Below are 72,089 nucleotides of genomic sequence, written 5' to 3' on the forward strand. Positions count from 1 at the left end.
TTTGGATAATTGATCAAGAATCATGTAGCATTGCGCTTCCACTATACGCAATGATATTCAGAATACCCTAGTCATGCTACGAGGTAGTGATAACATGGTGTTTTAAGTAATGGTTGGATCGAAAGATCACAAGAGATACAAAGGAACACTTCCAAGATTATCTCGGAACGTAAGGATTAACCAAACACAACTAGGTCTGTGTTGGCAGAATGCCAAGGATGTCATCGATGATATCACAAATCATCGAGGGGCAGGGATGGTTACTTGTCATCATCCATTTGGTTGATATTCTGGAAGTAATCGAAATGTTGTTTGACGACCATGACAAATTTTGTCGAGAGGCTCCACGAAGATGTAATCGATCGGTGATGACATCAAGTCAAAGGAATGATGAAGCGAAAGGTTATTGGAACCATGGGCATGACACAAACTCGAAATCAAGTTTGCTGTTCAGGGAGAAATGATATGACGAGGAAGACCGACGTAAGATTAGCTCATCGTCGAAAATTGTGCGGCGAGAAGGACCAGGTAGCACATTTAAAATTTAGCACGATAGTGATATAGCCGATCGGGCTACGAATGACTTGAAGGATTATTAAACTCATAAGCCACGAAAATTACTTAGAGTTAATGAATCGGATTTCAGGCTCGATTCACTATTGATGTCCCTGAGTGTCTAACAACTCAGAACCCAGGGAAAAATTGAAATCGGTGAGAAATAATGCTTGAAGAACTCACAAAAAGCAATATGGTTATGTGATTTTATCGAGATACCACGGGGTAATACTTGAAGATAGAACGTAATAGAGGTTGTAGAGGTGTATTGATTTACAGGAGACAAGTGCTTTAACTAGTCTGAGAAATGAAATCAAGGAGAAAATATGATCGGAACCACGATTGCAAAGGATCAATTCACAGATACCAAATGATAGTATATCAAGGGAGTAATTATTATTACAAGAAGCTTCCATGATAGGATATACATTGTGTCCATGGGCATGAACACAAAGTTCAAGGTCGACTCCCACTTCTTTAATGTATAACCTTCCATTCACCTCTCACTTTCGAAGAAGTTGTAGTGTTGAAATTTTATCTAGCAAAATACCAGAAGAGTATGACTCGTGAAAAATTTCGAGTTCACACATATTAAGGAAGGCATAGGCTCAACCCGTCAGGGTATCGTGGAAACATATAGCACAAGCTTCAATCGTAAATACCACCAGCTCGAAAACAGGGCATGGTTGAGAAAACAGAGGATACAATTTACTAGAGGCTTTTATATGTCCGTGGAAAGGCTCACAAGCTTATTGAATATGAAGGACGTTGTTGAATAAATTTCCGACAAAGGGTCTGGTGGTCCACAAGAGATCTGATGTGAGCATCGGTGCTCAACCAGAGGAAGAAAGAATGCAAGGAGATCAGATTATAGAAGCAACTGACTAACTCAAAGCTCAAATGCAAAGGAATTATGAATTTCAAGACAAGGGATCAGAAGCAATGCTCTGATTAGGGATGGATAAATTGAATAGCCTTAGGGGTACAATCGATGGCAATTTGATTGGTCAAGAACAAGCTCATGTTCAAAAATGACGTCTGAGCCAGAAAGATAATTTAAAAGGGTCAACTGATAATTGCGTGCATTCGCACTCATGTTGAATCAATAGGTTCAAAATTACGGTGTCTAAGGATACTAATGAATATTGCCAGCCATATGGAAAGCATCCATTATGCAAGCAGACAAGTATTGCAGAGCAATAAGCTACTAAGGATTCTTGGAGGATCGAATAGTATTTCGAAGACCATTGTGAAACACATGAACAACTGGGGGTGAGCGGATACTCGATAAGTGCGAGAATTATCCATAGGGGTATTCAGGTGACAAAGAACAGCAAGGTAGTAAGCTCAAAGGATTATCGAAACAACGACAAGTATTTCAGGGTATCTTGTAATAACAAGACCAACTGGGGATGAATGTAAGAATAACAACTGCAAGTAGTTATCCATAAGGGTTGACGGTGGAAGGGGAATTGCAAACGCGATGAACACAAGTTCTCGGGTTAACAGCAGAGAGTATCTTCGGGGTCTTCACGTACAGCAGACGATCATCAGTAATAAGGGGCTCTCCGGGTGAAAGTGATAACGAGATCCTAATGTTAGATTTAGCAAAATTCATTTAACCCGAATAGAAGAGAGTTCAGAGTCCCAGAGTAAGGATAAAGGAGTAAAAGATCCTAATACCACCCAGATGGCGATGTGGGCCCGTAAGGCACACAGCCATGTTAGTAAAAGTTTTTGAAATGTCTAGACTCAACTTCGGCCAAGGAGTATGGAAGGGGATTCCTATAGGCAGTCGGCTCTGATACCAACTTGTGACGCCCCCGATTCAATCATACACTAATCATACACGCAAACGTGTATGATCAAGATCAGGGACTCACGGGAAGATATCACAACACAACTCTACAAATAAAATAAGTCATACAAGCATCATATTACAAGCCAGGGGCCGCGAGGGCCCGAATACAAGAGCTCAATCATAGACGAGTCAGCGGAAGCAACAATATCTGAGTACAGACATAGGTTAAAAAAGTTTGCCATAAGAAGGCTCGCACAAACTGGGATACAGATCGAAAGAGGCGCAGGCCTCCTGCCTGGGATCCTCCTAAACTACTCCTGGTCATCAACAGCGACCTGCACGTAGTAGAAGGCACCTCCCAAGTAGTAGCAGTCGTCGTTAACGGTGGCGTCTGGATCCTAGGCTCCAACATCTGGTTGCGACAACCAGGTAGAAGGGAAAGGGGGAAAAGAAGGAGAAAGCAACCGTGAGTACTCATCCAAAGTACTCGCAAGCAAGGAGCTACACTACATATGCATGGGTATATGTGTAAAGGGGCCATATCGGTGGACTGAACTGCAGAATGCCTGAATAAGAGGGGGATAGCTAATCCTATCGAAGACTACGCTTCTGGCAGCCTCCGTCTTGCAGCATGTAGAAGAGAGTAGACTGAAGTCCTCCAAGTAGCATCGCATAGCATAATCCTACCCGGCGATCCCCTCCTCGTCACCCTGTTAGAGAGCGATCACCGGGTTATATCTGGCACTTGGAAGGGTGTGTTTTATTAAGTACCCGGTTCTAGTTGTCATAAGGTCAAGGTACAACTCCAAGTCGTCCTGTTACCGAAGATCATGGCTATTCGAATAGATTAACTTCCCTGCAGGGGTGCACCACATAACCCAACACGCTCGATCCCATTTGGCCGGACACACATTCCTGGGTCATGCCCGGCCTCGGAAGATCAACACGTCGCAGCCCTACCTAGGCACAACCGAGAGGTCAGCACGCCGGTCTAAATCCTATGGCGCAGGGGTCTGGGCCCATCGCCCATTGCACACCTGCACGTTGCGAGGGCGGCCGGAAGCAGAACTAGCCCCCTTAATACAAGAGCATGCTTACGTCCCAATCCGGCGTGCGCCGCTCAGTCACTGATGTCACAAAGGCTTCGGCTGATACCACGACGTCGAGTGCGCATAACTGTCCCCGCGTAGATGGTTAGTGCGTATAGGGCAGTGGCCAGATTCAGATCAAATACCAAGATCTCATTAAACGTGTTAAGTATCCGCGAACGCCGACTAGGGCCGGGCCCACCTCTCTCCTAGGTGGTCTCTACCTGCCCTGTCGCTCCGCCACAAAGTAACAGTCGGGGGCCGTCGGGAACCCAGGCCCACCTCTACCGGGATGGAGCCACCTGCCCCTCCAGCCCCAACTCCAAATAGTACCTCAGGTAATGTAACAGTGTAAAGTATATAGTATATGCCCGTGATCACCTCCCGAAGTGATCACGGCCCAGTAGTATAGTGTGGCAGACGGACAAGAGTGTAGGGCCACTGATGGAACACTAGCATCCTATACTAAGCAGTAGGATAGCAGGTAAAGGTAACAACAGTAGTAGCAAGGACAGGCTATGCAGCAGTATAGGATTAACTGAAAGTAGTAACATGCTACACTACTCTAATGCAAGCAGTGTAGAGAAGAGTAGGCGATATCTGGTGATCAAGGGGGGGGGTTGCCTAGTTGCTCTGGCAAGAGAGACGGGTCGTCAACTCCGTAGTCGTACTGGGTAGCAGCGGCGTCGGTCTCGGTGTCTAGCGGGAGAAGAGGGGGAAGAAACAATAAATATTAAGCAAACAGATGCATAGCGGTGCATGACATGACAAAGCGTGATGCTAGGTGTGCCCTAACGTGGCATGAGGTGGTACCGGTGAAGGAGGGAACATCCGGGAAAATATCCCCGATGTTTTGCATTTTCGGACCGATGAACCGGAGGGGGAAAGTTACGTGTTCGCTATTCTAGGGATGTGTGGCGGATGAATGGGCTGCGTATCCGGGTTCGTCTTGTCGTTCTGAGCAACTTTCATGTACAAAGTTTTTCCATCCGAGTTACGGATTATTTTATATTAATTTTAAAAGATTTAAATCATTTTTAGGATTTATTTAACTAATTTAATCAACATTATCCAGAATAGTTCATGCTGACGTCAGCATGACGTCAGCAATCAACAGAGGAGCTGACTAGGTCGCTGACGTGTGGGTCCCACCTGTCATAGGTATAATAACCTAATTAACCTATTAATCAGTTTAATTAGTTAAGTAGGTACCTAATGTTTAATTAGTTTAATTAAATTGGACTAATTAAGTCAATTAATTTAGTTAATTAATTAATTGATTAATTAACATTTTTATTTACTTATTATTTATTTATTTTATTTATTATTTTTTAAACCTTTTTTTGAAACGTTCCGGGGCCGTGGGCCCCATGTGTCATAGAGCAAGGGGCCCTAGCGGGCCTGGGGTTTACGGGCACCGGTGCGGGCGTCACCCGAGCGGGCGCACGCCCAGGGGCGTGCGGGGCGGCGGACCCGGCAGGGCACCGGAGCAGGGGAAGCCGGTGGTCTGGGGCCGGCGGTGAGGGGCGAAGCGGCGGGGGGGAGGGGTGGTGCGACCATTGCGGGGTCGGGACAGCAGCAGGGAAGCGGAAGCGAGCAGCGATGGGATGGCAAAGCGGCGCGGCAGCAGGGACGCGGCCAGAAAGCAACCGCGGCGGCCAAGGCAAGCCGCGCGGCGTGGGACGATGATGACTGGCGGCGTAGGCGGAAAGGGGAGGCCGAAGGAGGTCCCGACGGGCGCCGTCCTCGGCGGCCAGAGCGGGGAAGGCGCGCGGGGCACTGTGGTGCACGCCGGCGCACGCGATGCAGCAGCCGCGTGGGGCGAGCGAGGCACGGGCTGCGCGAGGGAGCGCGCAAGCGAGGGGTGACGTCGCGTGAGCGGGAGCAGCGAGCGGGGCATGTGCGTGGTGCACGGGGAAGGGCAGAGGAAGGTGGGGCCTCACCGTAGGGCGTAGGGCACGGGGCAATGGTGCTCGAGGTGGGGGACGGGGACGGCGGCGTCGGAGACGAGGAGGCAGTCCGGTGGAGAGGCGTGGTCGAGGCGGCGGGGTGACTTCGGGGTGAGGCGGCGCCGGCGATCCGGCGACGATGACGGCGCACAGCGGCGGGGAGGCGACGGCGGGCAACGGCAAGCGGCGTCGGGCAACACCGGGTGGCGGGGCACGGCCGTCGGGGCGGCGCCAGGGGCAGCGGTCTCGGGCGCTGGGGGGAGGTTCGATCCCCTTCCCGATTGGATCGAGAGAAGAGGAGAGGAGCGACCAGGAGAGGGAATCGTGGGGAGCGAGTGGGGTGGATAGGGGTTAGGGTTCGGTCGTAGTGGGCGGTTAAGGGAGTGGGGCTGGGCTGGTTGGTTGGGTCTTCGCCCACTTGGGCTGGCCAGCTAGGCCACGGTTGGCCCAGTAGGGGGGGTTGCTTTATTTTTTTATTTTGTTAGTTTTGTTTTTTTGTATTTTCTTTCATTTATCTATTTTCTTTTCTGTTTTCTTTTAACTTCCAATTTATTTTAACTCTATTAAGATAAATAATTAGTGCCTAGATTAGTGCTATAAATTAAGCCTCTGCCATAAAAGCTTGACTTCCAAATAAATTAGTTTAGGATTTTATAAAATACAAGTCATTTATTTAATTCTTTTAGCCACTGGGTTAATTACTTTTGGGCATTTAAACATGTTTTAAAGGTTTGGTTTCTCCACCAATATTTATTATGAATTACCTACTACGTTTAGAACATTTTAGTTTTGACTTTTGTAAACTCTTCTAGTTTGACTTTATTTCAAATTTGAATTTGAACGAGTTTTGAATCATCGCGAGATTATCAACAATAATCATGGTGACGTGGCTACATTAGTAGAGGGTTACTGTAGCTTAATTATCCGGGCGTCACAACGGTGGAGGGAGGGACGAGGGAGGGAGCGGCGCGGTGGAGGGAGTGGGACGAAGTGTCTGGCGAGAGGGAGGGACGAAGTGTATGGATGGGGAAGATTACTAATGGCGCACCCCTAGGCGGTGCGCCATTAGAATGTTTTTTTCATAGCAATGGCGCACCAGCGGGACAGTGCGCCATAAGTATACTTTTTTTAGATAGCAATGGCGCACCAGCCACTTGTGCACCATAAGTAAGAATATTTTTTTACTTTTTAAAAAATGAATATGAATATGAATATGAAACAGTAATATTTTTTTATAAAAACAGTAATAATTGTTGTTTAACAACAATTGTAGTCTACACTTTTTATTATTATTTAAAAAATGAATATGAATATAAAACAACAATATTTTTTTATAAAAATAGTAATAATTGTTGTTGAACAACAATTGTAGTCTACACTTTTTTATTATTATTTAAAAAAAAATGAATATGAATATGAAATAGTAATATTTTTTTATAAAAACAGTAATAATTGTTGTTTAACAACAATTGTAGTCTACACTTTATTATTATTATTTTTAAAAAAATGAATATGAATATGAATATGAAACAGTAATATTTTTTTATAAAAACAGTAATATTTTTTTTAGAAAATATCATCAAATTTGATATCTGAAAATATCATCGGCGGCGGCGGTGGAGCAGGGGAGGGTGCGGGGGGTGCTCGTCGGCGGCGGTGGAGCGGGGGAGGGTGCGGTGGGTCGTCGGCGGCGGTGGAGCTAGCGGGGGAGGGTGCGGGTGGGATCGAGATCGAGATGGAGGGGGATAGCGATCAAGATGGAGGGGGAATCGAGATCGAGATGGAGGGGGATCGAGATCGAGTGTTCTAAAGTATTCAAAAAGTGCCCATGAAATTTAAAAATATTCATGATATCAAAAAGTGCCCATGAAATACAATCGAGAAATGAAGACTACGATTTAAATACAATCGATCTTAGCTAGCTATCTGTTCACAATCTTCTTGCCCTTCTTTTTCGCAAATGGAGTTCTTTGTGGAACGGACGTCCTTTAGGTAGGGTGGTCCTGCTTCTTCTTGTGGTGTATGCTGCTACTTCATCGTTGTCGTCATGTTCGATCTTCGGGTCACCGTACTTGTCGAAGTCTTGCTCATTGGCTACTCCATCCATTCCGATGATCTTCCTTTTGGCTCTCCTCACGACAACACGACGGGGCTTTGATGGGTCGGTAATGAAGAAGCATTGGTCCACTTGGGAAGCCAGTACCCATGGCTCATTTTTCGCGGTGATGTTTGCGCCCGCGGTCTTGGATTTGGCTTCGGGTATAACCATGGTGGTGAAATATCGCTCTTCTTTTAGGACGCTCTTGGCCCATCTGACACGGAACATCGGGACCTTCTCTCCAGCGTAGCTCAGCTCCCAGATCTCCTCGATCCTTCCGTAGTATCTATCCTTGTCGTTACCGGTGTAGGATTCCATCGTTACCCCGGAGTTCTGATAACCATCGCTCTTCATGTCCTTGTCCTCGGGGTAGAATGTGTAGACGTTGATATCGTACGCATCATAGGTCATCAGGATGTGCTCGGCGCCCTGTGACAACGCGAATATGAGTTGTTCTTCCGCGGAAGAATCCTCATGTAAAGGGTACGACAGAAGCTTCTGCTTGAACCAACCCGTGAAACATGAGTTGTGCTCTTTGATTATATCTCCGTATGTCCTTTGTTGGCCTCGGTCATTGTACGTCTTCTCAATAAAGGTTTTGTGCTCAACCACCCAAGGATCGACCACGTCTATGTGTTGTAGCGTGACTAGGTTTGCTCTTTCAAAGTCGGCGAGTCGACCCTCGAAGTCGACATGCATTTCGTGGCGACCCTCATGGTGACCCCATCCAGCGAGCCTGCCGAGGTGCCTGTTGACGGGCAGACCAACGGGGTTCTCGATGCCTAGATAATTCGTGCAGTAGGAGATGCACTCTTCGGTAAGAAAGCCCCTGGCTATGCTTCCCTCTGGACGTGACATGTTGCGAACATATCCTTTGATGACACCATTCATCCTTTCGAACGGCATCATGCTGTGCAGGAACGTCGGCCCGAGTTGGATGATATCCTCCACGATATGGACCAGCAGATGCACCATAACGTCAAAGAATGCGGGCGGGAAATACATCTCAAGCTCGCATAGTATCACCATGATCTCTTCCTGTAGCCTTCTGAGTTGCCTCACGCCAACCGACTTCCGAGAGATGACGTCAAAAAAGTTGCATAGGCCAAATAGTGTTTCACGGACGTGCACGTCCATGATCCCACGGATTGCAACTGGAAGTATCTGCGTCATCAGCACGTGACAGTCGTGAGACTTCATCCTGCTGAACTTCTGCTTCACTGGGTCTAGGTATCTGCTTATCTTCCCCGCGTAACCGTAAGGAAGTTTTACTCCTACGAGGCAGGTGAAAAACTGCTCGATCTCCTCCTGACTTAGAGTGAAGCACGCGGGAGGGTAGTCATTTCCGGTCTTCTTGGCCTTTTTGCCTTTGCGACGACTTTCTGTGTCCTGCTTCGCCTCATCATCATCATCATCATCATCATCATCATTATCATCAACATCACTAGCGTGAAGCTCCTGCCTGATGGATCTCGCACACGTTCTTCGTGATATGCATGGCATCAAGGCTGTGAAACACACGGTGGATCTTCCAGTACGGCAAGTCCTATTGGGGAACGTAGTAATTTCAAAATTTTCCTACGCACACGAAAGATCATGGTGATGCACAGCAACGAGAGGGGAGAGTGTTGTCTACGTACCAACGCAGACCGACTGCGGAAGCGATCACACAACGTAGAGGAAGTAGTCGTACATTTTCTCGATCCGACCGATCCAAGCACTGTTACTCCGGCGCCTCCGAGTTCTTAGCACACGTACAGCTCGATGATGATCCCCGGGCTCCAATCCAGCAAAGCGTCGGGGAAGAGTTCCGTCAGCACGACGGCGTGGTGACGATCTTGATGTTCTACCGTCGCAGGGCTTCGCCTAAGCACCGCTACAATATGATCGAGGTGGAATATGGTGGCAGGGGGCACCGCACACGGCTAAGGACCGATCTCAAGGATCAACTTGTGTCTAGAGGTGCCCCCTGCCCCTGTATATAAAGGAGCAAGGGGGGAGAGGTGCGGCCAGCCTTGGGGCGCGCCAGGAGGAGTCCTACTCCCTCTGGGAGTAGGATTCCCCCCCCCAATCCTAGTTGGAATAGGAATCCTCAAGGGGGGAAAGAGAGAGAGGGGGGCCGGCCACCTCCTCCTAGTCCTAATAGGACTAGGGGAGGGGGAGGCGCGTGGCCACCTTGGGCTGCCCCTTTCTCCTTTCCACTAAGGCCCATGAAGGCCCATATGTCTCCCGGGGGGTTCCGGTAACCTCCCGGTACTCCGGTAAAATCCCGATTTCACCCGGAACACTTCCGATATCCAAACATAGGCTTCCAATATGTCAATCTTTATGTCTCCACCATTTCGACACTCCTCGTCATGTCCGTGATCATATCCGGGACCACGAACTAACTTCGGTACATCAAAATGCATAAACTCATAATAACTGTCATCGTAACGTTAAGCGTGCGGACCCTACGGTTCGAGAATAATGCAGACATGACTGAGACACATCTCCGGTCAATAACCAATAGCGGGACCTGGATGCCCATATTGGCTCCTACATATTCTACGAAGATCTTTATCGGTCAGACCGCATAACAACATACGTTGTTCCCTTTGTCATCGGTATGTTACTTGCCCGAGATTCGATCGTCGGTATCCAATACCTAGTTCAATCTCGTTACTGGCAAGTCTCTTTACTCGTTTTGTAATACATCATCCTGCTAATAACTCATTAGTTGCAATGCTTGCAAGGCTTATGTGATGTGCATTACCGAGAGGGCCCCAGAGATACCTCTCCGACAATCGGAGTGACAAATCCTAATCTCAAAATACGCCAACCCAACATCTACCTTTGGAGACACCTGTAATGCTCCTTTATAATCACCCAGTTATGTTGTGACGTTTGGTAGCACACAAAGTGTTCCTCCGGTAAACGGGAGTTGCATAATCTCATAGTCATAGGAACATGTATAAGTCATGAAGAAAAGCAATAGCAACATATTAAACGATCGGGTGCTAAGCTAATGGAATGGGTCATGTCAATCAGATCATTCAACTAATGATGTGACCTCGTTAATCAAATAACAAATCTTTGTTCATGGTTAGGAAACATAACCATCTTTGATTAACGAGCTAGTCAAGTAGAGGCATACTAGTGACACTCTGTTTGTCTATGTATTCACACATGTATTATGTTTTCGGTTAATACAATTCTAGCATGAATAATAAACATTTATCATGATATAAGGAAATAAATAATAACTTTATTATTGCCTCTAGGGCATATTTCCTTCAGTCTCCCACTTGCACTAGAGTCAATAATCTAGATTACACTATAATGATTCTAACACCCATGGAGCTTTGGTGTTGATCATGTTTTGCTCGTGGAAGAGGCTTAGTCAACGGGTCTGCAACATTCAGATCCGTATGTATCTTGCAAATCTCTATGTCTCCCACCTGGACTAGATCCCGGATGGAATTGAAGCGTCTCTTGATGTGTTTGGTCCTTTTGTGAAATCTGGATTCCTTTGCCAAGGCAATTGCACCAGTATCGTCACAAAAGATTTTCATTGGACCCGATGCACTAGGTATGACACCTAGATCGGATATGAACTCCTTCATCCAGACTCTTTCGTTCGCTGCTTCCGAAGCAGCTATGTACTCCGCTTCACATGTAGATCCCGCTACGACGCTTTGTTTAGAACTGCACCAACTGACAGCTCCACCGTTTAATGTAAACACGTATCCGATTTGCGATTTAGAATCGTCCGGATCAGTGTCAAAGCTTGCATCAACGTAACCTTTTACGGTGAGCTCTTTGTCACCTCCATATACGAGAAACATATCCTTAGTCCTTTTCAGGTATTTCAGGATGTTCTTGACCGCTGTCCAGTGATCCACTCCTGGATTACTTTGGTACCTCCCTGCTAAACTTATAGCAAGGCACACATCAGGTCTGGTACACAGCATTGCATACATGATAGAGCCTATGGCTGAAGCATAGGGAACATCTTTCATTTTCTCTCTATCTTCTGCAGTGGTCGGGCATTGAGTCTGACTCAACTTCACACCTTGTAACACAGGCAAGAACCCTTTATTTGCTTGATCCATTTTGAACTTCTTCAAAATCTTGTCAAGGTATGTGCTTTGTGAAAGTCCAATTAAGCGTCTTGATCTATCTCTACAGATCTTTATGCCTAATATGTAAGCAGCTTCACCGAGGTCTTTATTTGAAAAACTCCTTTCAAACACTCCTTTATGCTTTACAGAATAATTCTACATTATTTCCGATCAACAATATGTCATTCACATATACTTATCAGAAAAGCTGTAGTGCTCCCACTCACTTTCTCGTAAATACAGGCTGCACCGCAAGTCTGTATAAAACTATATGCTTTGATCAACTCATCAAAGCGTATATTCCAACTCCGATATGCTTGCACCAGTCCATAGATGGATCGCTGGAGTTTGCACATTTTGTTAGCACCTTTCGGATTGACAAAACCTTCTGGTTGCATCATATACAACTCTTCTTTAATAAATCCATTAAGGAATGCAGTTTTGTTTATCCATTTGCCAGATTTCATAAAAATGTGGCAATTACTAACATGATTCGGACAGACTCAAGCATAGATACGAGTGAGAAACTCTCATCGTAGTCAACACCTTGAACTTGTCGAAAACCTTTTGCGACAATTCTAGCTTTGTAGATAGTAACACTACTATCAGCGCCCGTCTTCCTCTTGAAGATCCATTTATTTTCTATTGCTTGCCGATCATCGGGCAAGTCAACCAAAGTCCAAACTTTGTTCTCATACATGGATCATATCTCAGATTTCATGGCCTCAAACCATTTCGCGGAATCTGGGCTCATCATCGCTTCCTCATAGTTCGTAGGTTCGTCATGGTCAAGTAACATGACCTTCAGAATAGGATTACCGTACCACTCTGGTGCGGATCTCACTCTGGTTTACCTACGAGATTCGGTAGTAACTTGATCTGAAGTTACATGATCATCATCATTAGCTTCCTCACTAATTGGTGTAGTAGTCACAAGAACAGATTTTTGTGATGAACTACTTTCCAATAAGGGAGAAGGTACAATTACCATATCAAGTTCTACTTTCCTCCCACTCACTTCTTTCGAGAGAAACTCCTTCTCTGGAAAGGATCCATTCTCAGCAATGAATGTCTTGCCTTTGGATCTGTGATAGAAGGTGTACCCAACATTTTCTTTTGGGTATCCTATGAAGACGCACTTCTCCGATTTGGATATAAGCTTATCAGGTTGAAACTTTTTCACATAAGCATTGCAACCTCAAATTTCAAGAAACGATAGCTTAGGTTTCTTGCCAAACCATAGTTCATACGGTGTCGCCTCAACGGATTTAGATGGTGCCCTATTTAACGTGAATGCAGCTGTCTCTAATGCATAACCCCAAAACGATAGTGGAAGATCGGTAAGAGACATCATAGATCGCACCATATCTAATAAAGTACGGTTATGACGTTCGGATACACCATTATGCTGTGGTGTTCCAGGTGGCATGAGTTTGTGAAACTATTCCACATTGTTTTAATTGAAGACCAAACTCGTAACTCAAATATTTTACTTCTGCGATCATATCGTAGAAACTTTCATTTTTGTTACGATGATTCTCCACTTCACTCTGAAATTCTTTGAACTTTTCAAATGTTTCAGACTTATGTTTCACCAAGTAGATATACTCATATCTGCTCAAATCATCTGTGAAGATCAGAAAATAATGATATCTGTCGCGAGCCTCAATATTTATCGGGCCACATACATCAGTATGTATGATTTCCAACAAATCTGTTGCTCGCTCCATTGTTCCGAAGAACAGAGTTTTAGTCATCTTGCCCATGAGGCATGGTTCGCAAGCATCAACTGATTCATAATCAAGTGATTCCAAAAGCCCATCAGCATGGAGTTTCTTCATGCGCTTTACATCAATATGACCTAAACGGCAGTGCTACAAATAAATTGCACTATCATTATTAACTTTGCATCCTTTGGTTTCAATATTATGATTATGTGTATCACTATGATCAAGATCCAACGAACTATTTTCATTGGGTGTGTAACCATATAAGGTTTTATTCATGTAAACAGAACAACAATTTATTCTCTTACTTAAATGAATAACTGTATTACAATAAACATGATCAAATCATATTCATGCTCAACGCAAACACTAAATAACACTTATTTAGGTTCAACACTAATCCTGAAATTATAGGGAGTGTGCGATGATGATCACATCAATCTTGGAACCATTTCCAACATACATCGTCACTTCTCCCTTAACTAGTATCTGTTTATTCTGCAACTCCCGTTTCGAGTTACTAATCTTAGCAACTGAACTAGTATCAAATACTGAGGGTTTGCTATAAACACTAGTAAAGTACACATCAATAACATGTATATCAAATATACTTATGTTCACTTTGCCATCCTTCTTATCCGCCAATCACTTGGGGTAGTTCCGCTTCCAGTGACCAGTCCCTTTGCAGTAGAAGTACTTAGTCTCAGGCTTAGGACCAGACTTGGGCTTCTTCACTTGAGCAGCAACTTGCTTGCCGTTCTTCTTGAAGTTCCCCTTCTTCCCTTTGCCCTTTTCTTGAAACTAGTGGTCTTGTTAACCATCAACACTTGATGTTTTTCTCGATTTCTACCTTCATTAATTTCCGCATTACAAAAAGCTTGGGAATCGTTTCCATTATCCCTTGCATATCATAGTTCATCACGAAGTTCTACTAACTTGGTGATGGTGACTAGAGAATTCTGTCAATCACTATCTTATCTGGAAGATTAACTCCCACTTGATTCAAGCGATTGTAGTACTCAGACAATCTGGGCACATGCTCACTAGTTGAGCGATTCTCCTCCATCTTTTAGCTATAGAACTTGTTGGATACTTCATATCTCTCAACTCGGGTATTTGCTTGAAATATTAACTTCAACTCCTGGAACATCTCATATGTTCCATGACGTTCAAAACGTCTTTGAAGTCCCGATTCCAAGCCATTAAGCATGGTGCACTAAACTATCAAGTAGTCATCATATTGAGCTAGCCAAACGTTCATAACGTCTGCATCTGCTCCTGCAATAGGTCCGTCACCTAGTGGTGCATCAAGGACATAATTCTTCTGTGCAGCAATGAGGATAAACCTCAGATCACGGATCCAATCTGCATCATTGCTACTAACATCTTTCAACACAATTTTCTCTAGGAACATATCAAAATAAACATATGAAAGAAACAACGTGAGCTATTGATTTACAACATAGATATGCTAATACTACCAGGACTAAGTTCATGATAAATTAAAGTTCAATTAATCATATTACTTAAGAACTCCCACTTAGATAGACATCCCTCTAATCCTCTAAGTGATTACGTGATCCAAATCAACTAAACCATGTCCGATCATCACGTGAGATGGAGTAGTTTCATTGGTGAACATCACTATGTTGATCATATCTACTATATGATTCACGCTCGACCTTTCGGCCTCCGTGTTCCGAGGCCATATCTGCATATGCTAGGCTCGTCAAGTTTAACCTGAGTATTCTGCGTGTGCAAAACTGGCTTGCACCCGTTGTAGATGGACGTAGAGCTTATCACACCCGATCATCACGTGGTGTCTGGGCACGACGAACTTTGGCAACGGTGCATACTCAGGGAGAACACTTCTTGATAATTTAGTGAGAGATCATCTTATAATGCTACCGTCAATCAAAGCAAGATAAGATGCATAAAGGATAAACATCACATGCAATCAATATAAGTGATATGATATGGCCATCATCATCTTGTGCTTGTGATCTCCATCTCCGAAGCACCGTCATGATCACCATCGTCACCGGCGCGACACCTTGATCTCCATCGTAGCATCAATGTCGTCTCACCAATCTTATGCTTCCACGACTATCGCTACCGCTTAGTGATAAAGTAAAGCATTACATCGCGATTGCATTGCATACAATAAAGCGACAACCATATGGCTCCTGCCAGTTGCCGATAACTCGGTTACAAAACATGATCATCTCATACAATAAAATTCAGCATCATGCCTTGACCATATCACATCACAACATGCCCTGCAAAAACAAGTTAGACGTCCTCTACTTTGTTGTTGCAAGTTTTACGTGGCTGCTACGGGCTTAAGCAAGAACCAATCTCACGTACGCATCAAAACCACAACGATAGTTTGTCAAATAGACTCCATTTTAACCTTCGCAAGGACCGGGCGTAGCCACACTTGGTTCAACTAAAGTTGGAGAGACAGTCGCCCGCAAGCCACCTGTGTGCAAAGCACGTCGGGGGAACCGGTCTCGCGTAAGCGTACGTGTAATGTTGGTCCGGGTCGTCTCGTCCAACAATACCGCCAAACCAAAGTATAACATGCTGGTAGGCAGTATGACTTATATCGCCCACAACTCACTTGTGTTCTACTCGTGCAAATAACATCAAACCATAAAACCTAGGCTCGGATGCCACTGTTGGGGAACGTAGTAATTTCAAAATTTTCCTACGCACACGCAAGATCATGGTGATGCACAGCAACGAGAGGGGAGAGTGTCGTCTACGTACCAACGCAGACCGACTGCGGAAGCGATCACACAACGTAGAGGAAGTAGTCATACGTTTTCTCGATCCGACCGATCCAAGCACTGTTACTCCGGCACCTCCGAGTTCTTAGCACACGTACAGCTCGATGACGATCCCCGGGCTCCGATCCAGCAAAGCGTCGGGGAAGAGTTCCATCAGCACGACGGCGTGGTGACGATCTTGATGTTCTACCGTCGCAGGGCTTCGCCTAAGCACCGCTACAATATGATCGAGGTGGAATATGGTGGCAGGGGGCACCGCACACGGCTAAGGACCGATCTCAAGGATCAACTTGTGTCTAGAGGTGCCCCCTGCCCCTGTATATAAAGGAGCAAGGGGGAGAGGTGCGGCCAGCCTTGGGGCGCGCCAGGAGGAGTCCTACTCCCTCTGGGAGTAGGATTCCCCCCCCCCCCCAATCCTAGTTGGAATAGGAATCCTCAAGGGGGGAAGGAGAGAGAGGGGGGCCGGCCACCTCTCCTAGTCTTAATAGGACTAGGGGAGGGGGGAGGCGCGCGGCACCTTGGGCTGCCCCTTTCTCCTTTCCACTAAGGCCCATGAAGGCCCATATGTCTCCCGGGGGGTTCCGGTAACCTCCCGGTACTCCGGTAAAATCCCGATTTCACCCGGAACACTTCCGATATCCAAACATAGGCTTCCAATATATCAATCTTTATGTCTCGACCATTTTGAGACTCCTCGTCATGTCCGTGATCATATCCGGGACCCCGAACTAACTTTGGTACATCAAAATGCATAAACTCATAATAACTGTCATCGTAACGTTAAGCGTGCGGACCCTACGGTTCGAGAATAATGCAGACATGACTGAGACACATCTCCGGTCAATAACCAATAGCGGGACCTGGATGCCCATATTGGCTCCTACATATTCTACGAAGATCTTTATCGGTCAGACCGCATAACAACATACGTTGTTCCCTTTGTCATCGGTATGTTACTTGCCCGAGATTCGATTGTCGGTATCCAATACCTAGTTCAATCTCGTTACTGGCAAGTCTCTTTACTCGTTCTGTAATACATCATCCCGCTACTAACTCATTAGTTGCAATGCTTGCAAGGCTTATGTGATGTGCATTACCGAGAGGGCCCCAGAGATACCTCTCCGACAATCGGAGTGACAAATCCTAATCTCGAAATACGCTAACCCAACATCTACCTTTGGAGACACCTGTAATGCTCCTTTATAATCACCCAGTTACGTTGTGACATTTGGTAGCACACAAAGTGTTCCTCTGGTAAACGGGAGTTGCATAATCTCATAGTCATAGGAACATGTATAAGTCATGAAGAAAAGCAATAGCAACATACTAAACGATCGGGTGCTAAGCTAATGGAACGGGTCATGTCAATCAGATCATTCAACTAATGATGTGACCTTGTTAATCAAATAACAACTCTTTGTTCATGGTTAGGAAACATAACCATCTTTGATTAACGAGCTAGTCAAGTAGAGGCATACTAGTGACACTCTGTTTGTCTATGTATTCACACATGTATTATGTTTCCGGTTAATACAATTCTAGCATGAATAATAAACATTTATCATGATATAAGGAAATAAATAATAACTTTATTATTGCCTCTAGGGCATATTTCCTTCAAGTCCCAGAAAACAGACCTCGTTTTCCTTACCTTCAGCAGCGGCTCTGGCGCCTTTCGCTTCTTTCCTGGCTCTGGCGCCTTTTGCTTCTTTCCCGACAGTGGGCAATCTTTCCAATTTTTCAACAACTCATCTATTTCCTCGCCGCTCCTCATACATGGGTGTCTTCGGGGTTCGGTTTCACCATCGAACAGATCCTTGCGTTTCCTCCACGGGTCATCGTCGCAAAGCCACCTTCGATGTCCCATGAACACAGTTTTCAAAGACCCGGGATCTCTATCTAGCTGGAGATATGTTGTCTCATCCATGCACCTGATGCATCCATAAAATCTGTGGACCACCTGCCCCACGAGATATCCGTAACTGAGATAGTCGTGCACCGCCGTGAGCAGTGCGGCTCTCATAGGGAAATATTCTTTCTCTGCGGTGTCCCACGTATTGGCTGGCGTTTTCCACAGCGTGTCTAGCTCCTCTTTCAGCAGCCCCAGATACAGATTGATGTCGTTCCCTGGTTGTTTCGGCCCTTCAATTGGCATACTCATGTGAATGTACTTCCTCTTCATGCACAATCAGGGGGGAAGGTTGTACATCCACACAAACACAGGCCAGGTGCTATGTGTGCTTCTCTGGCTGCCAAACGGATTGACTCCATCGGTGCTCGCGCCCAGCATGATGTTCCTTGGATCCTTCCCAAATTCTGGGTGTTCGAAGTTCAACGCTTGCCACTGGCTCCCATCCTTAGGGTGACTCAGCATCTTGTCTTTTTTATTTTTCTCCGAATCATTTGCGTCATCTTCTCGCTTCTTCTCCTCCCTATCCGCGTGCCAACGCAGGAGCTTTGCTACCTTAGGGTCCGCGAAATACCGCTGCAGACGAGGAGTGATCGGAAAGTACCACACCACTTTTCGAGGAGCTTTCTTCCTCTTCTTGTATCAAGTGACGCCGCACACCGGACATATGGTAGACTCCGCGTGCTCGTCCCGATAAATGATGCAATTGTTCATGCACACATGGTATTTCACGTGCGGTAAATCCAGAGGACACACGATTCTCTTCGCCTCCTCGAAACTGGTAGGGCACTTGTTCCCCTTGGGAAGACGTTCGTGCTAGAATGACATGTTCTCGTCGAAGCATGCGTCGGTCATTTTGTGTTTTACCTTCATCTCCAGAGCCATGAGCGTTACTTTCAGGCGGGTATCCTCGGGCCTGCATCCTTCATACAATGGAGTAACCGCGTCTATCTCCAGTTGATCCAGCTTGGCTTTCTCTCGGGCGGCAGCTCTTGCGTTATCCGTCTGCTTGAGAAGCAGCTCTTGAATATGAGGGTCCTGCGCCCAGCCCATCGATGGTCCATCGTTGTCTGCTCCACCGGCATCTTCATCTTCATGATCATGCCCTTCGTCTGCTCCGGCATCTTCCTCATCATGATGTCCGACATCTTCTACATGAGGACTGTGTACAGCATCACCGTCATGATCATGTCCTAGAGATTCTTCGTCTTCTCGCCCGCCCGAGCCGCGATGGTTGTCTTGCTGCCCTTCCTCATTTCTTGCCCGTCCCCCATGGACGACTTCATAGTCATGTTCATCACCTTGCCACCAATAGCCATCCATGAAACCACGCAAGAGCAGGCGGTCCCGCACCTGCCCGGAATCCGGGTCCGCAATAAGGCTCTTCAGCTTGCATCTTCGACACAGACATCTTATCTCCGTCTCGTTCTTTTGAAGCATCTCGGCCTTCGCGGAGCTCAAAAACCTATTCACAATGCCTTCGGTCATCGTGCGGACCATGGTCCTGTGCGGGGTAGAGCAAAACGATACTTTAGAACCAAGAAAATTTTTGGCATGACTTTCCCTAAAAATAGGACCAAAAAGAATGCATAGTGCCAAAATTCTCCCCGAAACAGAAATGAATCAACATTCCGGCAAAATATTGGCAACTATCGCATTTCAAATACCGGTACCTGCAAACACAAACATATATGAAACACCACAAAAAATATGCAACACCACAAAATACATAGATCTAGCCAGGCCACAAAAAGTGCATGTGCACATTGTTGGAGCGAGCTAGGGAGAAAAAAAGTAGATCTACAACATGAAGATAGCTTTCCCCTTACTTACCTATCAAAAAAGGTAATTTCACCACTTAATTTTGATGAATCTATGGTGCAAATGAGGTGAGGAGGAGGCAGCCGACAAGCTTGGAGAAGGAGGTGGAGGGAATGAAGTGGGGAAAGTGAGTGTGTAGGTGTGTCTGTCCAAAATATCTAGGTGGTCCCAGGTTACTAATGGCGCACCACCCAGCCATGCGCCATTAGTAACCCAACATACTAATGGCGCACCTGCTGGCCGTGCGCCATTAGTAGTTTTGCAAAAAAATAATAAATATATATATATATATATATATATATATATATATATATATATATATACTAATGGCGCACCGTGGCATAGTGCGCCATTACTAGTTTAAACTAGTAATGGCGCACTGTGCCATGGTCCACCATTAGTAGTTTTGCAAAAAAGAGTAAAAAAATACAGTAGTAGCGCACTCTATGGTTGGTGCGCCATTACTAGTTAGAACTACTAATGGCGCACTTTGCCCGGATGCGCCATTAGTATGTTTGGAAAAATGAAAAAAAAATTGTTACTAGTGGCGCACCTTGTGTCTGGTGCGCCATTAGTGTCTTCCACACCAATGGCGCATCGGCACATGGTGCACCATTAGTATATAGTAGTGGCGCACCACTTCTCTGGTGCGCCATTAGTGTCAATTTCATCTATAGCCCTTTTCCTAGTAGTGCAACTTGTTGCTATTGCGACATTTTGCTTCGCTACTCGAAACACTTATGTTTTAAGAGTGTTTTGTGCAGTTCAACTTGAATGTCACACCGGTGACTTTTCTTAATTTTGGTGGAACTACACAAAAGGAGATCGAGATTGGTTTCCAGTCTTCGTATCGATTCAACTTGTTGCTATTGCAACATTTTGCTTCACTACGCGAAACACTTTGCTTGATTTCACTGCAACTGCACAAAACGAGATTGGATTTCCTATTCGTGTTGGCAGATTCGTATTTTATCTTGTCCGTCTCATGAAAAGTCAGTACATGCCTTCATCCACATAATTGTGCAGTGTGCTTTGAGATGTTGTGCTACTTGTATTGGTACTGTTTTAAATAAATGTTGAATTGAAGCTATTGTATTGCTATCTTTTCCCATTAAGTAGTGAACAAAAATGGGACCAACCCAGACATGATGCTTGTTGCTTTGTTACAACAAACTCTGCATCACCCCCTTTATAAGTAGATGGAAGCACATACTGTTGTTGCACCCACTCTCCCCCGGAACTGTTTATGCTTTTCGTTTATCTAATGCCGCTGGTAAAATTAAGCAATGCCACTCTCAGAATTAATTAACTACTGAATCTTAGTTCAAAAATGCAACACTTGTTAGGAATGGTACTATCTTGCTTTATAGTTCTTTCTACATGTTTAACCAAGGTATTGTTAAGATAATGTCTCTGTTAAAATGAATCAGTTGCATTGTTTTAGGAATGGTACTTTTCTGCTTTGTCGTTCTTTATACATGTTGAAACAAGGCATTGTTAAGATAATGTCTCAGTCAATATGAATGAATCACACTGATGGAGAATTGCTATTTCCTGCTTTGTTTCCCATTAAGATAAAGTAGATCGGTAGATGATTTTCTTCTAGGAGTACAAGTCATCAACCGTTATTTCTCAGTAATTGTTTCCCTTATACCTATTGTTGCTTACAGGGATATCAAAATTAAAGCTCAGTTTTATTCCGACTTCGATTTTAGTTGAACTGCACAAAAGGAGCCAATGTGTCCAAGGCAAACTGCTGCATTATTGGGTCCAGTTGGTCATTCCACTTTGCAGAAAGAAGCAGTCACTGATTGCGCTACATTACAGAAGGAATGACCGAGAAGCTTTACAGAGTATTATTAGACACCGGTGACATGGCTAGTCTGCAAAGACCATTGGCAATTTAACAACACGTGGAGTGCCCTGGGCAAAAAGTTCCCAAACAAGTACAAGAAGCTACGACAGGATGATCATAGGCATTACATATTTTGAATGGGAAAAGCTTGTCAAAGTTTAATCATTGATGTTAGCAAGAAGATGTTAGTTTAATATATTGGAATTGGAAAACCTTGTCAAAATTTGCTCATTGATGTTAGCCAGAAGACATGAATTTGATATTTTTGAGTGGGACGCCCTTGCAGTATTGAGTGTTTTTTCCTATTCCTATGTTCAGTTTAGAAGTAAATATTTGCTCTGCTGAGATATTCCTGTGTTAAGAGTTTGTTCTGAATATTGTCTATGTAATGCCAGACCTTGTGTTTGATTGCAAAGTTGATCTTGGAATGTTGTGGCATGCAGCATCATGAGCTGTTCACCGTGCCTCCTGAGAATAATGCTTCGTTTTGTTTTGCATGTCGATCTAATGCCAGTGATTTGCTTGTTAAGAAGATCACCCTCTTCTGTTGTTTCCGTGCGTAAGAAGTTCATCATCTGATGTTTCATTCATAGCCTATACGACAAGTCAGGTAGGTTAGACGTGAAACCATATGATCTTCCAACCAATTCATGATATTAGTCCGTGATTGGATCGTCGTTTTCCAACCAAAACCGCTTGTAAAACTCACGCTTGTAAATTAAAGCAGATGGTCTCGGGCGAAGGCACTTGGTTGGTCGATTTCGACTAGTAAAATATCAGAAGTACTTCACACACGATAAAAATGCTGAACGACACTCGGATGATTGCTAATCCAGCCGTTAGCTGCTGTTTCAGCCTTGCCCATGGATGGCATGATACACACGTCGTGCATGTATCATCTGGTAATGTCGTCCATATAGCAGTGCTCGTAAAATATACACTTGTCTCTCAAATTACACGCGTAACCCGCCAGTTTTACTTACAGACCTCGGGCCCTCGGTTTCATTACGCCTGTATTTTACTCGTTTCCGATGACGAGTAAATTACACTTGTATGTTAATACAGGTTTGAAATAAACCAGAGCTCCCAAGCGCGGCCTTACCGTTTCATGCCGTCTCAGTTTCACGAAGGTGCTCATAGGTGTCCGATGATCTTGGCTTCCTGAATGAGCAGTGGGCGCTGTATCAGACCATCCGTAGGGCCCGCGAGGCCCTCTTTGTTGTCCTTCGAGTTGTTGCGCTTGCCGTGGCACCGAGCATTGTTAACATCATCAACGAACATGAGGATTCAGGAGATGACTTTATTTTGACTGGATGACACTAGGGACCCACTAGGGCCATAGCCGTACGTACACAAGTGCCTCCTTATTATGTACGCAAGTCACCCGCAACAAGGTTATCAAGTTTTGCAAAGTTCAGTGGAGCCACCACACCGAGGATGAAGCCACCTGGGAGCGAGAGGAACAACTGCTGAAGGACCACCCTCACCTATTTTCTAGCCAACCCGAATCTCGAGGCGAGATTCATCTTAAGGGGGGTATGTTTGTAACATCCCAAATTTTCAATTTGGAATGTTATACATTAGATCATCAATGCATATAATATTTTATTTGCTTTTGGCCTGATCCAGAAATTCTATGCAACTCAAGGACCCACGGAGAGAGTTGGGGATTTTGATATTTTGATATTTGGGTTCTCTCAAATTTTGAAAATAGGATCTTTATTTTATTTATTTTATCTTCAATTATTTCTATAATACAAATATGAGAGAGGGAATAAAATGACTTTCCCAAAATAAATAAATATTGAAGGTTTAATAAAAAAATCAAGTAAGATTTTATTTCGGATTTTCTCGCTATTTTGTTTGAATTTAAGAAAAAATTGCACGATTTCAAAACTGCATTTTAGGGCCAAGAAAATGTTCATCCTATTCTAAATATTTTATTTAGACGGTGAAAATTTGTTTTGGCATTTTTAAATTTTTATTTATTTTCCTAGGATTTTCTTAGTTCGGCGGGATTATTTAAAAAAAAAGCTCCCGCGTGCCCGACTCGGCCGAAGCCCAGCCGAGCCAAGCCGGCCCAGCCGCTACCGTCTCCCGCACCGGATCAGGACCAGTGTCCCGATCACCGCCGCCGCCCGAGTCCGGGAGGAGCACGCCTCCCGAGGCGCCCCCTCCCCCAAGCCAGGACGCCCCCTCCTTTTATAGCCGCCGCCACCCGCCTAGCCTCATCCCGTCCCAGCCCCGTCGAGCCGCCACCGCCTAGCGCCGCTGCCAGGAGCCGCCGCTGCCGCCGCAGCCCCGCCACCCCGCGCCGTCCCGTCGCTCCGCCGGAGACGAACCAGAGGTATAGCTGCCGCCGCAGCCGTGGTCCGTTTTAAAAAAAAACCGATCCGGTTTTTTTAGAAACCCTAGTTTTGTTTTTTTATAAATTGGTTTTATCGGTTCTTTCATTTAGCGAGCGTTCACTCGATCGTTCGTTTTAACGAACGCGTTCACCGTTTAGTTTCACATAACGAAAGTTCGTTCGTTAATCTGTTCGCCAGTTTTTCTTTTTCTCGGATTTTTCCGCGATTATTTGTGATCGCGATTTCTGCTCCGATTTCGTTTTAGTTTATCTTTTCGTTCGTTTATCGGAATCGGGTGATTCAAGCGCCTGGAGTTTCGTCTCGAAACCCTCTTTCCGTTTAACCAACTCAAAAAAGTTTTTGCATTTGTAAAATTTAACCTAGATCCAGATTAGTAAACGAAGCTTGTTTCTTTCGCCGTTTGACTTTCGTTGCTTTGTTTGATTTGATTCTTTTTGCAAACCAGAGTTCTTAAGTTGAACTTTCTGGTTAGATTTCTTATTTGAGTTTTACCCGTGCATTAGATGAGTACTTATTGTGTGCTTGTTTGTTTGCGATAGAGTACCCGAAGTGCGCCGCTTGCTATTCTGAATCTCTAGGTTTCGCGGATCATCAGCAAGGCAAGTAACACTTTGATCATACCTCTTTACTACCCAGTTTTTATTGCATTAGATCAATCCTCAAACAATTGCATGATTAGGATCTAATTATAATGTGGTTTTTGGGAAGTAGATGAGGTAGTACATATTACCTGTTTTATTATCAAACCCTTGGGAGTTACTTCTACGTTTGCTTATTATGCCATGCTATGCTAGTAGACGTGGATTGGATGAGTGTATCCATCACAGATGTGAGATTGTTAATTAATGGTTTATTTAAGGTGGCAACTTTAATACACATCTGGGTGGATTGAGGCACCTGGGTATTCCAGCGATTGCCTGTTTTTCTTTATGGACCGCCACCCAGGCTCAAAGGGATCATGAGATTTTTCATGCTAGAAACTTCCGTGTGCAGCCACAAGCTACTATGGGCTCTAGCATAGTTGACTAAGTCATGCGAACTCTTACAGTGGTAGACTAGCAGATGTAGGGGAAAGTAGGTGTAACGGTCTACCCGATCGTAAGGTGCTAGAGCTTCTGAAAGACTATGTCTCGGTCATCCGTTTCTCAAACACCATGTAGTGTGAGAATCCCAACGGAGGAGATCGAGTCTTGTGGGGAAAAGTGCGCAAACCTCTACAGAGTGTATAAACTAATCATGACTAGCCGTGTCCCCGGTTATGGATGTTTTGAGTATCTAGTACTTGGATTATCATGTGAATCTCATCATGTTACTTTAATTAATTTTGTTGGGTTTTAATGATGATGTTTAATTGGGATTGAGAGGATGTCTATCTTCTCAATGTATAACAACCACCATGATAGTTAAATAATATTTATTCCTTTACAGTAGGGAAAAACTGGCTTTACGCAAAACTGTAACCATAGAGCTTTCCACCAGCCATATATGCATGTAGTATAGCTTTATTCTTTCATTACTCTCTATGTGTTACATTGCCAGCATATTCCATGTGCTGATCCTTTTTCGGGCTGCAACGTTCATGTTGCAGACTTTTCAGACGACGAGTAAGGTGCCTTTAGGTCGTGGTTCTATACTCAGTGATGCCGTTGGAGTTGATGGACTCACTTATCTTCCAAGCCTTCCACTGTTATTGTTATTAGATGGCCTTAAGCCATATTTATTGTAATAAGTTTCTTTTGAGACATTCGATGTAATAAGTGTGTGATTGATACTCTGTTATGATTCCTTCAAGTACTGTGCCTGTCAGCATTACTGATACAGGGATGACACTAAAGCACAGAGATCGGACTGTTTGAGGTCTGGTCGCTACAAGATGGTATCAGAGCACACGCTGACTATAGGACATGACCACTAAGCTAAAAGCCCTAGATCACTACTCACTCTTCTCATTTCTGACTCCTCATCTTTTCTGCTCTTTTAGTATGGCGGATGCAAGGAACAAGTTCACGCAACCGGATGAAGATACACCCTTTGGACATCACTTGAAGGAAGTCACTAGATACCTGAACATCGGAGTACCAAGCTTCACCAGGACCTACAACGCCACTTTACCTGAAGAGGAACACTGGATGATTCAAGTTCAAGTTCTAGAAAGGACGTTCATGCATCTCACCGAGCCCATAGAGTTTTCCTTTGATGCACCAACCTGGAGTCTAGGAAAGAGCATGGCAGCCCACATCACTATGGGGCGCATTGGAGAAGTTTACCACAAGGATCTCAAGGATACTATCTGCCAGATTTGTGGGCGCCGAGATGAGCAATGGGAGATGACCAACACCAGGAAGGATAGATCAATTGCAGCTTTCATCCAGGAGTTAAACCAGCACATTCGATGCCAGGAGAACTAGATGTGTGCAGGCATGATAGACCTGAAGAAGGCCATGACCAAGATCACGGAGCTGGAGGAAGAACTCAAGTCTACACGCGATGGATATGAGGAGGAAATAGCAACACTAGTGGAGAAGAATGATGATCTGAAAAAGAAGCTAAAAGTGTTCATGGGATTTCCCGCAACTAGAGGAGAAGATGATTGCACTTGTCCAGAGAACTACATCATCATCGACGACACCAACTCGGACCCAGATGATAGCGATGATGATTATGTTGATGAAGCTGGAGCAGATATCATGGAGTCTTCATCGGAGCATTTTTTCTAGTCGACCACCATATCAGTAGTAGTATTCTCCCATGTATCTAGTATAGCCCGAGCACTTTTGTAACGATAGATAGACCGTTGTATGCCCTTGTTTGATTGAATGAAGTGATTTTGTTTGCATTTGCCTCATGTGCATATAGGTAGTGTTTTCTCTCTAGACCTCATTCTATCCTATATTCTCATCTTTTCTAAACCCATCAGATGCCTTCGAGACGTGACAATGGATTTGCATTTCCACCGGAGCTCACTCAGTTGATCCAGCAGCAGAATATGTTGATGCAGTTGCTAGTCCAGAATCAGAATCAGGGGAACAACAACAACAACCCACCACCGCCACCACCTGTTGATCACTTAACCCGTTTTCTTAGGCTGAATCCGTCGGTGTTCTCTAGTAGCACCGAGCCTATAGTAGTAGATGATTGGCTCCGCAAGATTGGAAGGGAGTTAACCACTGCAGGATGTACTGATGCTGAGAAGGTGCGCTTTGCCGCACATCAGTTGGATGGACCAGCAGCATCATGGTGGGAGAATTACACTGTCACCTACCCTATAGCCATGGTGACATGGGACCATGTAGCGACCAGACCTCAAACAGTCTGATCTCTGTGCTCAGGTGTCATCCCTAGATCAGTAATGCTGACACCACACAGTACTCGGAGGATTTATAACAGAGTAGCAATCACACACTTATTACATCGAGTGTCTCAAAAGAGAACTTATTACAATAAATATGGCTTAAGGCCATCTAATAACGATAACAGCGGAAAGCTTGGAAGATAAGTGAGTCCATCAACTCCAACGGCATCACTGAGTATAGAACCACAACCTAAAAACTCCTTAATCATCGTCCGAAAAGTTTGCAACATTAACGTTGCAGCCCGAAACGGGTTAGCACATGGAATATGCTGACAAGGTAACACATAGAGAGTAATGGAATGAAACAGCTATACTATATGCATATTTGGCTGGTGGAAAGCTCTATGGTTACAGTTTTGCGTAAAGCCAATTTTCCCCTATTGCAAAGGAATAAATTTTATTTAACTATCATGGTGGTTGTTAAACATTGAGAATGGTTGACAGCATCCTCAATCCCAATTAAGCATCATCATTAAACAAAACCCAACAAAATTAATTTTTTAGAGTAACATGTTGAGATTCACATGATAATCCAAGTACTAGATACTCGAGTTGTCCATAACTGGGGACACGGCTAACCATGATTAGTTTATACACTCTGCAGAGGTTTGCACACTTTTCCCCACAAGACTCGATCGCCTCCGTTTGGTTTCTCGCACTACATGGTGTTTGAGAAGACGGATGACCGAGACATAGTCTTTCAGAAGCGCTAGCACCTTACGATGGATAGACCGTTACACCTACTTTCCCCTACATCTGCTAGTCTACCCTGTAAGAGTTCGCACGACTTAATCAACTATGCTAGAGCCCATAATATCTTGTGGCTGCACACGGAAGTTTCTAGTATGAAAAATCTCATGATCCCTTTGGGCCTGGGTGGCGGTCCATAAAGAAAAACAGACAATCCTGGAATACCCAGGTACCTCAATCCACCCAGATGTGTGTTTAAGTTGCCACCTTAGATAAACCATTAATTAACACTCTCACATCTGTCATGGATATCACTCACCCAATCCACGTCTACTAGCATAGCATGGCATAATAGGCAAACGTAGAAGTAACTCCCAAAGGTTTGATAATATAACAGGTAATAGGTACTACCTCAACTACTTCCCATCCCACAATTTAATTAGATCCTAATCATGCAATGTTTGAGGATTGATCTAATGCAATAAAATAGGGTAGTAGGAGGTATGATCAAAGTGTTACTTGCCTTGCTGATGATCCGCGAAACCTAGAGATTCGAAGTAACAGGCGGCGCACTCCGGGTATTCTATCGCAGACAAACAAACAAGCATACAATAAGTATTCATCTAATGCACAGGTAAAACTCGAATAAGAGATCTAACCAGAAAGTTCAACTTAAGAACTCCGGTTTGCAAAAAGAATAAAATCAAACGAAGCAACGAAAGTCAAACGACAAAAAAATAGGCTTCGTTTACTAATCTGGATCTATGGCAATTTTTACAGTGGCAAAAACTTGTCTAAGTTGGTTAAACGGTTAGAGGGTTTCATGATGAAACTCCAGGCGCTTGAATCGCCTGATTCCGATAACCGAGCGAAAAGTTATACTAAAACGAAAATTAGATGAGGAATCGTGATTAGAAAAATCGCGGATTTAATACGAGAAAAAGAAAAACGACGAACGTTCGCTAGAACGAACGAACGGACGAACGCTCGCTAATTAAATAAATCGGGAAAACCGATCTATTTAAAAAAATGAAACTAAAAAAAACCACGACTTTTTTTTAACCGCGACTTTTTTTAACCGCGACTTTTTTTAAAGAAAAACGGCGGCGAAAACGAGGTTGACCTGGGTCTGGCGGCGGGCGGCGGCGGCTCTGATTTCGGGCGCGGTGGGCTGGGGCGGCGGTATTTAAAGGCTGCCTCCAGGCGGTGTCCCGCTCGGGTACGGCTCGAAGTCGGTTCGCGTTTTTTTTTATTATTCCGCGTAGAAAAACAAATAAAAGAAATACTAAACGGACTCCAAAAATCTCGAAATAAATTTTCCCGGGCTTCTAAAATCAAGCCGCACAAGGTGAACATTTATTTGGGGCCTAAATACAATTTTGAAAAACGCGCATTTTTCCTAAATTCAAATAAAATACCGAAAAACTCCAAAATAAAATCTTGTTTGATTTTATTATTCAATCCTCAATATTTCTTTATTTTGGGAAAGTCATTTTATTCCCTCTCTCATATTTTTGTAATAGAAATAATTGACGATAAAATAATTAAAATCAAATGATCCTATTCTCAAAATTTGAGAAAACTCAAATATGAAAATAATGAATTCCCCAACTCTCTCCGTGGGTCCTTGAGTTGCGTGGAATTTCTAGGATCAAAACCAAAAGCAAATAAATTATGATATGCAATGATGGTCTAATGTATAACATTCCAAATTGAAAATTTGGGATGTTACAGACCAATTTCAGTAGGCTTTCCGTACTGCCCATGTTTCAGCAGGAGCTATGGCCATGAAGAAGCGTGAGTTTCGCAACTTGCGCCAAGGAGGACGGACCATTCGCCAGTATGTGGATGACTTTAGTAAGCTAGCATGTTATGCCCCAGATGACGTTGCTACAAATGCAGCTAAGTAGGAGAAGTTTCTGGAAGGACTGAATGATGAGCTGAGCATGCAGTTGATGGTAGAAACTTTCAACAACTACCAGGAGTTGGTAGATAGAGCTCTCATGATTGAAGGGAAGCAGCAACAGATTGAGAACCGCAAGAGGAAGTATGGACAAGGGAAGTACAATTCTGGAGCTCAACAGAAGCCACGTTTTACCTCGAAATCGGGAGGACATTTCCAGCATACCCATGGAGGAGGTAGCTCGCACAATCATAATGGCCCCAAGAATGGTAATGGGAATGGAAGAAGCAACGGCCAGAACCGTACCAGCCCATCAACACCAGCCAAGAGAGACTTGAGCCAAGTCACTAGCTATAAGTGCCAAAAGACTGGAAATTACGCCAATGAATGTCCTGAAGCCTAGAATGGAAATGGCAATGGAAGCTCAAGGAAGAAGTCGAACCCTTTCACCAGGGGACAGGTGAATCACGTTAACGTGGAGGAGGTTGATGCCCAGCCAGATGCAGTAATAGGTAAGTTTTTGGTTAAGTCATTTACTGCAGTCGTTCTTTTTGATACTGGTGCATCACATTCATACATATCAAGGGGATTTGTGGATAAGTATAAACTGCCCACCAAAGTTCTTAGAACACCTATGTTAGTAAGCTCACCACGAGCGGAGTATATGGCCAGTCGAGGATGTTTTCAAGTGCCATTGAGTATAGGTAGGCATGTTTTCCCCTCGGATTTAATCATTTTCGAATCAGAAGGTTTGGATGTAATTCTCGGTATGGATTGGCTATCGATGTATGGAGGAAACATCGATTGCGCCAGTAAGTCGATTTTGCATTTTGCTTACCACCCCAGAAGGAAGAAGGATCAAGTATGTATCGCTGCATGTGCCGAATAGGACTCAAGTAAATTCCCTAACAGGAGTTGTACATGAGGAAGTACCGGTGGTAAAGGATTTTCCGGATGTATTTACAGAAGAGTAGCCAGGCATGCCACCGGATAGGGACATTGAGTTTTTGATTGAGCTTTTGCCAGGCACATGACCAATATCTAAGAGACCGTATAGAATGCCTCCAAAGGATTTGGAGGAGATTAAGAAGCAGATTAAGGAGTTACCGGATAAGGGATATATTCACCAAAGTTCGTCACCTTGGGGATCGCCAGTACTTCTAGTGGAAAAGAAGGATGGATTGTTAAGGATGGTTGTTGATTATCGAGGATTGAATGAAGTGACGATCAAGAATAAGTACCCACTGCCGATGATCAATGATCTGTTTGACCAATTGCAAGGAGCAAATGTATTTTCCAAGATCGATTTGCGATCAGGATACCACCAGTTGAAGATTCGAGAGCAGGATATACCTAAGACAGCTTTTACCACCAGGTACGGGCTGTATGAGTATACTGTTATGTCATTTGGTCTTACTAACACACCTGCATATTTCATGAACATGATGAACAAAGTGTTTATGGAGTTTTTGGATAAGTTTATCGTAGTGTTCATTGATGATATACTAGTTTACTCGAAGAATGAAGAAGAACATAAAGAACATCAATTATATGCTAAGTTCAACAAATGTGAGTTTTGGTTGAAAGAAGTTGGATTCCTCGGACATGTTATATTCGGAGAAGGAATAGTAGTAGATCCCACCAAGGTTGTCACTGTGACAAATTGGGAAGCTCCAACAACAGTTGGAGAGATCCGGAGATTTCTTGGACTCGCGGGATACTACCGAAGATTCATTGAAAATTTCTTGAAAATTGCAAAACCTATGACGGAGTTGTTGAAGAAGGATACCAAATTCAAATGGATTTAGGAATGTGAGGCCTGTTTCCAGGAGTTGAAGAAACGTTTGGTTACCTTGCCAGTGTTGATTCTGCCAGATCAGTACAAGGATTACGAGGTGTATTGTGACGCTTCACTTCGAGGACTTGGAGCAGTGCTTATGCAGGAGGGAAGAGTTGTTTCATATGCTTCACGACAGCTTAAGCCCCATGAGTTGAATTATGCTACACATGATTTGGAGTTAGCAGCCGTAGGACATGCATTGAAGACTTGGAGACATTTTCTCATTGGAAACCATTGTGAGGTGTACATGGATCACAAGAGTTTGAAGTACATTTTCATGCAGAAGGAGTTGAATCTCAGGCAAAGGAGATGGTTGGGGCTCATCAAGGATTATGGTATGAGATTGCATTATCACCCCAGAAAGGCTAACGTAGTAGCCGATGTGTTGAGTCGTAAGAGTCATGTCAACACACTAATGACGGGAGATTTACCGAAGGTGTTAGTCGAGGATCTTCGTGAGCTATGTTTGGAGATAGTTCCGAGAGGCTACGTTGCAACATTGGAGATTCAGTCTACTTTGATGGATAAGATCAGAGAAGTTTAGAAGACCGACAAGGAGGTTGCCTCTATAAAGGAGAAGTTGAGCAAAGGAACAGCTAAAGGATTTCGTGAGGATGAGCATGATACCTTATGGTTTGAGGATCGCGTTTATGTGCCTAATGATCCGGAGATCAGGAAGTTGATTCTGCAAGAGGCCCATGATTCACCATACTCGATTCACCCAGGAAACACCAAGATGTATTTGGATTTGAAGGATACTTTCTGGTGGTCAGGAATGAAGAAGGATATTGCAGAGTATGTAGCAGTTTGTGATGTATGTCAGAGAGTAAAGGCAGAGCATCAGAAGCCAGCAGGATTGCTACAACCATTGCCGATGCCCGAATGAAAGTGGGATAAGCTAGGCATGGATTTTATCACGGGATTAACCAGGACCCGTTCAGGCTATGACTCGATATGGGTTGTAGTCGATCGCTTGACGAATGGAGCTCATTTCATTCCAGTAAAGACCACTTACACCAGTGCTAAGTTGGCAAAGATATACATGACCATGATCGTATGTCTGCATGGAGTTCCGAGGAGCATTGTATCCGATAGAGGAACCCGGTTTACCTCAAAGTTGTGGAATCAGTTGCACGAAATTTTGGGTACCAGGCTAGAGTTTAGTACAACTTTGCACCCGCAGACAGATGGACAGACCGAGAGAGTCAATCAGATTTTGGAGGATATGCTGAGAGCTTGTGTGCTAGATTATGGATTTAGTTGGGACGACAATTTGCCATATGCAGAGTTCTCTTACAACAACAGTTATCAATCCAGTTTGAAGATGGCCCCTTTCGAAGCCTTGTACGGAAGGAGGTGCAGGACCCCATTGTTGTGGCATGAAGTTGGAGACCGCCAGTTGTTTGGACCGGATTTGATTAAGGAGTCTGAACAAAAAGTGAAATTGATTCGCGATAGGCTCAAGGTAGCCTAGTCCAGGCAGAAGAGTTACGTAGATTCTAAATGTAAGGAGACAGTTTACGAAGTCAGAGACGGAGTGTATCTTCGAGTATCTCCACTTCGGGGAGTTAAGCGCTTTGGAGTTAAGGAAATGGTAGCGCCACGTTTTGTGGGACCATACAAAGTTTTGGAACATATGGGAGAAGCTGCCTACAAGTTTGAGTTGCCCAAAGGATTGTCAGGGGTTCACGATGTGTTCCACGTTTCCCAGTTGAAGAAGTGCCACGCAGAGATGGCTGACATACCGCTGAGAGATACAGTGCCGCTAGAAGCCATTCAGTTGGATAGTGATTTGACCTATGAGGAGAAACCAGTCAAGATTCTCGAGTATGCCAGCCGAGTCACCCGCAGCAAGGTTATCAAGTTTTGCAAAGTTCAGTGGAGCCACCACACCGAGGATGAAGCCACCTGGGAGCGAGAGGAAGAACTGCTGAAGAACCACCCTCACCTATTTTCTAGCCAACCCGAATCTTGAGGGCGAGATTCATCTTAAGGGGGGGTAGGTTTGTAACATCCCAAATTTTCAATTTAGAATGTTATACACTAGACCATTAATGCATATCATATTTTATTTGCTTTTGGCCTGATCCAGAAATTCTATGCAACTCAAGGACCCACGGAAAGAGTTGGGGATTTCGTTATTTTCATATTTAGGTTCTCTCAAATTTTGAAAATAGGATCTTTGATTTTATTTATTTTATCTTCAATTATTTCTATAATAAAAATATGAGAGAGGGAATAAAATGACTTTCCCAAAATAAAGAAATATTGAAGGTTTAATAAAAAAATCAAGTAAGAGTTTATTTCGGATCTTCTCGCTATTTTATTTGAATTTAGGAAAAAATTGCACGATTTCAAAACTGTATTTTAGGGCCAAGAAAATGTTCATCCTGTTCTAAATACTCCCTCCCTTTACTTTTGTAAGGCGCGGAAGAAAATTTCTGACAGCCCCAAAAAATCGGTAATGGACAACTATTCCCCTTTCAATCGATCAATTTGAAATTCAAAAAATATCGGAATCGCCTCGCCCAGCGCATCGTCGCCCACCTCGCGCCCTGCTTCTCCTCGCCTCGCGCGTCGTCGACCACCTCGCGCCCGGCTTATCCTCGCCCAGCGCGTCGCTGCCCACCTCGTGCCCAAGATCTCCTCGCTGCTCACCTGGCGCCCAACTTCTCTGCCCAGGATCTCCCGCTCATCGTTGCCCAGGATCTCCTCCTCATCGCCGCCCAGATTCCTGGTCGCCGCCGACCCAGGAGCACACCTCGCCGGCCGCCGGCCACCAGCCCCTGCGCACCTCGCCGGCACTGCCTCCCTTCATCCCCGTGTCGTCGGCAAGGTGCAGCTAGCCTGAGCCAGGGGAGAAGGCCATGAGAAGTTTAGCTCGGAAGCTGGCCTAACTCCTCGCCCAGCACCTCGCTGCTCCTTGCCCAGGATCTGCGTACTCCACAACCTCCAGGCTCGGTGATACTTGTTGGCTTATCGCCGAAAGCCGGCCCAGCTTCTCGTCCAGCACCTTGATGGTCCAGCTCCTCACTAGCAACATCAGCAGATCTTCAACAGCAAGGAAGAAGCAGATCCTCAACATCAACAGCAGCAAATCGTTGGCCCAATTTCAAGCATGGTAGTCCCAGATCTCAATTTCACTCCACCTGAAGAAGGAAACGAAGAACCTGAAGAAGAAAGCAACAATGCTGGTCAAAATCCAGGTATAATTTCTTCTAATCTTGCATCAAATTATGCCTCGGAAGTAACAGAGAAGGGATTGCTAAGATTGAATAGTGCATATGAGGAAGCTTCATTTTGTTCACAGGTTATTCAACAAGCAACATTTACATTTTCAACAAGCAATAGAGGTCTCCTGGACATTGTAAGGGTATTTCAGTTTTTGTCTCATTTGCTTATAGGCAAAATGAACAAACTCCATGTATGTGTGTGTAAATAAACATATACTCTGACAGCATATACCCTGACAGCATGTATGTGTGTGTAAATAAGGATATACCCTGACAGCTACGAATGGAAAAGAATTGTTGCAAGAACAACGGTGTACCTCAAAATATTTTCATACTACTCCAAATTAAAAAGAAAAAGCAATGCAAAAACAAATCATGGAGTATAATTTGCTTGCTTGCTTGCAACAGAGGTCAATCATGGAGTATAAAGTTTAGTTTATATTTACAAATTTAGTTTACATTTATATTTTCAGCAAGCAGCATTTATGTTTATATTTACAGCAAGTAAAGCAAGCAATACTCCTATCGTATGGAATTGCTGTTGCTATTGTTGACCTCTTGTTTACATTTCCAGCAACCAATTTGTAATATTCTTACAATAATTAATTTAATTATTCTATTGCTATTGTAGGAGTGCAAAGGCAAAGGAATTGGCTCACTGATGCGCAGAGATATGCCGCTTACATGTCCTTGGAAACCCTCCATAAGAGTAGAGGAGGCAAGTTCAAGAGAACTGATAAGAAGGACGTGGCTGCAATATTTGGAGCACATGTTCGAGTTATTCAAAGAATATGGGAGACAGCAATGAAACAGAAAGGCCTTGGTCAGGAGGTGGATGTTTGAAACAAAAGAAAGGAAAATTGTGGAAGAAAATCGTATGATGATATCCTGTCTCTCATTCTGACAATTCCCTTAAACAAGAGGTCAACTATTCGATCTCTAGCCAAGGCACTGGGTGTAAGCCCTACTACACTATACAAGAAGTTCAAGTTGAATAAGATAAGGAGACACTCCAACAGGGTAAAGCCGGTACTGACAGACAAAAATAAGAGAGATAGGGTGGATTTTTGCCTCTCTATGCTAGATGAGGCAACATTAGAAGATGTAAACCCAAGTTTCAGGAGTATGCATAATATTGTTCACATCGACGAGAAATGGTTCTCCATGACCAAGAGAAAGAGGAACTACTATCTGCTGCCTGACGAAGAGGACCCGGAAAGACCTGTCAAAAACTCTATTGGAAAAGTGATGTTTCTCACAGCGGTAGCAAGACCACGGTTTGATGAAGATGGGAACATGACATTCTCCGGAAAAATTGGGGTATGGCCATTCATGAGAGTGACTGCAACAGCAAAAAGAAGCAAGAACAGGGAAAAAGGGACATTGGAAACAAAGCCTGTCATAGTGACGAGGGATGTGATGAGAGAGTACATTATACAGAAGGTTGTGCCAGCGATTCAAGCATTGTGGCCTGCAGATGATGATGGACAACCCTTTTTTATCCAGCAAGATAACGCGAGAACACATATCCTACCTAATGATCAAGCATTCGCGGAAGCTGTGGACGAAAGTGGCCTGGACATCAGAATAATGTATCAGCCTCCAAATTCTCCGGACATGAACACCCCGGACCTTGGGTTCTTCAGCTCCATTCAGTCACTAACAGACTGCAAAAGTCCGAAAACTATTCCAAAGCTGATTAAAGGTGTTCAAGAGGAGTTCAATGGATATGAAGTTTCAAAACTTAACAAAGTATTCATAACTCTGCAGGCTTGCATGGTCGAAGTAATGAAGAATGGTGGAGCCAATAAATACAAAATCCCGCACATGAACAAGGATAGGCTAGAAAGGCTACAACTACTACCGCCCAGGATCTCAGTTCCTCCTGAAGTGTATGCAATGACACTAGAGATGCTTGGACGCTGATCCTACTCCAGTTTGTTGTCTAATCTGTGTGTACTTGTTGTGTATTCTACTCCAGTTTGTTGGAGTACTTGTGTATTCCGTGCTTACAAGCAAAGGAGTATGTGTTTATGTGTGGACTTGGGGTCTATAATTATTGTTTCCAGACTATATTGTGCTATATATTGCTATATACTCCAGCTTATACTTGGAGTACTTGCTATATATTGGAATATATACTCCAGTATTTATGGTTGGAAAAGAAGAGAACTGAATCACTCTCTATAGATAGATTGATACTCCAGTACTCCTAGAAAGTTGCAAAACACTCCAACTAGGAGTATATTCTTTACTTGTTTGATAGGAGTATATATTCTCTGCAGCAAAGAATATACACTCATAGGAAGTTCCAGATGTACTCCTAGATGCAAACTGAGATGCAAAGAGAGATGCCAAGCTCTTTACTGAATATTTAACTAAATTTTTACTCCAAAAATAGGAGTATCATGCTTGCTTAACTGAACTTTTAAGATTCAATGCACCATTGTCGAACTACTTCAGAAAAATTCATGTCGATCAACTCTTTTGGTTGGGTTAAATTATGGTGAATTTCTAACGAGATCGCATATTTGGCACAAAATATTTAAATTATGGAGTATTTCATTCAGTTGAGTAAATAGAAGGGCAACTACTCCATCTACAGTAAGTACATTACCTGAACTTTGGCCGGTTCATACCCATTCCAGAAGATATACTCCACCACATCTGCACCACATCTATTAATCTGCAAGGCAAATTAGGTGGAGAGGATCAAGTGGTGAACACTAAAGTGGCCTGGACATCATTTTTCTTTGCTTGATTTTCATCCACACACACACACAATCTTTCTCCTTCACTTTTTCTTCTCCAAAACAGACGCAGAGTTGTTTTTTTTGCAGAAGCAGAGTTTGATGCGACTTACAAGTTTGTACTGTATCATCATCATATTTGTTGCTTTCAGAAGACACTTAATTTGATAACTGCCTCATCTTAGTACACACACATACAAGCAAAGCTAGCTACTCCCCTGCATTTGATTACTGAGGTGTCAATCAGTGCATGCTATGCGTGTGTGGGAGGCTGGCATGTCACTGTCGTTGTAGTACAAGGAGCCGCACCATTTGAGAGATCCCTCCATCCATCATGCTTGTGAATCTGGTGCTCTGATTCATATCCATGACCAGATGCATTTAACTGAAGGTGAGGTGAGGAGCAGAATACAGACTACAGAGGATGAACCAGATGCATTTAACTAAAGCCGCTGCAGTAAATCCTCACCTCGGAGACGAGCTTCCTGCTCTGCTCTGCGATGGTTGTATGGCTCGAAGAAGGGTCCATCCGCCCCTCCCCTCCCAGCACCCCCATCGTTGATGCTGAGGTGGTGAAGTAACTAACGAGGAGGAGGAAGAGGAGCGGGAGGGTGACGGTGATGTGAGCATCGCCTGAAGCAGCAGATCCGGGAGGACGACCAGCGGCAACAGCTTCGGGCAGGCAACCGGCAGCAGCTCCGGGCAGGCAACCGGCAGCAGCAGCTCCGTCACACCGTCTTGATAGCCCACGCCGCAGATCGAGCACCGCCATTGCAGATCGGAGAGCCGTAGGAGGAAAAATCACATTTTTGACGATGGAGTTGGTGCTGTAGAGCGCCGGCGATGTGCGCGAGGGAGAGAGTGCTGACGACGCGGACGAGGGAGAAGCTCGGGGAGGGGCGGCGCGGGCGAGAGAGGGCGAGGGAGAAGCTTGGGGAGAGGCGGCGCCGGCGATGCGGGCGAGCGTGCGTCAGAGAGGGAGGGATGTGGGAGAGCGTGTGAGGAAGGGGATGCGAATGTTTCGCTACCGCGTCCTCGGCCGACACGGGGGTAAAAATGGAAAACACCATTTTCGTGCGCGACCGAGCGACTGTGCACATGATTTCGTTCCGCGCCTTACAAAAGTGAATGGAGGAAGTATTTTATTTAGATGGTGAAAATTTGTTTTGGCATTTTTAGATTTTTATTTATTTTTCTAAGATTTTCTTAGTTCGGCAGGATTATTTAAAAAAGAAGCTCCCGCGTGCCCGACTGGGCCGAAGCCCAGCCAAGCCAAGCCGGCCCAGCCGCCGCCGTCTCCCGCACCGGATCGGGATCGGAGTCCCGATCGCTGCCGCCGCCCGAGTCGGGGAGGAGTACGCCTCCCGAGGCGCCCCCTCCCCCAAGCCAGGACGCCCCCTCCTTTTATAGCCGCCGCCACCCCGCCTCGCCTCACCCCGTCCCAGCCCCGCTGAGCCGCCGCCGCCTAGCGCCAGCGCCAGGAGCAGCCACCGCCGCCTCTCGCTGCCGCAGCCTCGCCACCCCGCACCGTCCCGTCGCCCCGCCGGAGCCGAACCGGATGTATAGCCGCCGCCGCCGCCGTGGTCCGGTTTTTAAAACAAAACGATCCAGTTTTTTTAGAAACCCTAGTTTCATTTTTTTATAAATCGGTTTTATCAGTTCTTTTATTTAGCGAGTGTTCGCTCGGTCGTTCGTTTTAACGAACGCGTTCACCGTTTAGTTTATCTTTTTCGTTAATCTGTTCGTCAGTTTTTCTTTTTCTCGAATTTTTCCGCGATTATTTCTGATCGCGATTTCTGATCTGATTTTTGTTTTAGTTTATCTTTTCGCTCATTTATCGGAATCAGGCGATTCAAGCGCCTGGAGTTTCGTCTCGAAACCCTCTTTCCGTTTAACCAACTAAAACAAGTTTTTGCATCTGTAAAATTTGACCTAGATCCAGATTAGTAAACGAAGCTTGTTTCTTTCGCCGTTTGACTTTCATTGCTTCGTTTGATTTGATTCTTTTTGCAAAGCGGAGTTCTTAAGTTGAACTTTCTGGTTAGATTTCTTATTTGAGTTTTACCCGTGCATTAGATGAGTACTTATTGTGTGCTTGTTTGTTTGCGATAGAGTACCCGGAGTGCGCCGCTTGCTACTTATCTCTAGGTTTCGCGGATTATCAGCAAGGCAAGTAACACTTTGATCATACCTCTTTACTACCTAGTTTTTATTGCATTAGATCAATCCTCAAACAATTGCATGATTAGGATCTAATTAAAATGTGGGTTTTGGGAAGTAGATGAGGTAGTACATATTACCTGTTTTATTATCAAACCCTTGGGAGTTATTCTACATTTGCTTATTATGCCATGCTATGCTAGTAGACGTGGATTGGGTGAGTGTATCCATGACAGATGTGAGATTGTTAATTAATGATTTATTTAAGGTGGCAACTTTAATACACATCTGGGTGGATTGAGGCACCTGGGTATTCCAACGATTGCCTCTTTTTCTTTATGGACCGCCACCCAGGCTCAAAGGGATCATGAGATTTTTCATACTAGAAACTTCCGTGTGCAGCCACAAGCTACTATGGTCTCTAGCATAGTTGATTTAGTCGTGCGAACTCTTACAGTGGTAGACTAGCAGATGTAAGGGAAAGTAGGTGTAACGGTCTACCCGATCGTAAGGTGCTAGCACTTCTGAAAGACTATGTCTCGGTCATCCGTTTCTCAAACACCATGTAGTGCGAGAATCCCAACGAAGGAGATCGAGTCTTGTGGGGAAAAGTGTGCAAACCTCTGCAGAGTGTATACACTAATCATGATTAGACGTGTCCCGGGTGATGGACGTTTTGAGTACCTAGTACTTGGATTATCATGTGAATCTCATCATGTTGTGTCCTACAGTCAGCGTGTGCTCTGATACCATCTTGTAGCAACCAGACCTCAAACAGTCTGATCTCTGTGCATCAGTGTCATCCCTGGATCGGTAATGTTGACACGCATAGTACTTGAGGATTTATAACAGAGTAGCAATCACACACTTATTACATCGGATGTCTCAGAAGAGAACTTATTACAATAAATATGGCTTAAGGCCATCTAATACGATAACAACAGAAGGCTTGGAAGATAAAGTGAGTCCATCAACTCCAACGGCATCACTGAGTGAAAGACCACAACCTATGGCTCCTTACTCGTCGTCTGAAAAGTCTGCGGCATGATACGTTGCAGCCCGAAAATGGGTCAGCACATGGAATATGTTGGCAATGTAACACAAGAGAGTAATGAACAGAATAAGGCTATCACTACATGCATATTTGGCTGGTGGAGGCTGTATGGTTAATATGTTTTGCGGAAAGCTAATTTTTCCCTACAACAAAGGAATAAATTTTATTTATGTATCATGGTGGTTGTTAAACATTGAGAAGGTTCACCCAACTCAATCCCAATTAAGCATCATCATTAAACCCAATCGAATTATATTAAGAGTGATGAGATCCACATGATAATCGAAGAACTAGATACTCAAGATGTACATAACCGGGGACACGGCTAACCATGATTAGTTTGTACACTCTGCAAAGGTTTGTGCACTTTTCCCAGAAGACTCGATCTCCCCCGTTGGATTTCTCGCACTACATGATGTTTGAGAAACGGATGACCGAGACACAGTCTTTCCGAAGAGGTCCCCTTAACCGATAGATAGGCCTATACACCTACAATCCCCTACATCTGCTAGCCCATCATGGAAAGGTTTCCCACAACTTACTCAACTATGCCAGAGCCCATAATGGCATGTGGCTGCACATGGAAGACTCTAGCATGAATAGTCTTATGATCCCTTTGAGCCTGAGTGGAAGTCCATAGGAGAATCACACGGTACCCCGTGATTTCCAAAAATACAGGCAACACCGGGTTCCCTAGGTGCCTCAATCCACCCAGATGTGTATTAAAGTTGCCACCTTAAGTTAACCATTAACTAACAATACTCACATCTGCCATGAATACACTCAAACACAAACCACGTCTACGAGCATATCATAGCAATATAAGCAACGTAGAAGTAACTCCCAAAGGTTTGGTAATAACATGACAGTAGGTACTACCTCATCTACTTCCCATAACCCACATATTAATCAGATCCTAATCATGCAATTGTTTGAGGATTGATCTAATGCAATAAAACTGGGTAGTAAAGTGGTATGATCAAAGTGTTACTTGCCTTGCTGATGATCCGTGAAACCTAGAGACTCGTAGTAACACGCTTCGCACTACGGGTACTCTATCGCAATCAGACAAGCATACAATAAGCAATCAAGCAAAGATGCACGGGTAAAACTCAAATAAGAAGATCTCCAGAAAGTTCAACTTAAGAACTCTGGTTTGCAAAAAGAATCAAATCAAACGAAGTAACAAAACTCAAACTGCGAAAGAAACAAGCTTCTATTACTAATCTAGACTAAAGTCAAATTTAAAATAGCAAAAACTTGTTTAAGTTGATTAAACAGAAAGAGGGCTTCGAGATGAAACTCTAGGCGCTTGAATCGCCTGATTCCGATAAACGAGGGAAAAGTTAAACTAAAACAAAAATCGGATCAGAAATCGCGATCGAAAATAATCGCGAAAAAAATCTGAGAAAACGAATGAATGGACGTTCGCTAAATAACTAAACCCAAAAACCGATCTAAATAAAAAACAACCTCAGTTTGTATTAAAAAACCGATGGTTTTCTAACGAAAACCACGGCGGCGGTGGCCGCTACCTCGACGAACCCGGCGAGGGCGGCGGCGGGTCCGGCGGTGGTGGTCGGCGGTGATGGGCAGCGGGGCGACGGCGGGGTCGTCGTACGGCGGCGACGTGGCTGCGAGGGGCGGCGGCATCGTCGGGTTCCGGCGGCGGTGGCGCACGACGGTGGCGGCGGCGCACGTTTCGAGGTTGGGCTAGGGTTTCGGGTGCGGGGGCTTCCGGCTCGGGCCTTCGGCCTTTAAAGGGCCGGCCGGGTACAGTGTCCCAGGCAGGCACAGCCCTGTTAGGTCGGTAACTTAAAAAAAACAATCCACGCAGAAAAACGAATAAAAGTAATACTAAACAGACTCCAAAAATCCTGAAATAAATTTTCCCCGTCCTCTAAAAATCTATCGGACAAGGTGAACATTTATTTGGGACTCTAATGCTATTTTGAAAAACGCATATTTTTCCTAATTCAAATAAAATAGCAATAAAACTCCGAGTAAAAATCTTATTTGATTTTAATATTAAATCTCCAATATTTCTTTATTTTGGGGAAGTCATTTTATCCCTCTCTTTTATTTTTATAAAAGAAATATTCGAAGAGAAAATAATTAAAATCAAACGATCCTGTTTTCAAAATTTGAGAAAACTCAAATATGAAAATAACGAAACTCCCAACTCTCTCCGTAGGTCCTTGAGTTGCGTAGAATTTCTAGGATCAAACCAAAATGCGATAAAATATGATATGCAATGATGATCTAATGTATAACATTCCAAATTGAAAATTTGGGATGTTACAAATCTACCCCATTAAGATGAATCTCGCCCTCGGGATTCGGGTTGGCTAGAAAATAGGTGAGGGTGATCCTTCCGTAGGTCTTCCTCTTGTTCCCAGGTGGCTTCATCCTCAGTATGGTGGCTCCACTGAACCTTACAAAACTTGATAACCTTGCTATGTGTGACTCGGCTGGCAAAATCAAGAATCTTGACTGGTTTCTTCTCGTAGGTCAAATCGCTATCCAACTGAATTGCTTCCAGTGGCACTATATCTCTCAGAGGAATATCAGCCATCTCTGTGTGGCACTTCTTCAACTGAGAAACGTGGAACACATCGTGAACTCCTGACAATCCTTCGGGAAATTCCAACTTGTAAGAAACTTCTCCCATACGTTCCAAAACTTTTTATGGTCCCACAAAACATGGTGATAATTTTCCCTTAACTCCAAAGCGCTTCACTCCTCGAAGTGGTGATACACAAAGATACACTCTGTCTCCAACTTCGTAAACTATCTCCTTGCATTTAGAATTCGCATAGCTCTTCTGCCTGGACTGGGCTACTTTGAGTCTATCGCAAATCAGCTTAATCTTCTCTTCAGACTCTTTAATCAAATCTGGTCCAAACAACTGTCGGTCTCCAACTTCATCCCACAACAACGGTGTCCTGCACCTCCTTTCGTACAATGCTTCGAAAGGGGCCATCTTCAAAATGGCTTGATAGCTGTTGTTGTAAGAGAACTCTGCGTAAGGCAAATTGTCGTCCCAACTAGATCCATATTCTAGTGCACAAGCTCTCAACATGTCCTCCCAAATCTGATTGACTCTCTCAGTCTGTCCATCTGTCTGCGGGTGAAAAGCTGTACTGAACTCTATCCTGGTTCCCAAAGTTTCATGCAACTGATTCCAAAACTTTGAGGTAAACTAGGTTCCTCTATCTGATACAATGGTCCTCGGAACTCCATGCAAACATACGATCCTGGTCATATATCTTTGCCAACTTAGCACTGGTGTAAGTGGTCTTCACTAGGATGAAATGAGCTAGTTTTGTCAAACGATCGACTATAACCCATATCGAGTCATAGCCTGAACGATTCCTGGGCAATCCCGTGATAAAATCCATACCTAGCCTTTCCCACTTCCATTCGGGTATCAGCAATGGTTGTAGCAATCCTACTAGCTTCTGATGCTCTACCTTCACTCTCTGACATACATCACAAACTGCTACATACTCCGCAATATCCTTATTCATTCTGGTCCAAACTATCCTTCAAATCTAGGTACATCTTAGTATTTCCTGGGTGAATCGAATATGGCGAATCATGGGCCTCCTGCAAAATCAGCTTCCTGATCTCCTGATCATTTGGCACATATACGCGATCCTCGAACCATAAGGTATCATGCTCATCCTCACGAAATCCTTTAGCCTTTCCTTTGCTCATCCTTTCCTTTATCTCAGCTATCTCCTTGTCCGTCTTCTGAGCTTCTCTGATCTTATCCATCAAAGTAGACTGAATCTCCAATGCTGCAACATAGCCTCTCGGAACTATCTCCAAACATAGCTCGCGAAGATTCTCTGTTAACTCCTTGGGTAACTCTCCGGTCATGAGTGTATTGACATGACTCTTGCGGCTCAACGCATCAGCTACTACGTTAGCCTTTCCGGGATGATAGTGCAACTTCATATCATAATCCTTAATGAGTTCCAACCATCTCCTCTGTTTGAGATTCAACTCCTTCTGCGTGAAGATATACTTCAAACTCTTGTGATCCGTGTATACCTCACAATGGTTCCCGATGAGAAAATGTCTCCAAGTCTTCAACGCATGCACTACGGCTGCTAACTCCAAATCATGAGTAGCATAATTTAACTCATGGGGTTTAAACTGTCGTGAGGCATATGAAACAACTCTTCCCTCCTACATAAGTACAGCTCCAAGTTCTCGATGAGAAGCGTCGCAATACACTCCATAATCCTTGCATTGATCTGGCAGAATCAACACTGGTGATGTAACCAAGCGTTTATTCAACTCCTGAAAGCTGGCCTCACATTCCTCAGTCCATTTTAACTTGGTGTCCTTCTTTAACAACTCCTTCATAGGCTTTGCAATCTTCGAGAAATTCTCAATGAATCTCTGGTAGTATCCCGCGAGTCCAAGAAAACTCCAGATCTCTCCAACTGACGTGGGTTCCTCCCAATTTGCCACAGTGACAACTTTGGTGGGGTCTACCGCTATTCCTTCTCTAGATATAACATCCCCAAGGAATCCAACTTCCTTCAACCAAAACTCGCACTTGCTGAACTTGGCATATAGCTGATGTTCTCTGAGCTTCCCAAGTACTAAACGTAAATGCTCTTTATGCTCCTCTTCATTCTTCGAGTAGACCAGAATATCATCAATGAACACCACAACGAACTTATCCAAAAACTCCATAAACACCTTGTTCATCATGTTCATGAAATAGGCAGGTGCGTTAGTCAGGCCAAATGACATAATGGTATATTCGTATAGCCCGTACCTCGTGGTAAAAGTTGTCTTAGGTATATCCTGCTCTCAAATCTTCAGTTGGTGGTACCCTGATCGCAGATCGATCTTGGAAAACACCTTAGCTCCTTGAAGCTGATCAAACAAATCATTGATCATTGGCAGTGGGTACTTGTTCTTGATCGTCACCTCATTCAATCCTCGATAATCAACAACCATCCTCAATGATCCATCCTTCTTCTCCAGTACAAGTACTGGTGATCCCCAAGGTGACGAGCTTGGGCGAATATATCCTTTATCCAGTAACTCCTTAATGTGCTTCTTAATTTCCTCTATATCCTGTGCGGGCATCCTGTACGGTCTCTTAGATATTGGCCCTGTGCCTGGCAAAAGCTCAATCAAAAACTCGATGCCTCTATCCGGTGGCATGCCTGACAACTCTTCTGGAAATACATCTGGGAAATCCTTCACCACTGGTACTTCCTCCTGTACAACTCCTGATAAGGAATTTACTTGAGTCCTAATCGACACATGTCGGGGTACATACTTGATCCTTCTTCCTTCTGGGGTGGTGAGCAAAATTGACTTATTGGCGCAATCGATGTTTCCTCCATACATCGATAGACAATCCATACCCACAATCACATCCAAAGCTTGCGACTCCAAAATTATCAAGTCTGAGGGGAAAACATGCCTACCTATGGTCAATGGCATCTGAAAACATCCTTGGCTTGCCATATACTCTGCTCCTGGCGAGCTCACTAACATAGGTGTACTAAGAACTTTGGTGGGAAGCTTATACTTATCCACAAATCCCCTTGATATGTATGAATGCGATGCACCAGTATCAAAAAGAACGGCTGCAGTAAATGACTTAACCAAAAACTTACCTATTACTGCATTTGGCTGGGCTTCAATCTCCTCCACATTAACGTGGTTCACTTGTCCCCTGTTGAAAGGGTTGGGCTTCTTCCCAGAACTTCCATTTCCATTTCCATTCTTAGCTTCAGGAGATTCATTGGCGTAATGTCCAGTCTTCTGGCACTTGTAGCAAGTAACGTGGCTTAGATCTTTCTTGGCGGGTGTTGCTGGGTTGGAATGGTTCTGGACGTTGCTTCCTCCATTACCATTCCCATTTTGGGGCCACTATGGTTGTGCGAACTTCCTCCAGTGTGATTGTGACCTCCATGGTTATGCTGAAGGGGTCCTCCCGAGTTCGGGAAAAAATGGGGTCTCTGCTGAGCTCCAGAATTATACTTCCCTTGTCCACACTTCCTCTTGCGGTTGTCAATCTGCTGCTGCTTCCCTTCAATCATGAGAGCTCTATCTACCAACTGTTGGTAGTTATTAAAGGTTGCTACCATCAACTGCATGCTCAGCTCATCATTCAGTCCTTCCAAAAACTTCTCCTGCTTAGCTGCATCCATAGCAACGTCATCTGGGGCATAACATGCTAGCTTGCTAAAGGCATCCACGTACTGGCCAATGATGCATCCTCCTTAGCGTAAGTTGCGAAACTCATGCTTCTTCATGGCCATAGCTCCTGTTGATACATGGGCAGTGCGAAAAGCCTGCTGGAACTGGTCCCACGTTACGGTGTCGATGGGATAGGTGACAGTGTAATTCTCCCACCATGCTGATGCGGGTCCATCAAGCCGATGTGAGGCAAAACGCACTCTTTCCGCATCTGTGCATCCTGCAGTGGTCAACTCCCTTCCAATCTTGCAGAGCCAATCATCTGCCACTATCGGCTTGGTGCTACTGGAGAACACCAGCGGATTCAGCCTTAGAAAACGGGCTAAGTGATCAACAGGTGGTGGTGGTGGGTTGTTGTTGTTGTTCCCCTGATTCTGATTCTGGACTAGTATCTGCATCAATGCATTCTGCTGCTGGATCAACTGAGTGAGCTCCGGTGGGAAAGCAAATCCATTGTCTCGTCTTGGAGGCATCTGATGGGTTTAGAAAAGATGAGAAAACAGAGTAGAATGAGGTCTAGGGGGAAAACACTACCCATATGCACATGAGACAAACACAATCATATCACTCAATCAATCAAGCAAGGGCATACAATCGGTCTAGAACTATCGTTACAAAAGTGCTCGGACTATACTATATACATGGTGGAATACTACTGCTGATATGGTAGTCGACTAGAAAAATTGATCGGTAGAAGATTCCATAATATCCGCTCCAGCTTCATCAACAAAGTCATCATCGCTATCGTCGGGATCTGAGTCGGTGTCGTTGATGATGATGTAGTTCTTCGGGCAAGTGGAATCGTCATCTTCTCCTCCTGGCGCGGGGTCTCCCATGAATACTCCTAGCTTCCTTGTCAGATCATCATTCTTCTCCACTAGTACGACGATTTGTTCCTCATAATCTTCGCGAGTTGCCTTGAGTTCTTATTCAAGCTCGGTGATCCTTATCATTGCCTTCTTCAGATCTATCATGCCTGCGCACATCTGGTTCTCTAGACATATGTTCTGGTTTAACTCCTGGATGCAAGCGGCACTTGATCTATCCTTCCTGGTGCTGATCATCTCCCATTGCTCATCTCGGCGCCCACAAATCTGGTAGATAGTATCCTTGATATCCTTGTGGTAAACTTCTCCAATGGGCTGCCATACTCTTTCCTAGACTCCAGCTTGGTGCATCAAAGGAAAACTCTATGGGCTTAGTGACTGGCGTGAATGTCCTTCCTAGAACTTGAACTTGAATCATCCAGCGCTCCTCTTCTGGTAAAGTGGCGTTGTAAGTCCCGGTGAAGCTTGGTATTTCGATGTTCAGGTACCTAGTGACTTGCTTCAAGTGGTGTCCAAAAGGTGTGTCTTCATCCGGTTGTGCAAACTTGTTCCTTGCATCCGCCATCCTAAAGAGTAGAAAATGGAGAGGAGTCAGAAATGAGAAGAGAGTAGTGATCTAGGGCTTTAGCTTAGTGGTCGTGTCCTACAGTCAGCGTGTGCTCTGATACCATCTTGTAGCGACCAGACCTCAAACAGTCTGATCTCTGTGCATCAGTGTCATCCCTGGATCGGTAATCCTGACACGCACAGTACTTGAGGATTTATAACAAAGTAGCAATCACACACTTATTACATCGGATGTCTTAGAAGAGAACTTATTACAATAAATATGGCTTAAGGCCATCTAATACGATAACAGCGGAAGGCTTGGAAGATAAAGTGAGTCCATCAACTCCAACGGCATCATTGAGTGAAAGACCACGACCTATGGCTCCTTACTCGTCGCCTGAAAAGTCTGCAACATGATACGTTGCAGCCAGAAAACGGGTCAGCACACGGAATATGCTGGCAATGTAACACAAGAGAGTAATGAACAGAATAAGGCTATCACTACATGCATATTTGGCTGGTGGAGGCTGTATGGTTAATATGTTTTGCGGAAAGCCAATTTTTCCCTACAACAAAGGAATAAATTTTATTTAACTATCATGGTGGTTGTTAAACATTGAGAAGGTTCACCCAACTCAATCCCAATTAAGCATCATCATTAAACCCAATCAAATTATATCAAGAGTGATGAGATCCACATGATAATCCAAGAACTAGATACTCAAGATGTCCGTAACCGGGGACACGGCTAACCATGATTAGTTTGTACACTCTGCAGAGGTTTGTGCACTTTTCCCCACCAGACTCGATCTCCTCCGTTGGATTTCTCGCACTACATGATGTTTGAGAAACGGATCACCGAGACACAGTCTTTCCAAAGAGGTCCCCTTAACCGATAGATAGGCCTATAGACCTACAATCCCCTACATCTGCTAGCCCATCATGGAAAGGTTTCCCACAACTTACTCAACTATGCCAGAGCCCATAATGGCATGTGGCTGCACACGGAAGTTTCTAGCATGAATAATCTTATGATCCCTTTGAGCCTGGGTGGCAGTCCGTAGGAGAATCACATGGTACCCCAGGATTCCAAAAATACAAGCAACACTGGGTTCCCCAGGTGCCTCAGTCCACCCAGATGTGTATTAAAGTTGCCACCTTAAATTAACCATTAATTAACAATACTCACATCTGTCATGAATACACTCAAACCCAAGCCACGTCTACAAGCATAGCATAGCAATATAAGCAATGTAGAAGTAACTCCCAAAGGTTTGGTAATGACAGGACAGTAGGTACTGCCTCATCTACTTCCCATAACCCACATATTACACAGATCCTAATCATGCAATTGTTTGAGGATTGATCTAATGCAATAAAACTGGGTAGTAAAGTGGTATGATCAAAGTGTTACTTGCCTTGCTGATGATCCATGAAACCTAAGACTCGTAGTAACACGATTCGCACTCTAGGTACTCTATCGTAATCAGACAAGCATACAATAAGAAATCAAGCAAAGATGCACGGGTAAAACTCAAATAAGAAGATCTAACCAGAAAGTTCAACTTAAGAACTCCGGTCTGCAAAAAGAATCAAATCAAACGAAGCAACAAAACTCAAACTACGAAAGAAACACGCTTCGATTACTAATCTGGACTAAAGTCAAATTTTATAGTAGCAAAACCTTGTGGCTCTTGAATCGCCTGATTCTGATAGACGAGCGAAAAGTTAAACTAAAACGAAAATCGGATCAGAAATCGCGATCGAAAATAATCGCGAAAAAAATCCGAGAAAAAAAACTAACGAACAGGCTAACAAACGAACGTTTGCTGTCTATGGCTAAACGGTGAAAACCGTTTGTTAAAACGAACGAACGAACGGGCGTTTGCTAAATAACTAAACCGGAAAAACCCGATCTAAATAAAAACAACAACCGTGGTTTGTTTTAAAAAAACTGATGGTTTTCTAACAAAAACTGCGGTGGCGGTGGCGACTACCTCGACGAACCCGGCGAGGGCGGCGGCGGGTCCGGCGGTGGTGGTCGGCGGCGACAGGCGGCGGGGCGATGGTGGGGTCGGCGTACGGCGGTGGCATGGCTGTGAGGGGCGGCGGCGGCGGGTTCCGGCGGCGGCGGCGGGTTCCGGCGGCGGCGGCGGCGCACGTTTCAAGGCGGGGCTAGGATTTCGGGTGCGGGGGCTGGCGGCTCGGGCCTTCGGCCTTTAACGGGCCGGCCGGGTACAGTGTCCCAGGAAGACACGGGCCGGTTAGGTTGGTAACTCTTTTTTTAAAAAAAATCTGCGCAGAAAAACGAATAAAAGAAATACTAAACGGACTCCAAAAATTCTGAAATAAATTTTCCCCGTCCTCTAAAAATCTATCGGACAAGGTGAACATTTATTTGAGACTCTAATGCAATTTTGAGAAACACATAATTTTCCTAATTCAAATAAAATAGCAATGAATCTCCAAATAAAAATCTTATTGATTTTAATATTAAATCTCCAATATTTTTTATTTTGGGGAAGTCATTTTATCCCATCTCTTTTATTTTTATAAAATATATATTCGAAGAGAAAATAATTAAAATCAAACGATCCTATTTTCAAAATTTGAGAAAACTCAAATATGAAAATAACGAAACTCCCAACTCTCTCCTTAGGTACTTGAGTTGCGTAGAATTTCTGGGATCAAACCAAAATGCAATAAACTATGATATGCAATGATGATCTAATGTATAACAATCCAAATTGAAAATTTGGGATGTTACAGATAGATGATTTGAAGAAAACCTTTGACAATCTCCGGGTTTACAAGATGATGCTTAACCCGGCCAAGTGTGTTTTTGGTGTGCCGGCAGGCAAGCTCCTGGGTTTTTTAGTGTCTAACAGAGGAATTTAAGCTAATCCAGAGAAGATCAAAGCTATCACTTCTCTAGCTAAGCCGGCATGTATCAATGATGTATAGCGTCTGGCAGGTCGTATCGCGGCGTTTAGCCGGTTCATAAGCTGGTTGGGGGAGAAGGCTATCCCTCTGTATCAGATGATGAAAAAGACAGATAACTTTGTCTGGAGTGAGGCTGCCGATGCAGCGTTTGAGGATTTGAAGAAGAAGCTGATTGAGCTGCCAGTACTCGTAGCCCCTATTGATAAGGAGCCTTTGTTGTTATATGTGGCTGCTAATAGCTGGGCCGTCAGTGTTGCTATTGTGGTAGAAAGAAAGGAAGCAGGCAAGGAGTATCTGGTTCAAAGGCCGGTTTACCATATCAGTGAAGTGCTTATTGAGTCCAAGCAGAGGTATCCACACTGGCAGAAGCTTGTGTATGGGGTGTTCTTGGCCAATCGGAAGCTTAAACATTATTTTCTAGGCCATCCCATCACCGTGGTCAGCTCTGCTCCTTTGGGAGATATCATCCAAAACAGAGAAGCAACTGGCCAGGTCGCTAAGTGGGCCATTGAGCTTGGGCCTCACGGGTTAAAGTATGTGCCTCGCACGGCCATCAAGTCTCAAGTGCTGGTGGACTTCATCAATGATTGGACAGAACTGTAGATGCGCGAGGAAAAGCCAGATAACACATATTGGACTATTCACTTTGATGGGTCCAGGCAATTGGAGGGTTCGGGGCTGGAGTTATTCTTGCTTCCCCTCGAGGTGATAAATTTTGCTATGTTCTTCGTTTGATGTTTCCTTGTACTAACAATTCAGCCGAGTATGAGGTTTTACTCCACGGTCTTCGGATGGCTAAGGAAATAAACATAAGCTGGGTTAGATGCTTCGGCGACTCAGATTTGGTGGCTCAGTAAGTCTCTGGTACTTGGGACTCTAAGGATCCACTCATGGCAGCTTATCGTTGAGAGGTGGACGTTATTGTTGGTCACTTCAAAGGTTATAAATTTGAGCACGTTGATCGGAGGAAAAACGAAGTAGCAGACGCTTTAAGCCGGCTGGGCTCTCAATGTAAGCCGGTGCCGCCTAATGTCTTTCTTGACGTCTTGCATAACCCGTCGGTTAAGATTCCTACAGAGGAGGATTTGGCTATTCCTGACCCGGAGGCTCAGTTGGTGGCGGCTCTTCACGTCACCCCAGATTGGAAAGTCCCTTACTTAGCCAGGAAGATAACCCGGCGGTCTAAGTCAATGACGATTGTCAATGGAGAGTTACATCATCGCAGTGTCACATGGGCGTTTCAGCGTTGTGTTTCTCTGGAAGAGGGCTGTGAGATTTTACGAGAAATTCATGAAGGAGATTGTGGTCATCATGCCGGTTCAAAGTCTCTTGTAGCTAAAGCTTTTCGCCATGGGTTTTATTGGCTAACAGCTCATGCTGATGTAGAGGACCTCGTTAGCAGGTGTGATGGATGTCCGAAATTTGCACGTCGAGCCCATGTGCTGGCTCAAGAATTGAGGATGATTCCAATTACTTGGCCGTTCGCCGTTTGGGGGCTCGATATGGTTGGGACTTTCAAAAGATCCAAGGATAAGAAGACCCACCTTTTGGTGGCGGTTGATAAGTTCACTAAGTGGGTAGAGGCAGAGCTAGTTAGTAAGTGTGATGCAGCAATGGCGGTTCAATTCATGAAGAAGGTGATCTTCCGTTTTGGCTTTCCACACAGCATTATAACAGACAATGGCACTAATCTCTCTAAAGGTGCTATGGAAGAATTTTGTCAACGTGAGCATATCCGGATTGATGTATCATCAGTAGCTCACCCTCAATCCAACGGTCAAGCTAAGAGAGCAAACCAAGAGATCCGGAAAGGCATCAAACCCCGGCTTATGGTTCCCCTGCAGAGGACGCCGGATTGTTGGGTGGAGGAGTTACCTTCCGTGTTATGGAGCATCAATACCACCCCAAACAGGTCTACGGGATACACACCTTTCTTCATGGTTTATGGAGCAGAGGCAGTTCTCCCTAGTGACATCCGTCATGACTCGCCTCGTGTGGAAGCTTATGTTGAAGCAGACATTGAAAGAGCACGTCAAGAAGCACTTGATCTGTTGGGTGAGGAGCGTGACATAGCAGCCGTTGGGTTAAAACCGGAACTTTTCAAGAAGGCGACCTGGTGCTCCGGCTTATCTAGGATCAGACTGATATGCACAAGTTATCCCCACCTTGGGAAGGACCTTTTGTGGTCAGCAAGAATCTAAACAACGGGTCATATTACCTTATCGATGTTCGAGACCGCAAGGACTCACGCACATCGGAGGAGGAGACCTGCCGGCCATGGAATATTGCTCAGCTTAGGCCATACTACACCTGTGCCACCGGCTCATCCAATGTTCATATTTTGACGATGTATATATTATGATTAAAATAATAATGCCGGCATCCCTGCTAAAGCAGGGTCTTTGTCGTTTTTCTCTCTAAATTAATGAGTCTTCGATTAGTTGGGGGCTTCTTCTTTATACAACAAAGTTATAATTACCCTTTGATTCGGCTTTATACAAAAAACTTGGGACCAAAGAGAGTCGATGGTAAAAGCACGACTCAAACATAGGTACACCCTGAGCACAGCTCAAAATGTCACTTGGGGGCTCTTTTATTCTAAAGAACGAAGAGTTCATAACCTTGTGATAGGCTATAAAAGCCAGGCTTGGAAGCCAGGTGTATTCACCTAAAACCCCAGGTTATCCTGCCTGTATGCCAGATGCTTCTCCATCAGGTAATCCTGATTGACCCACCGAACTCTTAACAGTCAATCTTTTAAACAAGACCACGAACTCGTTAAGGTTAAAATGCCGATTTGTCATCAGAGGGCATGATTTTACGGATAGCAAGGAGAACCTCAGGCTGAAAAGCCGCCTTCCTTGGAACTTGGATAAATCGGCCTGTGATGCACGATGCTGCTCTAACCCCGTGTACTCCTGATAAGTCTATCTTTAAATAAGAACTGAACTTATCCGGGTTAAAATGTCGATTGGGTTAATGAGGGCCGGTTCACGGAAAGCGCGTACCTTCCAGTGGATAATGCTAGTTTCATTGAAGAAGATATTTTGGCTTGGCGGCCTATGAAAGCCTCGGATTTTTTCTGTTGTTTGGATTTGAATGTCTTTCTGAGATTTTTTCTTTTGTGACATAGTAATACATGGTTGAAAAACAATAAGGCTTATAATGCCTTCTGAGTCATATATGACATTAACCGGTGTTTATTAACCTGGCCTGGTCTTCGACTATAAGTCGCCAGTATAAATAAAGGTACATATCTGGTGTTTATTAACCCGGTCCGGCTTTGTTCATAAGCCGGCAATCTTTGATAACTACCAGTATCCAAAGTCTTGGGTTATCACCCTTACTACACTGGCTTGGTAAAATCAACAAGTGTGATCAAATATCACAGGTATGATTTTTTTTCATATATGATTATTATTTTGACCAACCTTGGTTATAAATCATGATAAATTCATGTTGGGGCATTATAACCCGTCCAGCGGTAAACTGCCAGGACGCTTTTTCTCTGTTGTATGCAGGAACAAATTCAAAATTGTTAATATCATAAGGGATATATAGCATATCTTCACATAATGGATAAATAGGTGTTATGAGCAGCACAATATGCATGATGGCATGGCAGAGCAAGAAGTTTAAATCTAGCCTATTACAAGGCGCTTGGAGCCCAAAATGATAAACTGTTTTTAGTCTCCCATAGAGCACATGTTAAGCCGGAGCCGAGTTATGAGTCTTGGCCTAGCTAACTTGACGGTTGCGCCTCATCCCTTTCCGGTTCGTCCTCCTCCACCGTTTGGAGGTTGGGTTTGGACCAGTCAAAGCCATGAAGGGCGATGAATTCAGCCTCATCATCAATCAGACTAGACGGGTCAATCTCAGGGGCGAAAGTGTGCTTACGAATCGGCGGGATTAAGTCCATCACTTTATATGAAGGAGTCGCCATCTTCTTATTGTCTGCTTCAAAACCCGGCTGATACTTGGTACGGTTGGTTTCTTCACCAATGATGGTAGCATGAGGGCGAATTTCCTTGACACAAGTAGCAAAATCCTCTTGGTCGAAAGGCGTTCCATCTTCTTTGAGGCTGGGATATCCACTAGCCATGTCCGCCGGGTCTAATTCTGGCACCCAGGCTTTGGCACGGCTTAAAGCTGTTACAACTCTGGCTCTAGCACACGATCGCTTGATTTCTTGGAACTAAGTGAGCAAGATAGATAGTTTCTTCAGGATGTTACTTAATAGAGTCGGCCCTAGATTCACGGGGGAGATGGTGGCAAGAGTCCGTTGAGCTCCGGTGTACAATTGTTCAACCAGTGTGTAAACCGCCTTAAACTTCACCACAGTATCTCGGCTCAGATTGCTGCTCCTGGGACCTGTAAAGTTTGGACAATGGGTTCAGTGGGGGCTTATAATAGAAAATACTTACTTTAAGTACGTAACAAGGTGACTTACCGAAGATTGTAGAAACCATCTGAGACACACGGTTCTTTAAACCAGTGAGTTCAGTAGTGACTTCTCCTAGAGCCGCCTCAGCTTTCTCTGCACGCTATGTCAAGGCAGTCTTCTCATTGGCCCAAGCCTCTTTCTCTTTCGTGAAGCTGGTCTTTAGCTTTTCTGCCTCAAACACACTCAACTGGAATCTGGATTCAGCTTTCTTTGTCTCAGTCTCTTGAGTCGCCAGCCGGGACTTGGCCTTAGACAATTGGGATTCCAGTTCTGCGGTCGCAGCCTGCATACAGCATAAGGTTTTTTCAGTTTCATGATAGATTATAAAAAACAAGTCCCAAGTGCTTTGCAAGCAATAACACTTGACACTTGGGGGCTAATGTCTGTTAGCGCAATTTTTTCAAAGGAAATGGCTCTTTCTAAAAAAGTCCCAAGTGTTTTGCAAGCAATAACACTTGGAACTTGGGGACTAATGCATATTGCTTGATTTTTTTCTACAAATGAGCTGGATAAGCTGTCAACAGTCTCAGCCGGCTCATGAGGGCTATACGGTTCAGATCTATACAATCACTAGTAGGACTGGCTCATTCATACTGATTAAACCGGCCCTTGGGGGCTACACATGGAAATTGAAATACTATAAGCATCTGGTTTAGTTGCAAACCAGACTTGGAGGGAGTCTAAGACAGAGGTTTCTAAAGTATTCTAAGTCTATAGATCATTCAATATTTTCATAATCAGAAGACTTGGAGGCTGGAAGGGTATATAACTTATATAAGCCGGAGAACGTACCCCATATTTTTGGTGCATCTGCTTGACCATCTCAATTTCTGAATCACGGCTAGAGTGCACTTGACTGAGATAACCAGATAACACTTCACTAATACTCAGGTGAGCATAGTGGGAGACGTCAAACCTCACCTTCTGCCTTTCCATAACTTCTTGTTTGGCAGAATGTCTTGCCAGAACAGTTGGGTTCCCCGGTTCAACAAATCTGGTACCAGTAATTAAAACATCATCACCGTGCTTCTCCGGTGGGTTAACTAAGCTTGACGGCTTGATACTTGATGGATCAATAGAAGTTTCATCCGCAGATGGTTCAGGTAAATCTAGTTGAATGTTGGAAGCAGGGTCCTCTGGATGTTCAGTGTGTTCTGGCACAAAAGTTGACTGCTCCGATTCTTCAGGATGTTCCGGTACGACGGTTGTTTGCTCCGGTTCAGTGGTTTTCAGATCCTCAACCGACTTGGTCACCTTTGCTTTCTTGGGTTTTGCTTGACCACTAAAAAAGGAGTTAGACAAGTCGGTATAATGATGCATATATAAAACTACATAAGAAGGGTAGTTATCTTTACTCGGGAGCGGTCTTGAAGGCCGGCAATCACTACAAAAAAAGATACATCCGTGACATGTTGGGCCGAACGAATTTTTTTTCTGTCATACATATGACACTTCTATGACGATAATTGGGACAAAACCCAATATCATCATAGATGTCGTGGGCTCCTACTTCTAGGATAAAAAACCATGACATAAAATGGGCTTTTCATCCTGGGCGGGCCGGAGACGCAGCTGCATGACATTCTTTGGGCCGTCCATGACGGAAAAAACCATGGTAGAAGCGAGGGCGAGGAAAATTTCATGGAGTTCCCGGTTATGGTGGGAGGTCGGGGCCGAGCGATGCGCGTTTCTCTCGTACACGTACGCGCTTGTGTGTGAGGCGTTGGCTCTAAATGACCCCGAGCGAGGCGTTGGGCTCTAACTGAACACGAGCGATTGCACTGCAGGCTACGCGTTACTGAACCCGAGCGATTGATCGATGGCTGTTAACTGAACCCGATCGAGCGATTCCTTCGCTATTGCTGCTAACTGAAGCCAATCGATGCTGCCTCTGGATGAACAGTGAGCGTTGCGGGGGGGGGGGGGGGGGTTGGATGAACAGTTCCCGGTGGGGGTGGATGATCAGGACCCCGTGGTGTTGCCTCTGGATGAACAGGACCCCGATCGATCGAGCCGGTTGGGGCTGGATGAACAGGACCCCGTGGAGGGCTGGATGAAAAGGACCACCCTGTGGAGGGCAGGATGAACATTAGACGGTGGAGGGAAGGATGAACAGTAGCCCGTGGAGGGGTAGTTGAACAAGAGCCCGTGGAGAGGGCTGGTTGAACAGTAGCCGGTGGAGTAGCGTGCGGTGGAGGCTGGATGAACAAGAGCCCATGGATGAACAGTCGCAGGTGGAGGCTGGAGGGGGTCGACGGTGGATGAACAGTAGCTCATGGAGGCTGGAGGGGGTCGATGGTGGAGATGAACAATATCCCGTGAAGTCCTGTTTTGCGGTACGCCACACCCCTCCCGATGAACAGGACCCCCGTTTCGACCGTAGCACTCCAACACAAGTCCGTTTCCTCCGTTTTGCGGTACGCCACACCCCTCCCGATCAACATGACCCCCGTTTCGATCGTAGGAGGTCCGTTTCCTCCGTTTTGTGGTACGCCAGACCCCTCCCGATCAACAGGACCCCGTTCCGAACATAGGAGGTCCGTTTCCTCCGTTGTGCGGTACGCCAGGCCTCGTTTCCATTGCCTGTTCCATTCCGACCCAGCCGGTTGGCTCCCACGTGTTCCGTTGCCTCCCGATGAACACGACGCATTCCGTTGCCTCCCCATGAACATGACGCATTCCGTTGCCTCCCCATGAACACGACGCATTCCGTTGCCTCCCCATGAACACGACGACGACGCTGTTTCTCCGTTCCGACCCAGCCATGTCAACGAGCCCTCGCTGTACGTATGCGCGAGTAGGCGTTCGAGACCCCGCCCGTATGTACACATACGTGGCCGTATTTTCTTTCTTGCACCCTGGCCGCCTCTACTACGACACGTGCGCGCCTCTACATCCACTAGTATATATGTACGTACATGTTCTCGACCAGAATGACAATGCTACGTACGCTTCGACCAAGTGGGTCCCGACTGTCAGGCACTTCATTGCGTGCGAAGATGTAGCTGGTGGGTCCCAGCAGTCAGGGGGGCGAAATACGGTGGCCCGTCCGGTGGGTCCCCGCTGTCAGTTGGAGGAATAATTATTTTGCACGTAATAAGGAGGCACTTCCTTGTTGCGGCCGTGGACCCAGCTGTCAGCCTCTCCACGTACAGTCCACGTCCGATGGAAGCCGTTCCCTTGAGCACGTTGACCACACCGCGCCGAGAGCACCAGTGCAGTGGACGACGCGAGGCCTAGGAAGGGGACGACGCGGAGCCGGGGAAGACGCGGCAGTGGATGCTCATGCGTAGAGGAGTACGAGGGCACTAGTTCGCAGCGGTGTGAGGCTGCCGCCGCTGCAGAGTAACAGGGGGTGTGGGTGAGTAGAGGGATGGCCTGGCCAGCGGTGGGAGTAGTAGGGTGTGGTGAGGCCTCCGCCGCATGGCAACCGGCCACGGGAGGCAGGAGCACGAGACACGACCGGCGCTGGTTTGGGCAGCTGGAGCAAGAAGACCAGAGGTTGAAGAAGCACTATGGCTGTTGGATGGACATCGTACGGTCACTGGAGCTAGAATCGTGCATATTGACTAATTTGACAAAGCCCTCCGTCCCCGTCAACTTAGTAGGCCCACAAGTCAGCCTGCCACTATACTGGGTCCCAGCTAACAGGGGGAGTATTCATTTTTTTGTGCGTAATAAGGAGGCACTTCCTTGCGTGCGAAGATACAGCTGGTGGGTCCGAGCTGTCAGCGGCGGTAACATTTTTTTCGTGAAATACAGAGGCCCTTTCGGTGGGTCCCTGATGTCAGGTGGAGGAATCATTATTTTGCGCGTAATAAGGAGGCATTTCCTTGCGTGCGGCCGTGGACCCAGTTGCCGGCCTCTCCACGTATAGTCCACTTCAGATGCATGTCGGTCGTGACCACGTTGACCAGGCCGCGCCGAGAGCACTAGGGCGGTGGACGACGACGAGGCCTAGGAAGGGAACAACATGGAGGCAGGGAAGACTCGTCAGTTGTTTCCCACGCGGAGGGGAGTACGACCGTACGAGGGTTTACTGGTTCGTCTGCCATCGCCGGAGAATAACAGCAGGTGTGGGTGAGTAGAGGGATGGCTAGGCCAGCGATGGGAGTACAGTGGGGCAGTGAGGCCTGTGCGGCAGCACAGCCGACCGCGGGGAGGAGGGAGCAGGCAGTCCAGTCGGCGCTTGTTTGAGCGGCTGGAGCAGGAAGAGCAGAGATTGAAGAAGCACGACGGCCGTTGGATGGACATCCAACAGTCACTGCTTGTACGTCAACCTTTTTTTAGGAAAGCCTCAAATCCGTGGAAAACAGCATACAACCCATCTGCCATTATTTCTAATAATTTTCAGCCCATTTGCTAATTCTTAAGAGTTTTTTGGAGCCCATATTCTTTTTGTTAGCATTACAGCCCAAATTGTGGCCATGGTTAAAAAATTATATGAAATTTTGCATATTTCGGTGCGGTCCGAACTGTTTTTAATCCCGAAATTTTGACTCACATTCAAACTGATTTTAAAAATAAATGTATATCAATATAAAATCCAACAAATTCTCCATGCATAAAAATTAATGTAATTTAAAATCTAGAAATGAAAAAAAAGATATTTGAAACTAATTGTTGGTTTGATGTGTTTTAAAAATGTACAGCCCATTTCTCATTACTGATGGGCCATTTTCTCGGCCAGCCGAATGAAAGCTCTCCTCGTCTTGAAAGATTTGCAGCCCAACAGGCCTGACAAAGTGACTTACTTGGCAACTCACAAAAAAACTGGGTTTTGGCCGTGGACCCAGCTGTCAGCCTCTCCACGTACAATACTCTTCCGATGGAAGTCGTTCCTTGACCACGCCGCGTGAAGAGCACAACGGCGGTGGATGACGGCGAGGCCTAGGAAGGGGACGACGCGGAGCTGGGGAAGACGAGGCAAAGGAAGCCCGCGCGGAGAGGAGTACGAGGGTTCACTGGTTCGGCTGCGGTGTGAGGCTACCATCGCCGTAGGGCCTGGCCAGCGGTGGGAATAGTAGGGGGCGGTGAGGCCTCCGCGGCAGCACAGCCGGCCACGGGAGGCAGGAGCATGCGGCACGACCAGCGCAGCTTTGGGTGGCTGGAGCAAGAAGACCAGAGGTTGAAGAAGCACTACGGCCGTTGGATGGACATCGTACGGTCACTAGAGCTAGAATCGTTCATATTGACTAAGTTGACAAAGCCCTCCGTCCCCGTCAACTTTGTTGGCCCACAAGTCATCCTCCCACTATGGTGGGTCCCATCTAGCAGGGGGTATTCATTTTTTGTGCGTAATAAGGATGCACTTCCTTGCGTGCGAAGATATAGCTGGTGGGTCCGACGTGTAGGGTGGGGCGGTGTGGCCTGTGCGGTAGCACAGCCGACCACGGGAGGCGGGAGCAGGCAGTCCCACCGGAGCTGGTTTGGGCGGCTGGAGCAAGAAGATCAGATATTGAAGAAGTAGTACGGCTGTTGGATTAATATCCAATGGTCACTGCTGCTAGAATCGTTTGTGGACTAAGTTGACAAAGCCAAAGTACACGTCAACCTAGTAGACCCACAAGTCAGCCTCCAAATCTGTCCCAAACAGCATATAGCCTGAAATTTCTAGCCAGATTCAAATTAATTTTAAATCTAAATATACCTTAGTTTAAATTCAATAAAATTTTACCCGCACAAAAACAATGAAATTTAAAATATCAAAATCCGAAAGAAAACAGTATTTTGGAACTAATTGTCTGTTTGCTGAATTTTTTCATTTTACAGCCCATTTATTATTACTTATAGCCCATTTCTTAGTACTTATAGCCCATTTTCTAGGCAAAATGCATCCCTCCTCGTCTTGAAAGATTTCCGGCCCAGCAGGGCATAGAAAAGCAAGTAGGCCTACGTTGGTTATTCTGAAAAAAAGCTGGCTAGCAATTTTCAGAAAGGAAAAAAACAAACTGGGCTGGTCATGTGCTAAACATATGAAATAAAAGCCTGGGCTAGACGGGCCACGGGTCCCGCACAATCCAGTTGATAGCCTTCTCCGTCCCGAAAAAACAAAATTACTGCGCGCTGCTGGGTCCCTACTGTCATCCTCACCATGTACAGTCATCTCCTTATTCCTCTCGGTTATTGACCATGTTGACAACACCGGAGGGCGGCGCTGCGGCGAGCAAACCAAGGCGGAGGACGACGGTGTGGCCTCAGACGGGAACGAACAGGAGCCGGGGCAGATCACAGCCAGCCGTGGGAGGCGGGAGCAGGCGGTCCCGCCGGCGCTGGTTTGGCTTTGGCGGCTCGAGGAAGAAGAGACTGAAGAAATGCGACAGACGTTGAATGTCAATCCAACGGTCAAGGTTGGCACAATCGTTTGTTGACTAAGCGGACACCAAGTAGCATACTTTTTTATATAGGAAGAAAACTGTGAGGAAAATGCGTTCGTCTGCCGTCTTCCTCACAGGGAATGTTCGCCACATAAGTGACTAGCACCCTTGGTTTTCAACCGAGAGGTCTTGGGTTCGAGTCCCAGGAACTCTCAATTTTGTCCTCCTTCCTTCCTCGCAAAAAAGGGAAAGAAAATCAAAGACTTGGGAAGGCATACAGAACAAGCTAGTGTACCAGTAAAGATACGTTGCCGAGTTTTAGAAAAAAGAAAGACGTGCTCCTGTAGCTGGTTCGAATCCAAACCTAGACTATGACTATATATGGTGCTATGTTACTCTGCAAGTAATGAAACTGACATATCCAACGTTCGCTTCTCCTCTTCTCTACTTAGTCTACCTAGCATCAGAAGCTCTGGCCGCAGCAACCATGTCCGCTGGCTGCTCGTCCACCTGCTCTTCAGCAGGCAACAACCAGATATGCGCCAAGTCGCAACCCGTACCATCGCCTGTGGGTCTCATCACACCCTCGCCGGCATGCGCACCGCAGCCGATTGCTCATCGCTACCCGCTGCCGTTGGTGTGGTGCCACTGCTACAAATCACGCAGAGTCATTCGTCGCGTCTCAACCACAATCCGCAACCCTGGCCGAGTCTTCTACAAATGCCCGAATCATGGGGTAATAATATGTTTAAGTGTTGTTCTGCTGCTTTCAGTAGCTGATTTTTTTGATAGTTTGGTTGATGATCTACCAATTTGATTCGTGCAGAAAAGGGAAGATTCGTGTGATTTGTATTTCTTGGAAGTTTCTGATGTGGGGGAATGCAACTACGCTGATTATTTGGTTAGCCGAGGAATCCCAATACCAGCAGGTTGGGCTGTTGGACAAGTAATTGAAGGAACAACAGAAGAGGAAGATGTAGAGCAGAAGGTTAAAGATGCAGTTCCTCTAATCATGGCCAAGCAACAGCTGCTGAACGGCCTTGTGAAGATAATGGGCAAAATCGATGTGCTCTGTAGGATGATTGTCTCTTTATTTGTAGTGTATGTAGATTCAGGGCTGAGGAAGTGGAGAGAAGCAGACCCATATGCTTCAAGGAGGAGGACTGCTGTTGACTACAGGTTCCACACTAAGGAACAACAGGACTTCTATGAGACAGTACTGCTTGATAAGAAGCCAATATTCTGTGATATGAGATGGGTTGACTGGCAGTACATCAAGGACAATGAGGAGCACTATCCTGGAGTGCAAGACAGCTTCATAGCTTGTGGAGTAGCTGACTTTGTTGGGCAGAAGCTCACAAAGTGGAATGAGGAGCTTATAATGCAGTTCTACTCCACAGCACATTTTTATTCAGATGGGAGGATCACATGGATGTCTGAGGGTACAAAGTACCAATCCACAGTTGCCGAGTGGGCACAGATCATTAATGCCCCAGAGGAGCATGATGATGACTTGGACATATATGCCAAGAAGAAGATGGACCATAACTCTATGTCCAATATGTACAAGGAAATTCCAAATGAAGCACTTGACACGTTCAAATTTGGGTCTGTGCATTACCTTCTGTCAGGGCTGCCAACTATCAATTGGATCTTGAGGCCCACCTTATTGCCCAAGTCTGGAGATCACAAGATGATCAGAGGCCATGCTATCAACTTGCTACATGTATTCGATGTACCTCAGAAGTTCAAGGTAATGAGCCTCATAGTGGAAACTATCAAAAGGACTGCAGCAGATCAAAAGAGGAGTTGCGGATATGCCCCTCAGATCCAGGAGCTCATTAACTCCAAGATGGTCACGGGCATATATTTATTGGACAAGGAACACCTGCCCATCTGTCCAAATTTTGAGGACAATCAAGTTGTCATGACTGAGAACGAGCCATCATCTGCCCAAGCATACGCAAAGAAGGAGAAGGCAAGGAAGGAGAAAGCTGCCAAGATGCCAACTCAAGAGGAGGCATCTGAGTATTTCTTGAAGACCAAACAAGAGCAGCTTGGTTACCTGATTGCGTCCACCCTGCGGATTGAGCAAGGACTAGCCACCCTAACTCAAAACCAGGAAAGCCTAGAGAGAATCATGGAACAAAAGTTCTATGACTTGGATGTCAAGGTAACGGAGATTCAGACTGCAGTGGAGCAGCTCCAAGATGATATGCAGGAGAGGAGAGGCAGGACTACCACTGCCTTTGCCAGAGTGCCACGAGGTCCGAGGTCGTCTGCCGTGCCAGTTGCTGACACAAGAGCCACCACCTCAGCACCAGCTACAACCTCAGTTCCACCAGCTCCAGCATCTACTTCAGCTCCAACTCCAGCGTCTACTTCAGCGTCTACAGAAGCCTTCGTCCTTGGAGTGATCCGGACTCCACCACCACCAGAAGATCAAGCCTGAGCGTCGATCTAGCACTATGCATTTTCTAGGAACTTTTTGGTAACTTGTTGCGAAAGGGGGAGAAAAATGTATAGATCATAGGCTTCGAGAGAGAGAGTGTTGCTTTTCTTTCTTGCTTTATTTGGAGGTTTTTCAAACTTGTTTGCTTTTGAGTGCTTGAGATACTACGTCATTATTTATGAGACATTGATGATCATGTGTTTGATCATAAGCTACACTTAATGCTATTATCTTATCTATCTTATGTGATCATTCACTATTCTTGGTGATGAGTGCATGTATTTCATTCTTATCATTTTTAAGCGCTCCACCAAGATGTATGTGACATGGAAGAGTAACCCATGACTCTAACTCCTTGTGCATTTGCAGTCCAAAGCAAATTTTAAATATGCACAAATTTAGGGGGAGCTCTTACTTATCACATACTTCTCAAAGCGACGATATATTTCATGCTTATTATCATTTGTCGAAGCTTTGATCTATATGTTGTCATCAATTACCAAAAAGGGGGAGATTGAAAGTGCAACTATCCCTAGGTGGTTTTGGTAATTCATAACAACATATAGCTGATTGAGCTAATGCTATTCCAAGATGATTATTTCAGGAAAGCTCAATGATTGGCATGGCATGGATGTGAAAGTGGAACCCTCAAAATGCTAAGGACAAAGGATTGGATCAAGCTCAAAAGCTCAAGACTCTTCATTTTATATTTTAGTGATCCAAGAGCACATTGGGTCTTTAGGAAAAGCCAATACTATCAAGGAGGGATGAGGTGTTGCTTAATGAGCCTCTTGCTTCATGTGCTTAGTGATATGCTCCAAAAAACCCTCAACTACTTTCCCATATCCACATATGACCTAAACCCTAAGCCAAAATCGGTCCTACCGATTCTTCCTATCCGGCGCCACCGAGTTTCACTTGTCATTAGCCACTGCCAAACCCTAGCAATTCGGTTCTACCGATAGGGATCTTGGTCTCACCGAGATGGGATTGCAAACTCTCTGTTTCCCTTTCGTAACTTTTCGGTCTCACCGAAAGAGCGAATCGGTCCCACCGAGATTGCAATGTAAATTCGGTGTTTCCCCTTTGTAACTTTTCGGTCTCACCGAAAGAGCAAATCGGTCCCACCGAGTTTGCCTGACCAACTCTCTGGTTAGCTAATTACCAAATTCGGTCTCACCGAGTTTGTGTAATCGGTCTCACCGAGATTACGTTATGCCCAAACCCTAACCATATCGGTCCTACCGAGTTGCATGTCAGTCCCACCGAAAATCTCTAACGGTCACTAGGTTTACATTTTCGGTCCGACCGAGCTTGTTGATTCGGTCCCACCAAGATTGGAAAACTGTGTGTAACGGTTGGATTTTGTGTGGAGGCTATATATACCCCTCCACCTCCTCTTCATTCGAAGAGAGAGCCATCAGAACACATACACCATTCCAACTCATATGTTCTGAGAGAGAACCACCTACTCATGTGTTGAGAGCAAGATATTCCATTCCTAACATATGAATCTTGATCTCTAGCCTCTCCAAGTTGCTTTCCACTCAAATCTTCTTTCCACAAAATCCAAATCCTATGAGAGAGAGTTGAGTGTTGGGGAGACTATCATTTGAAGCACAAGAGCAAGGAGTTCATTACCTACACACCATTTGTTACTTCTTGGAGAGTGGTGTCTCCTAGATTGGCTAGGTGTCACTTGGGAGCCTCCGACAAGATTGTGGAGTTGAACCAAGGAGTTTGTAAGGGAAAGGAGATCGCCTACTTCGTGAAGATCTACCGCTAGTGAGGCAAGTCCTGTGTGGGCGATGGCCATGGTGGGATAGACAAGGTTGCTTCTTCGTGGACCCTTTGTGGGTGGTTGCTTCTTCGTGGACCCTTCGTGGGTGGAGCCCTGTGTGGACTCGCGCAACCGTTACCCTTCGTGGGTGGAGCCCTGTGTGGACTCGCGCAACCGTTACCCTTTGTGGGTTGAAGTCTCCATCAACGTGGATGTAGGATAGCACCACCTATCCGAACCACGGGAAAAACATCCGTGTCTCCAATTGCGTTTGAATTCTCCAAACCCTTCCCTTTACATTCTTGCAAGTTGCATGCTTTACTTTCCGCTGCCAATATACTCTTTGCATGCTTGCTTGAATTATGTGATGATTGCTTGACTTGTCCTAAAATAGCTAAAATCTGCCAAGATCTAAAATTGGGAAAAGGTTAGGCTTTTATTTGGTCAAGTAGTCTAATCACCCCCCTCTAGACATACTTCGATCCTACAAGTGGTATCAGAGCCTTGGTCTCCATTTGCTTTGATCTCCATAGCTTTGGTGATCATAGCCTTGGTTTCACAACCTAGGAGAGTATGGCGTCTAGCGAGGGAAATTACCATCGTAGAGGTCCCTACTTTGATGGTACTAATTTTGCTAGTTGGAAGCATAAAATGAAAATGCATATTCTTGGACATAACCCCGCCGTTTGGGCTATTGTGTGTGTTGGTTTGCAAGGTGACTTCTTTGATGGGAGAGAACCAAACCGTGAACCTACCGCGGTTGAGTTGAAGATGTTGCAATACAATGCTCAAGCTTGTGATATTCTCTTCAACGGATTGTGCCCCGAAGAATTCAACAAAATCAGCCGTCTTGAGTATGCGAAGGAAATTTGGGACACTTTGATTGATATGCACGAAGGTACCACTCCGTCAAGGAATCCAAGTTGGATGTGCTTCAAAGCCAACTTGACAAGTTCAAGATGAAGGATGGTGAAGGTGTCGCTGAAATGTAGCATAGGCTTGCTCTCATCACAAATGAGATTGCCGGCTGAGGAAGTGAAGAGATGACCGACAGATTCATCATCAAGAAGATTCTAAGAGCCTTGGATGGAAAATATGATACCGTGTGCACATTGATCCAAATGATGCCCAATTACAAAGATCTCAAGCCAACGGAGGTGATAGGAAGAATTGTTGCTCATGAGATGTCACTTAAGGATAAAGAGGAACTTCACAACAAATCAAGTGGTGCCTATAAAGCCTCATGTGAAGCCCCTACATCATCAAGTGAGAAACAAGACTTCAATGAAGAATTGAGCTTAATGGTGAAGAACTTCAACAAGTTCTACAAGAGTAGAAGCAAAGATAGAAGCTTCAAGTCAAGGTCCTACAATGACAAAAGATCTTCTAGTAGAGAGCGAAACTGCTAGAGTTATGGAAGACCCGGACACTATTCCAATGAGTGTACAGCTCCCTACAAGAGAAGAGAAGATTCTCCAAAAAGAAGAAGCAAAGAATCACAACCAAGAGAGAGGAGGAGTAGAGATGATTGTTATGAACGAAGATACTCACGGAGAAGCAAGGATTCGGAAAGGAAGGAAAAATCATCAAGGAGCTACACAAGACGAAGACATCAAGCTCATGTTGGTGAATGGGTATCCGGCTCCGACTCCGACAGCCACTCCGAGAGAAGTTATCACTCCGACTCCGAAGATACTCAAGATGAAGGTGTTGCCGGTCTAGCACTTGTGTCAACCAACTCCTACGACATATTTGACTGACCAAATGAAGGAATTGGAAGATGCTTCATGGCCAAAGGTCCTAAGGTAACACACCCGAGTATGTTGATTTCAATAGTGATGAAGATGACTTGTTAGGTGATGATTTGCTTGTTGACAACTCTAGTGATGAATACTATGATGAAACGTCAATTAAACATGCTAATCAAGATAAAACGAATGACAATGATAAGGAGAAGATTGAGGCTCTAACTAAAGAACTAAACACTCTTAAGTTAGCTCATGAAACTATCTTCGAAGATCATCGAGAACTTTTAAGAGCTCATGAGAAATTACACTTTGAAAAGCTCAATCTTGAGCAAGAGCATGAGTTCTTAAAAGCAATCAATGATGATCTCCGCAAGAAAAGCTCTTCTTACATTGCCAAGCGTTTACTCTTATCCACTTACATGCCTCAAGTCAAGTCTAGTAACAAGAACAAGAAAGATTCTTCCTCTAGCAGTAACAATGATCATGCTAAATCCAATACTGTTGCTTCTAGTAGTTCTCTTGATTCCACTAATGATTCTCTTAGCCAAGTTACACTTGAGCAAGAAAATAGTTTATTGAAGGGAATTATAGAGAAAGGAGTGTACAAAAGCCTTGCTGGGAGTAAGCAATTCGAGGAAATTATGCGCAAGCAAGGAATGCACCGGAAGAATCAAGGTGTTGGTTTTGAACGAAAGTTCAATGCCAATGGAGTTGAGTGGGAAGAAGATCAATACGACAAAGTTTGTTCCTCAACAAGAGAAGTATACTTCTTTCAAGGGGACACAAGCTCAAGATGATCTTCCACCACAAGACTACAAGCAAAAAGGCAAGGACAAGCTTCAAGAGGAAATTGATGCATTTGAAGAAGCTCCTAAGACCTTAGTCAAGTGGATTCCCAAGACTACTTCAAGTTCCACTTCATCAAGTACGACTACAACTCCAAGGATTCCCATCAAGATGGTGTGGATCCAAAAGAAGAAGAACTAGAGAGTTCTTGAGGGTGACTCCGCCAACATACTTCACTCTTATCATTTTGGCAAGAACAAGTGCAATCAACTTCCACATCTTGCACTAGTTCAAGGAGTCACAAACCCTCTTGTTGGTAAGACAAGGGACAAGGTAACCTAAAAGTTTTCATGGACATCATCTTGTGTGCATCACTCTATGTCTATGGATATCCTTGTTTGTTCCTTGTGGGACTAACCCATGTAGGTATTGAAAGTGAAATTCACTCAAATGGATAGCTCCAAGTGATCTACATCAACATTGAGCATCCACATCTTCAACATCTACATGAAGTCATCATCGACAAAACCCAAGGTTAGTTCATCCCTCTTAGGGGGGATATCACATCTAGGGGGAGCTTTACTCTAAGACTTGAGCTAAAGCAACTCTAAAGATGTGAACACAACAATGCTTTATGTAAAAGTGGTAACCCCACTTGAGCTTAAACAATGAGTATGACCTATGATCAAGTGCTCTCACTTGACTCCTAAGTCAATATACTCATATATAGATGACCCTGTCATCGCAAATTGCTTGATAGATGCTAGAATTGGTTGTGCATGCCTTGCCACAAATTTCATTTGCCATCTTATTGTGTGAGCATGCTGGTTGCATATTTTACTCACTCGAGGACATCCACTTGTTGTTTTGATTTTTTGGTTTTATTTTCTTTTGCCAAGTGGATGGACAAGAATGCCTAAGTACCTCCTCTAGCTATCTATGATTTTCTCGTCTCAAACTCTATTCATGCTGCATCACAAAATTTGATCAAGTCAGATTCGAACCACTCTGTGTGAGGAGCGCTCGGAGTCCCCGATTCGTCATAGACTTAAACTTCCAAAACCTCTTTATGATTCTCGGTCTAACCGATACCCCACTTTCGGTCCTATCGAGATCATTAAGTTGATCTAGGTTTTCGATCTCGGTGCAACCGATTTGAACATTTCGGTCACACCGAGTTTCAGTAACTGCCCGCAGTTATGAATCTCGGTGCCACCGAGTTGTTCCACTCGGTCACACCGACAGGGTCGGGCGATATATAGTCACGGGCAAAATTTGGAAATTTCTCCGAATCCCTTCGCCCGTGCGATAACCTGCTCTGCCAACGTGGTCTCCGGATCGTCTTCTCGCCGCCAGCCGCCTCCAGTCGCTGGTCTCCATCGCTGTCAACGGGAATTCTGCCCCGCCGTTGCCGCCGTAGCGAGTCTCCGCCGAACTAGGGTATGGACTCGATCACAGTGCTATTCCCCGTCCGATTCCTAGCACATTGTATTCTTCATGATTCTTGCCACGATTGAAACACTCCTATCCAGTCAATACGCCCGTAGATTAGCTTTGATTCGAAAATTTTAGGGTTAGGTTTCCGCCGAAACCATCTCGGACCCACCGAGTTGAAAAACTCGGTCCCACCGATTTGGCTTATGCCATTGCACAAGTGAGACTCGGTCTGACCGAGAATTACTTATCAATGTGACCGATTTTGGAACTCTGTGAAACCCTAGCAGTCTCGGTGCCACCGAACTATGACTCGGTCCTACCGAGTTCACTAGTTTAGGTTCCAAAACTGCTTCGGTATCACCGAGTTTGAAAATCGGTAGATCCGAGATGATTTCAGTGGGAAACTAAAACTAATTTTTTGGATCATTCTTTTGCAAAAATTCTGCATTTTGTGATGCTCATCTTTTCTACCTCATCTATAACCTATTCACAGGGTCAGCAGTCAGAGCTTGCAGCATGTCTGATCAAAGTGACAGCCAGAACATGTCAGAGCAGCAGGTGCACATGAGTGAGGGCACTAGTCCCTCCAGCTCTTCAGATGAGGGCAGCAGGAGCACCCCTAGCAAATTGCCAAAAGCTGCCACCAGATAGAGGAAGAAGAGAACTTCTGATTCCGAAGATGAAGATTATGTGGCAGAGGAAGAGGCCACATCAAAGAGAGTTTAGCCAGCTCAAGGCACAAAGCCAGGGCTGAAAATCAAAAGGCCAGCAGGCAGGCAGCCCATGTCAAAGGCAAGAGCCTCAACTGAAAAGCCTGAACCTAAAGAGCCAGTTGCTGCTGAGGGAAAGAAAAGAAAGGAAAGGGTCAAGAAGACCGTAGCCAGAGTGCTAGGAAAGGCTTCCATCATGGAAGAGGAAGAGGAATAAGAGGTAGCTGCACCAGCACCCAAGGCACCCAAGCTGATGGGTGATGCCATAAGATCAGGGGCTACTGCATCTAAGCCCAAAGCTGCCTCCAAGCCAAAACCAAAGAGGAATACAAGGAGCATTCCTGCAGCTGAGAAGAACAAGGCCCCAGTGCCTGAGACTGTTGCTGAAGAAGAGGATGAAGAGCAAGTTCTGAGAAAGCTCCAGCCAAGATCCTAGACCACAACGATGCGCATCATGTGGCTGAGGACATGAAGCTCAGGAGAGATTCAAGGCTGAGGAAGTGGAGAGAAGCAGACCCGTATGCTTCAAGGAGGAGGACTGCTGTTGACTACAGGTTCCACACTAAGGAACAGCAGGACTTCTATGAGACAGTACTGCTTGATAAGAAGCCAATATTCTGTGATATGAGATGGGTTGACTGGCAGTACATCAAGGACAATGAGGAGCACTATCCTGGAGTGCAAGACAGCTTCATAGCTTGTGGAGTAGCTGACTTTGTTGGGCAGAAGCTCACAAAGTGGAATGAGGAGCTTATAATGCAGTTCTACTCCACAGCACATTTTTATTCAGATGGGAGGATCACATGG

General features: G+C 45.0%; 1 protein-coding gene and 1 pseudogene across 1 annotated transcript; one reads left to right on the forward strand and one right to left on the reverse strand.

The window, feature by feature from the left end:
- Positions 1-34,147: 34,147 nt before the first annotated feature.
- LOC125510885 (uncharacterized) lies at positions 34,148-39,046 on the reverse strand. Its single transcript, XM_087521514.1, has 4 exons — positions 38,305-39,046; positions 38,145-38,220; positions 37,703-37,771; positions 34,148-35,022 (listed from the first exon to the last, which is right to left on the reverse strand). The coding sequence occupies exons 1-3, from the start codon at positions 38,605-38,607 to the stop codon at positions 37,767-37,769; spliced, it is 384 nt and encodes a 127-aa protein (XP_087377640.1). The 5' UTR covers positions 38,608-39,046; the 3' UTR covers positions 34,148-35,022; positions 37,703-37,766.
- LOC147991256 (uncharacterized) lies at positions 34,971-37,685 on the forward strand (annotated as a pseudogene).
- Positions 39,047-72,089: the final 33,043 nt, after the last annotated feature.

This window comes from Triticum urartu, chromosome 1A (genome assembly GCF_056163025.1).
Source record: "Triticum urartu cultivar PI428250 chromosome 1A, HENAU_Tu73, whole genome shotgun sequence".
NCBI classification, from domain to species: Eukaryota; Viridiplantae; Streptophyta; class Magnoliopsida; order Poales; family Poaceae; genus Triticum; species Triticum urartu.

Excerpts from the sequence above, each read along its gene's own strand:
- LOC125510885 (XM_087521514.1), bottom strand. The coding sequence starts at position 38,607 with ATGGCGGTGCTCGATCTGCGGCGTGGGCTATCAAGACGGTGTGACGGA. Across the intron at positions 38,221-38,304 it reads GCAGGAAGCTCGTCTCCGAG|TTAAATGCATCTGGTCATGG; the intron begins GTGAGGATTTAC and ends CCTCACCTTCAG.